The sequence below is a fragment of the Cibotium barometz genome, chromosome 16, assembly GCF_041138505.1.
Source record: "Cibotium barometz isolate CiBa-2024 chromosome 16, ASM4113850v1, whole genome shotgun sequence".
NCBI classification, from domain to species: domain Eukaryota; kingdom Viridiplantae; phylum Streptophyta; class Polypodiopsida; order Cyatheales; family Cibotiaceae; genus Cibotium; species Cibotium barometz.
The window spans coordinates 13,427,739-13,499,827 of NC_141061.1; the positions used below are offsets into that span (position 1 = coordinate 13,427,739).

General features: G+C 41.2%; 1 protein-coding gene and 1 long non-coding RNA gene across 8 annotated transcripts; one reads left to right on the forward strand and one right to left on the reverse strand.

Annotated features, from left to right (window-relative positions):
* Window positions 1-13,920: 13,920 nt before the first annotated feature.
* LOC147630388 (putative boron transporter 2) lies at window positions 13,921-45,669 on the reverse strand. 3 transcript variants are annotated; one of them, XM_086810249.1, is made up of 14 exons: window positions 44,820-45,669; window positions 44,162-44,307; window positions 43,645-43,727; window positions 43,323-43,515; window positions 43,081-43,219; window positions 42,764-42,929; window positions 42,287-42,453; window positions 41,954-42,127; window positions 41,630-41,725; window positions 41,330-41,458; window positions 40,915-41,213; window positions 40,521-40,791; window positions 14,365-14,470; window positions 13,921-14,221 (listed from the first exon to the last, which is right to left on the reverse strand). In XM_086810249.1, exons 2-13 carry the CDS (start codon window positions 44,272-44,274, stop codon window positions 14,366-14,368), a joined length of 1,935 nt encoding a protein of 644 aa, XP_086666375.1. In that variant the 5' UTR covers window positions 44,275-44,307; window positions 44,820-45,669; the 3' UTR covers window positions 13,921-14,221; window position 14,365. The 3 variants fall into 3 exon arrangements, with proteins under 3 accessions (XP_086666375.1, XP_086666376.1, XP_086666374.1); XM_086810250.1 differs by having other exon boundaries at window positions 40,954-41,213; window positions 45,238-45,382; XM_086810248.1 differs by having other exon boundaries at window positions 45,238-45,382.
* On the forward strand, window positions 28,797-46,101 carry LOC147630389 (uncharacterized). 5 transcript variants are annotated; one of them, XR_015267636.1, is made up of 5 exons: window positions 30,789-31,099; window positions 31,193-31,301; window positions 44,518-44,696; window positions 44,773-44,899; window positions 45,013-46,101. It is a non-coding gene; the product is annotated as an uncharacterized LOC147630389 (long non-coding RNA). The 5 variants fall into 5 exon arrangements; XR_015267637.1 differs by having other exon boundaries at window positions 44,654-44,696; XR_015267638.1 differs by lacking the exons at window positions 30,789-31,099; window positions 31,193-31,301 and adding an exon at window positions 28,797-30,303.
* Window positions 46,102-72,089: the final 25,988 nt, after the last annotated feature.

Genomic DNA, 72,089 nt, shown 5'->3' on the forward strand with positions numbered 1-72,089 from the left:
GGGTCAAGCATGGTGTGATATTGGGACACATTGTCTCAAAGAACGGTATATCCACGGACAAAAGCAAGGTCAAGATGATATTGGAGCTGCCACCGCCTACCAACTATAAGGGTGTGCAAAGATTTGTGGGCCTTGTGGGATATTATCGCCACTTCATAATTTTTTATGCTGAAATAACCAGACCCTTGTACAAGCTCGTCATTGTCTTTGAGTGGACTGAGGAGTGTCAGGAAGCATATGATCGACTGAAGCAAGCATTAGCAAGCGCGCCAATTCTACGACCCCCTAATTGGGATCTCATATTTCACGTGCATATTGATGCATCAAATTTTGCTATTGGTTGCGTACTACTAGCCTAGCTTGGTGAGCTCAAATTGGACTATCCAGTCTACATCGCTAGTAGTGAGCTAAATGATGCGGAAGTGAACTACACCACCACAAAGGGAGGGATTGGCCATGGTTTACACCATTAAGAAATATCGACATTACCTCTTGGCCAACAAATTCATATTTTTCGTGGACCATCAAGCCTTACTATACCTGGTAAATAAACCCTGCACCACGGGGAGAATCACACGATGGTTGTTATTATTGTTGGAATTCGACTTTACAGTTACAGTAAGAAAGGGACACAGCATGTGTTGGCCGACCACATGTCCAGAATTCCAAATGGGGAACCAGCAAACTGGTGTTGATGATGATCTCCCTGATGCTTGTTTATTCAAGTTGGACATGGTACCCGAATGGAGTGAGGAAATCTGAGTATCTAGCTTATGGTTTTCCGTAGGAAATACCTTTGAACAAAGATAAAATACGGTGGCTTATCAAGCTTGCTGCACCTTATCAACTGATTTTGTGGGAGAGCTATATAGGCTAAGAAAAGATAATGTGCTCAGAAGATGCGTTAGAGAAGGTGAGTTCGTCACCATATTGGAAGAAGCTCATTCAGGGATAGCAGACGGGCATTTTGTTGGAGAAATCACAGCTCGAAAAGTGCTTCAAGCAGGACTATGGTCGTCTACGTTATTCCGAGATGCCATAGAATTTGTCAAAAGATGCGAAGAATGTCAATGTTTCGCTATCCCACAACAAAAGGACAAGATGTCGCTAACCCCTATTATTGTAAGACAACTATTCGAGAAATGGGGGATAGATTTTGTGGGACCTATTAGTCCAGTGGCACATCCATCCCAAGTCCAATATGTGATCATGGCCATTGACTATTTCACAAAATGGGTAGAAGCCAGAGCCTCAAAGAGAGCTGATGCATGAACAACAGTAAAATTTTTATACGAGCAAATTATCTTGAGGTTCGGATGCTCGTTAGAATTAGCACTGATCACGGCTCAAATTTTATCAATGAGGTGATTGATCATTTACTTGCAGGATTCTTAGTAATCCATCGAAAATCATCACCTTATTATCCATAGGCCAATGGTCAAGCAGAGAGTACAAACAGGATTTTGTATACTATCTTGACAAAAACCTTGGAAGCAAATCGAAGGGACTGGGAACATAAGCTGACAGTAGCCCTCTGGGCCTATCGCACATCATATAAGGTAGCGACGGGATATACTCCCTTCCGTCTGGCTTATAGTGTTGAAGCAGTTATGCCTATGGAATATCTAGTCCCAAGCTTAGGGATTGTCGTACAAGAGCATCTCACGGAGAATGCATGAGCTGAAAGGCTAATTGACTTGGAGAAACTGGATGAGACCAGACTGATAGCATCACATGGACTCATGGTCGAAAAACTACATAGAAAACATTGGTTCGACAAAAACCTTAAGCAAAAAGAACTGGAAACGGGGAACCTTGTCCTCATGTATGGTGTGGGAAACGCCAAGAAAAAGAAACTCAAATACCGAGACCTGGGACCATTCCGAGTATTAAAAATCACACCTCAGGGTTCTGTTCAAATTGAGACAATTGACAGCATCCAAATGGAGAGTTATGTCAATGGAAGTAAAATAAAAAAATATTTTGGACCACTGACCCAAGAGATGCTCTTGCAACATCTCTTAAAACAACAAAAATAGCTTGCAAAAGAAAAAATCCAGCAAGCACAAGAAGAGGCTAAGGCTAGGGAGGCCAAAGCCAAACAGTTACTACACAAAAGACTGATACATGTCAACATGGCTTCTGTGATCCTTTTGGACGAAGGGGAACTAAACATTAAGCCAACACGACTTAAGGTGGGACTTACTACTACAGCTAAAGGCCATGCAACAAGCATTGCATTAATAGATACGAGGTCAAGTCATAACTTGATCTCGTATGAAACCTGGGTAGCATTAGATAAACCACACCTTAAACCCACTGATCGCAAGTTCGTAGTGTTTACTTGATAACCACAAAAGTCGAGGGATATTTAAATGTTAACATTTCCATCAGAAATAATTCCTTGGTCGCCAGGAAGGTGTTTGTCATGCCTACAGGTTCCATGGAAGAAGAGGTGATTCTAGGATGATCCTGGATCTGTGCCAGTAAATGCAATATCCAATGGGAAGAAAGAATAGCATTGCTAAGCAGCACAGGCGATAAGGTCATGTCCATACCCTTATGGAACTTGACAAATAGAGGAAAGCACATCATAAACTGATAAACAAACAATGAGTGCAGTGGCAACACCTCAGAGAATAGAACCAGCATCCGTTCCGTGAAGCTTGCCCCCACAATACCCAACATCTAAGGGTACATATAAGTGGGTGTCCAAGAATCAACTTAAAGATCAACCAGACAAGAAGGACACCATGAATGATATAAAGACCCTAAGAAGAACCTGCAAACAATTCAAAAGTCAAACCTTGCTGACTCGAACCCAATTAGCAAGACTCTAAGCATCCGAACAGACCTCAAGGATTCTGTAAGCAATGGATTCAAAGGGACTTATTGCGAGCACAAGGATACTATGAAGGAAATATGGCAATATGGGTACCCAAACTCCACTCAATGGCCAATACCACAAACAGTTCGATTCATCAAAAAGAGGGTGGTAAGAGCGTGCAACATCAACTCCTAACTCAAGCAAGAACCACACCAACCCTTGTGTGGAGGAAAAAGAAAACTCAGCCAAATGGGTTGGGAATTGCCAAAGCAACGAAAGTACCCACTCTGGCTACAAGACTAAACAAGGAACCTAAAGGTAAAAACAAAGAAGTTCGGCAAGGAGATGGAGATAGAAACCCTCCACAACTAGGCACAGTGACAACATTGTTCAATTGGGTGGAAGGCACAATAAAAAACTCCCACATGGAACTAAAACGACTGCATCAACAAAAGTGCCCAGGTGATCCCTTGGTTCTCATGGCAATAAAACAAAATGTATCCAATGATTGCACAAGTGGGTATGAGGTAAGCAAAGTATCATTTCACTCATCATGTGCATGTTTGACTGCTTGAGCATATAGGAAACAATGAAAAGTATTCGATCTTATGCATTCCACGTGAAACTGCAAAAAAACGTTCACGCCCGTGAACAAAATCCAAAACCATTCACGCCGTGAACAAAATGACAAAGGCTCACGTCGTGAAACGATAATTTTTCACTGGCCAATCACGCGGTGCCACGTGGCCTTCTTCATTAAGATAGCCGCCCTGTCTGATGGCTGCGTTATAAATTCGATTCTTTCCTCTTTTCATCATTTTGCATCGTGTGCATTGTCTGATCGTGTTCGAATCACTTCAACGTGCATCTCTCGAGCTCGCCTTCTCCTTACAACCTTCTCGACTATCCCCTTCGAGGTGGGAGCTTGATCAACTTCTTTTCTTTTCTTTTTTGTTTTTGTTTTTGTTTTGTATTGTGTTCTTTCTTTTTTCAAAGAATCGTGACATCTTGAGAACATACACATTAACTGGTAAAACAAATGACGTAGCCCTTCACGTATGCATCATTCAATAAAGTTAACAATCATACACCAAACAATCATTCAATAAAGTTAACAATCATACACCAAACAATCATAATCAAACGATTAAAAATATGACCTGCAGTTTCACGAAAATTGCGTTTTCACGGCCACACCTTTTCAAGGCCATACTTTTTCACGCCTGACCTTTTCACGGCCATACACTTTCATGTCCGACCTTACAGCCATACACTTTCACGCCCGACCTTTTCACGGTCACACCTTTTCATGGCCATACACTCACGCCCGACCTTTCACGACCACACCTTTTCACGGCCATACACTTTCACGCCCAACCTTTTCACGAAAACTGACCTTTCACGGCCATACACTTTCACGCCTAACCTTTTCATGGCCTGTGTTTTCACAGCCATACACTTTTATGCCCGACGTGTTCATGGTCGTACCTTTTCACGGCCACATACACCTTTCACAGAAACTGACCTTTTCACGGCCATACACTTTCACGCCCGACCTTTTCACGGTCGCACCTTTTTACGGCCATACACCTTTCACGAAAACTGACCTTTTCACGCCTGACCTTTTCACGACCTGTACATTCACGTACTCACTCCTACCTTGCTCCTCTACGCCATGAACTGACTATTAACACACTAGAGGATTGCTCCTACACTAACGAACTCTTCAATTAAACTAACATATTTTCCATTTTTTAAAAAAAAGAAAAAGAAAAAGAAAAAGAAAAAGAAAAAAGATGATATCAACTCCACCAGTCGTTAGACTGATCCTATGTGCCTAATACAGATGTTGATGTCTCGGAGTCCGAAGCCCACAAGACCCCAGCTACAACTCAAGCCAACAGTGCTACTGGATCCCTAGCTAGTCAGAGAAGAAGGACAACACAACGACCGAAGATGAACTTCTTAGGTCCTTATGCCCAAACCTTCCATGGAACCATCATCAGCCAGCAAGGAAGCTCACACAGCCCATGGAAAGGTAGCCCTCTAGTACCACAGCCCAGAATGTCTACAAATACTGGAAGAGGCTGAAGTTAAAGCAAAACTGGACAAAGTCGATCTAGGTAAGATTGCGCAGGTACTCCCATGAAGTATCAACACAAAACTCTACGCGGAGTACCTAAAGACCTACGACAAGGGGGCCAAAAGAGGACAAATCACCAAAGCAAATGGCACTACAGAGCAACTCCTCATCACAGAGGAACTCATTAGGGAAGCTCTGCAACTTCCAGCTGCAATCAAGGTCCACCAACACATCATTGATAAGATGCCTCTAGAGGCCATGCTCAAGAATAATTCATACAATTCGAATGGTGCCGAGTACGAGAATATCCAAGATGAGGCTACAGAGAAAGCTTGCAGGGCCATGTCTTTGATGATGCAAGTAAAGCCAATGGGACAAATACAATAGAGTCATTCTCAACCGGATTGCAAAAGTACATGAGGAGAAAGAGGACGATTGGGCATACTATCTACATAAGGAGATGGAGAATTACTTGAAAGCCCACCAATCGAAGATATGTAACCCATCCCTCCTCACACAGGTTCTCAATCACGTAGCAAAAAAGCCTCTCAAGGAGCCCGAACCAGAGGAGTAAATGCAGTTGGCACTATTACCAGACCAGCCCAAATTAACAAATTGATGTGTAAGAAGGGCAAGCTATCTTGATGGAAACCACGGAGATTATAAAACAGATCAAGAAAGAGCACAAGAAGAAAACAGAGGGGAGTGCTTACAGATGTTGCTGCTGAGTCACAAAGACTAGAGGAGGAAGTGGCCACAGAAATCCGCACTTACCAAGAGGCACTTCGAGAATATTCACAGCCATACCACACAGGAACCCCGGCAACAAATCAGTCCTCCAACAAGCCCAGCACAACTCGTATTTACAGACCTATCTCCTCTCAAATAATCAAGTTTTGCAGACACACCAACAGAGAGCTCCAGAACACACAACGCTAATTCAAGAGTTGAGGAAAGAAAAGATGTGGAGGCAGCCACCCACAGGCCTCGTACAGGAACCAGAGGCCCCCATGGAAGCAAGTAAAAGACAAAGAACTCCAGAGCCATCAAGTCCAAGCAAGAGGAGAAGATTGGAAGATGAAAAAAGATTGCCCCAGCTGGCCTCCCTACAGAACATCGACTATCAACAATTCTTACACGAGACCATGGAAGGACTTGACGAGCTGCTCAACCAACCACAGACTGGGTTGGAGAGACAGAATCAAGCACAAATGCAATGTGGGCACAAGAACAAAAGGTTTGGCAGTGCCACCTCTCCTAACAACACATATGCTCCACGACCATAACATCACCCTCTAGAAGTAGGTAAAAGATGCATCCACACAAGTACAAAGGTTAAAGCAAACTTGGAAGCAGCTGAGGCTACCCACAAAGATGTCATCATGAAGAGTTTGAAAGCTACAGAGAGGAGTAGGAGAAAAGGTACAACGCCTTGGAGAATAATAACATGGTCTTAAGCCAAACAATAGTACAAAGGATCAAGGAGAATGTTGAACTCAATGCCAAATTGGAACAAGCTCCAGAAAGAAGTCACCCACATAAAGGAACTCACGACACTTCATGCACAAGTACAGGAGTTCCAAGCCAATGCCAGGGCCAAGGAAGAAGAATTGCAATACCAAATCATGTAGCTAACAACATAGTTCAAAGCAGAGGAGGAGAGGGTAAACCATCTACAGCATGAAAGGGAACAAACCAACAAGGCTCATGTAGAAAAGATTAGAGCTCTTAATGAAACAATAAGTGCAAGCCAAGCAGAAGCACGCAGGAAAGAGTTGGCACACCAAGAGACAATGATGCAGCTTACACAACAACTACAAGACACTCAGAGGATGGCGGCCCAAAGACTCCAACAAATTACCAAAGCTCAGGAAAGGGAAGCAACCGCGCGGCGGGCCCAAGAAGATTCGAAGATTTAGATGCTACAAGGATAGTCAGAGAAACGTCAATTTCAAACCTCCTTAGCAACACAGACTCCTGCCTACAAGAGCTCGAGCATCAATTGGTGATCCAAGAAAGAAGTCAGTGGTGGCCAGACCCTAGTGATCTCCATCTCCACCTTGAGCGCACCTCTGAGTTGGGTCAGCTATGTCAGTAACTCCTCGGGCCCCTCCTCAAACTCTTTCCTTGTTTTTTTCTACACTAACATTCTCTCTACTTCAGTATGATATAAATCTATTTGAAGATATAGGCCGAGGAGAACTAACATTAATCAAACAAAATACTGAAAGAGACGATTCTTCTACCGTAATCATGGAAATTTTGAGGGGAGACAGTATTAACTAATCCCTAGGACATCTTTTTCTACCCTCTACATTCAATCGTACTAAACCTTTGTAGTTGGTGTCGTGTTCTCCAAAACTCAAAAATTTTGGACAACAGTGTGGAAAAATTAGACCTGTTTGTCCCAGATGACATTCCAGAGACGCTCGCCAACTATGAGGTAGTAGCACATAGTTACCAATGGGTCATAAGTCATGGGTGGCTAGAGGTATATAACACTCACCAACATCTAAATCTATGTGAGTCCACTCTATATCATCCTTTTGACATTCTAAAACTCTACACTAATATCTACAAACATTTAGAAGCCATGCTAACCAATGTGCAATACAATCTTGATGCTACCCACATAGAATGTCCCACTATCAATGCCAAAGAAATTTTAGAATTACAAGACTTTATTAAGTCTCATAAGCCTAGCCATCCACCCCCTAGCACAGGTCAGGGTCAAGAAGAATCTTCTTCTTCATTTTCAAAATCAACTTACCCTGTCTATTCTAATGTCACTTAGTAAGCTACTCAACCCATATCCTAACATGCCACTTACTACTAACACCTCTCAAGCTGACTGCATTTTCTCATCTTTCTATCCTCTCAAGATAGATTTTTCCACTAACACTCTCGCCCCCGAGGAGGTACTGGCACCTCACCCATCTCCAACACGACACTCTCAAGAGGTATGACACACCATCCCGCACGATAATCTTGAAGCATTTATTGATGATACCATCTTGGATTCTTTGTTAGCTTCTACAGATTACAAGGGGTTCATTCATGCGGGCAATCCTCTTTTGAAGCCAAAGTTAATGTTCAAGGTACTCATGCAGATCATTCCATTTGAGCCCACACGCCGAATCATGCCAGACGCATATTCAGAAATCACTCCAACAAAATAGCATAATGTACCATACCCTCTCCGCGCCCCACGCCCTGACTTAGAAGGACTACTTCCATTGGCCGGAGAGGGTACATTATGGGCAAATGTGGCAAAGCATACGAAGCTCGCAAATCCTCACTTAGCTTATTTGCTCGAGATAAGGATTGTTACATTCATGATCAGCACTGTTTCAGAAGATGGAGGAAAGCAAATCCTGTGCACACTAGAGGTGGCTACACCATCATAATCACCAATGAAGAGCACCCACAATTGCAAGATTTTGGAATACAGCCAGAGACTAGAGGAAGGAGTACTTGGCAATTTTGGAATTTCACAAGAAGTTTTACACAAAATCCCACTATGATTCCCACTTTGCGGACTATGACAAGTTACAACTTCATGAGCTTCTGCAGGGGAGGCACTGCGTACCTAGCTAGGTGCACTTGGGAGCAGGGGATCAACAGCCCTAGGAGGTGCAGTTGGGGGCGCACTACCAACACTGCGGGTCGATCCATTATACATGCTAGTTAAAAGAAGATGGACGCCGCTTGAATTTCAGGAAGCCAAGAGGCGCAACTCGCATGTGTGCTACAACTTCCCCATTATTATACTAGTAACATTTGCAAACATTTAGGAACAAAGACAACAGATACTTACATGGATCAGGGCATGGCACAGAATTCCAGACCCCGCTATTGTAGCTAGCGTCGGATTTTTGAAATTGGTGGTGGTGTTAATAGACCAACCAAAGGAGATCTATGATGGCTATGAAGCAAAACACCTGAAGTTCGACAAGGGCCATCAGATAGGGGAATCATGCTTTACTACCACCAACTCCGATGTCTTCTAGACTACATGCATATCACTTTCGAAGACATGGTGGATACAGGATTCTGGAGATCACATTCAGCATTCCAACGCACACTCAAGAAGTTCCAATCCAAGAGGAACTTCTACCGACATGAGTTCGGTGACCAGGTCTTAAGACCTCGGTAACGGGTTCTGCGGACAGAACACCTACATTAGAAAGGGGGGATGTTAATTCCATTTTGGATTAACATACATGATCCTCCAATTGAGGACATTAATAAGTGTCATGAAACGACACTATAAAAGTTGTACATTATGAGATATTGGCCACCCAAGGCCTAGTAAGTAAGTTTTGGGTGCCCAAGTGTGAATAAGGGCCAAATGTATATAAGGCATTTTCTCATAATGAAAAGACACAATCTCCTTTGTGCTATAGAGAGCTCTCCCTTGTGTCTTGAGAGTGATTGAAGGAGAAAGAGAGCCTTCTAGCATTGTTCCTCTTTTATGCTTGTGTGAGAGAGTGAGAGAGAGAGAGTGATTGCCTTATGCGACGGTGCGAACGACTCTACGGTGTGACAGCGTGGAGGTGGAGCGTGGAGGTTGGAGCTTAACAAGCGAGCTTGGAGGCCTCAAGGGACTCAAGTTCGAAGCATTGGTAAGTGCCCTACGACAGTTGTGATCAATAATTGCTCATCCTTTAGGTGAATGTGTAGAGTTCCTTCTTGGAGGTGTGGTAGCCCATAATAAAAAGACTTGTGTATTCTTGATTATCAAAAGGTACCAAAAATACGGTATATGTAGCCTATATACATGACCGCCTTTCACACTTTCATAAGTGTTGTCCATGGGCATGGTCAATTGGCCTTGGGCCCATTATTCAGAAGAGACCATTCCACTTTGTTACCCAGTGGCTGAAGATGTGAGCTCCTTGACTCTCTGTGCTAATATACACCACATCCATATCACTTGCTAGAACCTTCTCCCTCATAAAGTAATAATGCACCTCAATGTGTTTCGTCCTAGCATAATATACTACACATGTTGTCACAATAAATGACAATAACCATCCATGGACTCACCCATACTTGCTAGTAGCTTTTGTAACCAAGCTACCTCACATGCTGCCATAGCAGTGCCCATGTACTTAGCCTCTATACTTGATAAAGAAACTGTTGGTCACTTCTTGATGCTCCAACTAATAGCAACACCCCCAAAAGAAAACATAAAGCTAGTAGTAGATCTCCTATTTGAGACACTACTAGACCAATTTGCATTTATAGATCCATGTACCTATACCTATATTCCAACCTCATACAAAACTCCATAGTGTACTGTGTGGACTTTACATAGCCACATCCAAGTGTGGCTTCCTCGAGGCATGCATAAACCGACTCATCTACCTAATAACATAGCTCAAATATGGTCTAGTGATAGTAATGTAAAAATCAAACTTCCTACAATGTGCCTAGGTCCTCTAAAAGATCATATACATCTACAGCAGCAGTAGTAGCTAATTTTTTGTGTTATGCTCTAATTGTATGCTCCGATGGCAATGAGATTTGCTCACAACCTGTCATCCTATACTTGGACACTTGGATAACATGTTTAAAGCATACCACCTCTATAAAAGCCAAATCCCATCATGTGATCTAATCACCTTTATACCTAGGAAGTATTGCAACTCATCCAGATCCTTCATTTCAAACTTCCTTTTAAGGAGCATCTACACCTATGATGAATGTCAACGTCATTGTCTCCTCTAACAATCAAGTCATCAACATAGATGACTACTAGAAAAATGCCCTTGTCAGTCGTTTTCACATAAAGTGAAAAATTTGATGTGGATATATGAAATCCACATCAACATAGATGACTACTAGAACAATGCCCTTGTCAGTCGTTTTCACATAGAGCGAAAAATTTGATGTGAATATATGAAATCCAATAGTGACAATATACTCTCCTATCTTTTTTGTCCATGCTCTAGGTGCATGTTTTACATCATTCAAGGCTTTATGCAACCTATAAGAAGAATGGATGTGCATGGTCCTCATGTCTTGGTGGCTACACCATGTAGACCTCCTCCCGTAAATCATGATGTATGAAAGCATTATTTACATTTAATGTAAAGACCATGATCCTGCCTTAGCTGTAGCCATAGCAATGACCGCTCTCCTAGCTATAGTAATGCCTACTCTCACAGTTTTGCCATCCTAACCAACTGGACTAAAAGTCTCCTCATAGTCCAAACCCATAGGTCTATTCATATCCCTTGGCTACCAATCTTGCCTTGTACTTGCTCTCACAGACCTATCTAAATTCTATTTAACTTTATAGACCCACTTGCATTCAATTTTTTCTGCTCTCCATTTGGCTACAACAACATTTTTGTTTACATTAGCCTCTATGGAATCCTTTACTGTAGTACACCAACTACTCATCTCATAAAAAACATCCTTTCTCACTTGTATCTCATAAAAAGTAGGGTTATAACATCTATAACCTTTCTACCATGGGAAGGATTGATGATCCCACCAAGATCTGTTCTCTCAAGCTGTCTTCAAGGCAATGCAAGCTAGTGGTTTAGGTCATTAACCCAACTTGAAAAGGTTAGGTACGAGGTTTTGAGACACAATTTCATTGTGGGATTCTCGCTCAGTAAGAATGTTAATCCCTTGTACATAACAAGTAACATGGTCTCTATTTCATCGCTTTCAAAAGAGTTCCCAGCTTGTTCATAGAAGCTTTTGGTTGCCCTTTGGTTTTGGGAGGATGCCCAATTAGGACACAGCTCATCCTCCTCCTCTTCAAGTTCAGGCGGTCAGCTGTGTGGAATCTTAAGTTCCCATTCATCCAATTGGATAAGTCTCTCCAAAGTTGGGAGTTTCGTTACAAAAGAGAACTTATTAATACTTGGACTTCCAAGGACAAGAAGGTTGTGGTGTACTAAGCCCCCCGCAGAGCTGATATTAGTCACACTTGCTAGGTTTATACTCACTCCGAGAGATGGGCTAGGACCTGCCAATTTGAAAGGGATGTGTGTAATGGTCCTTACCAAAAGGAGGCAATATCTTTGAAGGGGGGACAAAATAAAGTTGCCAATCACCTTGGAATGTTTTTTGTGTTGACTATGATGACCCATGGAAAGCTAACTTTCACCTCCCATCGAGTCCTCCCTCACTAAGAGATGGTAAGATGATTTTAGCATTATAATCCTATATTGTTTCTCCCTCCTCCTGCTTAAGGTTATAGATTTATCCAATGGGACTCTATTTGGCTCATGATGATTTTAGCATTATAATCCTATATTGTTTCTCCCTCCTCCTACTTAAGGTTATAGATTTATCCAATGGGACTCTATTTGGCTCATGATATTGGATGGTGGTGTTGGTGTCAACATAATCACCAAGGATTATTGGGAGACCTGGGGTAGCCCACCACTCGTAAGCATAAGCCTTTTGGTAAACTTTATGGAGACAAGAACACAACCAAACCCTTACGTGTCCGACAAGATTCAAAGATCAAGACTTTTGGACTAAATCTTCCATGACACATTTGTGATGATGGATTTTCAGAGAAGGGGGGTCACATATGATGTTCCTTGGAAGGTCTTACATGAGAGAAGCAAGACCGGTTCATGATTGGGAAACTAATCACATTTATAAATGCAACGGCAATCATTCCTTAAAGATAAACCTGAAGACATGAAAGACTCATCCCATGGGTCGAGGCATTCTCACCAACGAGTCTAACATCACTTCCGCCACACCATGTGTAAGTGTTGCAACAAGTTGTTGGATACTGAGGATGGAACCAGGACTACGACCCTCTCCTAGATCTTGATGACTGTAAGGATTGGGTATAAGGTTTGTAGGACTAGAAGGGAAAGAATTAACCTCCATATTCTTGCTCAAGGTAGCATCCCTTTTGGGAGCTGATGGCAACTTCAAACCATGGCTAGCTAGTGATTCATGTAGCGAGTACTCCTTTGCAAAAGGGTCAACTTCTTCATTGCCCACAGTCACCCGGCCAAGATGGAGAAAACCACATAGAAAGCCTAAGAAGTATATTCTCCCCATGGAAGCCTAAGAAGCCCACAGTTACTAGCTTCATTATGTTGAGGCCGTAGACTCACATGAAACCTATTCCCGACTGTGGGAAGCTAACCTAAACAAGGTCACCATTCAAGCTAAGGCTATGGTCTATAAAGGATCCAATCAATCCAGGCTTTGCCATGTCACCAGACGCAAGCTCAATAATGTCAGAGGTAGAGAAGGAATGAAAACCCAAAGAGCTCGCCGAACCTCAAGAGGAAGATCTAATGCAAAATCTTGAGTACTTTGAATCCTAGAACATCAAGGAGATGAGAGTGGTACACAATAAGAAGGCACAAAGAATCCCGAGAGGAGAGCTACATGCTTCATACGATGACCCCACCAAGGTCAAAGACGTAAATTTTTGCGACTCAGGTGAAGAACGTAAGCCAATGTTTATTACAGCCAACTACTCGCTTTGAGCTAGAGTTCCTCTAGAAAGGCCCATTTAGTTCCGTGGCCAACCTTGGTAGACATCAAGGTTAGCCACAATGTTTTGTCTTGGGAGACATGGACCTTGTTAGGCCACCCTCCCTTCACACCATACATAGAAGCAACGACCACCATCACCATAATAAACAATTCCCAATCCATGATCAAGAATTGTTTTGAGGCATAGATTTTTATTGGATCTACACCATTACAAGGAAATGATTATGTTGCTTATTGTCAAAAATGACATATATACAAGTGACTAGTTTTCCTACTAGGCTTGCCAAACTTAAAAATGATCTGCCCACTATTACTAGTCAAGCAAAGTTTGTGCATGGTGTCCTTAAACTTTGACATTAAGCATAACGTAAAGCCACTTTATATATTCGAGGGCCGTCTTACAAAACATAAGTGCCCGTTTTTGGAGTGGGTAGTAAGATGGCAAAGCACCATGTTAACCTACGGAGTGGTTAACAAAACACAAGCAAAAAATAAAGGCAATAATTTGAGATACCAAAGATTTTATTAAACATAAGAGAACTATAATTTTTTAACATAAAAATGAATGTACAATTACTTGGCGATAAATTTTATAATGTTCATAAATTTTAATTTGAGAATTACAAATACTATAACTATTAACAAAGAAGAACAAATAAGAAGTAAGGTAGCCTCTAAAGGATTTGTGCCTTGCGAGTGAAGCTCTCCATTTAAAGGAGAGAAAAAAGAATCCTTTTAAAGGATTCAATAAAATTCTTGAGATATGTATTCTCTAATCTCTAGGAAAGAGTATAAGGCCCAAATGCATCATCATCCTGCATGTCCATAACCTCATGAATTAATTAATATATAGTACCAGCCCTTTAAACATTTGTTAGTAGCTACACGTGCCATTAGAACATAAACTCATTCATGGAGCCAATGCATTACAAAAACCCAATTAGACATAATCACTCACTTTAGGAGGCAATGAAATGGTGATGCGTTATTTCTTCAATGGGCCTGACGATCTGGTCTACCGAATCAGCTCTGTCAGTGCTTCCTAGGTCTTGTGCGCTAGCTTCCTATGTAAAACACCAATTTTTATGTAATACCCCCTCCCTCCCTCCTCTTCACCCCCTTCCACACACACACACACACACACACACACACACTTCTATAAAAGATATGGACAAGTTTAAAGTGGCTATTCTGCTTTAAAGACTTTGATAAATTAAAGTAATTATTTTATTTCAAGATACTAGCCTAACAACTCTTCATTTGAATAGTACCTCCTTAGTAAAATTATCATAGCTGTATTAATTAAATGTGACATTTAATTAATACAACCTTAGTACATGAGCTGCCCCCCCCCTCTCTTTTCTACTTGTAGAATGAGCCCTTGAGGTCTTTTATAGAGAATTGTGAGACCTTAAATAGAGAAAGACATGGGTGAATGCATGAAAATAAAAAGGGCATGGGTGCATCATGCAAATAGAAAGGACAAGGAGGGTTATCATTTCTTTGACTTTTTCAAGCATTAATCATTACATACTAAAATAAAACCTCTTGAAAACTCACAGAATATATTTAATGGAAATGTGCAAAACAATATTTTGGTGCCCTATTTGCAAGAAATTTGAAATTGAATGCAGGTATTCTTAGAGTAGGTTGTGAAGCATATGATGTAGCATGAACAAAGTTATTCTACTCTAAAGTATTCCAAACGAGCTATAAACTAGAGGTATGAATTGGTCCATAAAGATGTGGGGTTGTGGTCTGAGCAGAGAGGGATTGGGAACAACAAATCAAGTTTTTTTAAATTGTAATGTAGCTTTAAAAAAAATTGTGCATTTTCTAGATAAATGTTGTGAAATTTTACATTCATAGCTTGTGGGGAAACCTTCCCCAACTCGATAATGATAGTGCTCGAAAAAAGCATATTTTTCAATGAAAATATATAAAAATCCATTCCTTAAAGTAATTAATATCTGAGCCGGTGCAAATACACCGTTTTTCTTCTAGCAACGGGGCTCCGCAGTTTCTGAGAGGGAAAGCCTGTCGCATAGCACAAACACGGGGATTTTGGTGGCGGAGGTGGCTGTAGATGCAGGCTAAACACATACATCAAGTTTTTCCGGCTAGTTTCACATGGGTAGCTGGGTGCCGGCTGCAGCTAGGACCAACCATGGAGCACATATTGCAGCGTGCAGAAGATCAGCAAAGGTAAGTTGCCATTGCACCGATTTCTTATGAGTCTGCATACCAGGGCTGCTGGGTGTCTCATCAAGGACGGGTCTTTGAGAACCCGTTCAATCATCTCACTTTCCAAGCCTGAGAAACCAGCAGGACGGAATCCATTCCCAATGACGGCCAGGAATGGATGCTTGTCCCCCCTTCACTGGTTGTTAAAGGCCATATCCCAGCCGTACAATCAGCAGTCATTATTTCATGGAATTTGAGTCATATGCATTTGCATGTCGCCATCCAAACTCCCCACGTTCCCGGTGGACCGTCAGTTGGACGGGAGCAACTACGGCATATGGAAGATGATGATGGAATCCGTTCTGGAGTCTTACGACCTCGCCGATTTCGTCGTTGTTGGTGTTCCACGGCCAGAAGTAGAGGAAGGGGAGTTACCGTCGATCCGAAAGGACCGGGAGGCCCAGACGCAGATGTGGGATCGCGTCAACGCCAGGGTCCGTTCGTTTACTTTCCTCAACTGCACACCACAGGTAATCAATCATGTAAAGCACATGACGCTGGCCAGAGGTATATGGCAGCATTTGGCCTCACTTTACAACAGGGTATCGCCCATGAAGAGGATTTCCTTGGAAGTACAGATGCGGGTTATGAGCCCTGCAAAGTCGTCGACGATGCGGGAGCATATTAACAAGCTGCAGGCTCTTCAGCAGGAAGTTCTTCAGGCTGGGAAGGAGATATCGTCAGAGGACATGGCCATCACGTTGCTGTCACATTTGCCCTCTTCGTACTCAGCATTCTACTTGTCGTTGATTACCAGTGGTGGCAGGCTCAGCACCATCACGTGGGAGGAGCTTGTGCCCATGGTCTTGGACCAGGAGGAACGATTCATGAATCCTCCTCAGGATGGAGGTTCGGAGGCCTTAACTGGCCAACGGTTGAAAGGCCGTAACACGGGCAAGGGGAAGGCTTCGTCGGAGAAGTCTTCTGAGAAGATGTCCGTTAGTGACCGCGAGAAACTGAAGGTAGAGAGGACCTGTAATGATTGTGGCGAGAAAGGCCACTACTGGAGGCAGTGTCCCAAGCGGAAGACCGAGAAGGGTGAAGACTCCTCAGCAATCATGAAGACTCCGGCTTTTGTGCACCTGGAGGTGATGGACACGGATGTTTCATTTTCTTCAGGCAGGGAGGAGATTGGAGGACTCTCCGCAACGGATACCCGGGAGTGGATTCTCGATAGTGGTGCTTCCAGGCACATGACTCCTTCCCGTTCTGGTTTACAGGATCTCTGCAGGCTTTCTGGTCATATTCTTACTGGGGATACGTCCACTATCCCAGTTCACAGTGAGGGCAGGATGGAGATAATTCCCGATGGCAGAGGGGGGAAGCATTCCTCCCAGGTGTTGCATGTTCCCGCACTTGGTTTTCATCTGTTGTCAGTGCATCAGGTTTGCAAGACTGGCGTACGGGTGGAGTTTGATGAGCGTTTTGTTGCTCTCCGGGACAAAGCAACAGGCCAAGTGGTTTGGGAAGGTGGAGTGGAGAATGGAGTTTACAGGCTTTCAGCACTCTCTCTCCCAGGTCCTCAGGATTGTGATGAGTGGCAGTCTGGTAATGGCTACTCAAGTGTGGATACGCTGCAAGTGCAGGCTTTCTGAGACCAGGTGGTGGATAGCTTGCCAATATTAGATGGCAGCAGTTGGCAGAAACTTCCCAGTACTGATGTTGGTAGTTCTTGTGTTCGTGAGTCAGAGGAAGTTGAACAGGTCACTTATGCTCTGATGTCTCGTAGTGTTCGGGACATAGAACTTCCAGTAGTTGAGGATGTTCTTTCCACGGGGACCTTTTGGAAAGCCAGGCAGGTGGCAGGTGCTTACTTGCAGAAGGAGGTGGTTTCTCCAAGCTTTGTGGTTCCGGATTCAGAGGGGGTAGTTGACAGGTTTCAGAAGGCCTTGCGTGGTCTTCAGGAGGTTTCCAGGACTTGCTTGTGCACCGTAATAGGTGTTGATCCTTGTGAGCAGTGTGATGTCTCTGTGACTCAGAAGCTGTATGGTTCATTGATCTGGCTGATGGACACCAAATTGGACGGGAGCTTCCTGATAAGGCAGTTGAGCTCATGGTTGCAGATGTCTCTTTGGGAGGCAGGATTGCGTTTCCTGTGGTTTCTGCGGCATGCGAAGGATCATGGACTCTTGTACACAGGAGGGGGATTGTTGGATAGAGTCCGACTCCACGGTTGGAGTGACTCGGTTTGGGGAGGAGATCCGGACACAAGGGGATCTACTTCAGGCCCAGGAGCAGTTTTACGGAGCAGCAGCAGGAGGTTACATTGCAGGTTTGGGCTTCCATTGGAGGAACCCATGGTCATCCAGAGGCACTTTGTTCGTGAACAGATCGTTGCTGATGACATCTTGCTGGAGTTCTGTTCGACGGAGGACAGTACGGTGGACCTCTTCACGAAGTCGCTCTCAGGATTTGCTCAGGCGGCACCCCAGCTCCCAGTGGTTGGTCACACAGCCAGGAGCTGAGAGGGGGTGTTAGAAGTCATCTCCTGTCTAGTTTTATACACCAGGGCCTTTGTTGTGGGTGTGCCCGCCCTTATGAGGTGTTTTCCCATTTTTCCCCACTCTCCGTATTTTTTTCCTATTTTTTTCCTATTTTTTTTCATTTTTCTGAGGCTTGGGAGGGCTGCCAGAGGGTGCCAAGAGCAGTATAGTGCTGGCCGACTGGATGTTTATCAGTCGTGGGCACTCTTGCTGCTGGCCGACTGGTTTTGATCAGTTTTGGGCACCAGATTGCTGGCCGACTGCATTTATGCAGTCGTGGACCTTTTTATCAGTCGTGGGCTTTTCCTTATGCTGGCCGACTGCCCTCTAGGGGGGTATATATAGATCCTCAGCCCCCATACCTCATTTGTATCATTCCTCGGGATCTTCTTGTGTATATAGAGCAGAGCTACACGCCTACATCTGTCTCTCTCTTGTGTTGTTTTTCTGCCTGCGTTTTTGCTCTTGTGTTCTCAGATTTGGTCATCATCTCCGCTGCATATTCTGACAGATAATCCTCCTATGAACTCTGTCTTTTGGATACATATGCTCGAAGCATATCCTCCAAAATCTGATTCACTCTTTCAGTCTGGCCATCAGATTGAGGATGATCCCTATCACTGACTATGTCCTGCGGTAACCCGTACAGTCTAAACAATTGCTCGATAAACTGTCGAGCTAATTGCGTAGCTGTAATAGTCTTCCGGGTCGGTAAAAATCTAGCCATTTTTGTCAAGCGATCTATCACAACCCAAATAGAATCGTGACCTTGATGTGTTCTTGGCAATCCGGTAATAAAATCCATGGAAATACTTTCCCATTTATTACCTGGGATTTGCAAAGGATGCAACAACCCAGCCTGTCTAAAGCGTTCAGCTTTATTTGCCTGACAAATCTGACACTTGAGAACATAATCTTCTACATACCCTTTCATCTTCGGCCAATAAAAAGTGTGTTTCACTAACGATAGCGTCCTGTGTACCCCAGGGTGTCCAGCAGAAGGGGCGTCGTGAGTGACACTCCTTAAGAATCTTGGACCTAATGTCCGGGATCTGTGGTACACAAATTTTGTCATTATGGAATAGCAAACCATTCCGAATCATCCACTAGCCTCCTGCAGCCTGAATAGTAGACTGCGTAGTCATCGAGTCTTGGTCAATCAATGAGCTCCCGTCCTGGATCTTCTGCCAAAATGGGCCAAAATAACTATCAGTCCTGCAAAGCCCTCTCAATGACTGAAATAAGTCAGTAGAAATCTCGGTGAACGACAAAGTATTCACCTCTCTAATCCGACTAAGCGCATCTGCAATACTATTCATGGACCCTTTCCGATAACGGATCTCAAAATCAAAATCTTGCATTAACTCTGCCCAATGAGCTTTCCTTCCTCTCAAATCATCCGCATCACACACATACTTGATTGACTGATGATCAGTCAATACCACAAACTTGGAGCCATATAAATAATATCTCCAAACCTTGAGCGCATGAATCACAGCATAAAGCTCCTTCTCAAGGGTTGGCCAACGAGATTGAGTGTCGTCTAGCTTTTTACTTTCAAAAGCAACCCGACTAGGATTAGGCAATGCTAAGATAGGTGCTTCCTTGACTTTATCTTTCAAAAGTCTGAAGGCCATATCCAAATCGTTATTCCAAGTGATAGGTTGATTTGACTTACGTCCACGACCTTTCAATAAGTCGGTCATCGGTAGTGTGAGCTGAGAGTACTCCCGTACATATTTCCGAAGAAAAACAACAAAACCGAGAAAAGAACGAAGTTGTTTCACTGTTCGTGGTATAGGCCAGTCCAAAACCTTCTGAACTCGATCATAGTCAATGCTCAATCCATCTCTAGTGATCTTGTGATGTCGATCATAAAGAACTCACATTTACTTAACTTAGCATATAGTCGATTCTGTCTTAAAATAGATAAGACAATCGTGAGGTGTCTGACATGATCCTCAAGAGTACGGCTATATATCAAAATATCATCCAGGAACACCACCATAAATTTTCCCAAATGTTCACGAAAAAGATCGTTCATCATTTGCTGGAAAGTGGCTGGAGCATTGGTTAACCCAAAAGGTAATACGAGAAACTCGTAATGGCCATACCTAGTCTGAAAGGTGGTTCTTTCGACATGTCTTTCATGAATACGTATCTGGTGATAGCCAGTACGTAAATCTATCTTCGTGAAATATTTCGCTCCTGCTAACCGGTCAATCAGGTCATCTGATCTAGGGAGAGGATAACGGTTCTTAATGGTCAGCTTGTTCAATCTCTTGTAATCTATACACATTCTCCAGGTATTGTCCTTCTTTTTCCTAAGCAACACAGGTGCACCCCAAGGTGATTTACTTGGACGGATCTGGCCCATCCTCAAATAATCTTCGAGTTATTTAGCCAACTCATCTTCCTCAGCTTGGCTCATCCTATAAGGTGGAATACTCACAAGATGAGCACCAGGGATCAAGTCAATACGATGATCTACTGTCCGTTAAGGTGGTAAACCCGATGGCAGTTCCTTAGGAAATACATCTTGAAATGAATGAAGTATCTTCTAGAATTCTTTGCTTTCAAAGACACTTAATTCATTCACATCCATGGAAGGGATGAGAAAAGAAGAAAGTGGAATCAATACACAATGGAAAGCGGTATAGAAAGAAGAATCCATTATATTTCCAAAATCAATTGTATTTACAAGAGGTCCCTGAGAGGGATGGATACAATCACCTAAAATACTATACTTGGTGTCCCTATGCTGAAAAGAAAAAATATGACTAGACCAATCTATCTGGACGTCAAGAGTCTTAAACCACTCAATCCCTAATAACAAGTCTATATTTTCCAGATGCATAACATAGCATTCCAGAGTATCTTTGGAGTCCTGAATCTGGATTGGAAGCATCTCCACCTTGCGATCCCAAACTTGCCTTCCCGCAGGTAGGTGTACCTCATAGGTATGGTCGCTGAGTGTCGTATCAAGACTCAATTTCTGCACAAGTTTGTAGTTAACAAAATTATGCGAACTGCTAGGGTCTAAAAGAATGTGAATTTTATGACCATTCACTTCTCCATAAACTCGGAGAAGATCATGCATGCCAAATACCTTAGAATTGAACAGACAATCAGAACAAGTACTAGGGCGAGAAAGTACAGTAATTGACGTACCTGTCAGTTAGCTGCCTCTTCTTGAGCTTCAAAGCCCCAAGGAGTCCTTTCTTCTTCGCTGGTGTCGAATTGGAACTCTTCGAAGGTTGGTCCGAAGACTTTCCTTCTGTCGTGTTAGCCATAGGTGCAGAGAACTTTCTTTTATGCTTGTTCCCCTGCTCGGTAACGGGTTTCGACTTGGAAGAGACCATCGTATCATCATAGATACGAGCTGAATGAATGGCCTCGTCCAATGTTTTACATTTGTTATTTTTTACCTGTAATCGGTACGAGTCTGGTAAACCAGCTACGAAAAACCCCAACAGAGTAGTGGGATCCATCTTTGTAGCTTTCATCTGCAAGTCACGAAACTTCTGGAGGTAGACCTCATAAGTGAGGTGCTGCGAGGTCATGGTCAAAGCTGAAAACCGGGCAACAACATCGTAATCATCCTCTTTCTTGAGGAATTCTTTCTTGAAGACGTCTTCGAATTGTGCCCAAGTCGTTGGCTTAGGGTTGAGTTCCTTCCACCAAAGCAAAGCTTTGCCGGACAGAAACCTGCTGCTAACTGGATCTTCTTTCCATCATCATATGGATGAAACTGAAAGTGAACTTGCCACTTATGTAGCCACGTGTCCACGATCTCCTTGGTTCGTTGCTTTTGCTCGCCCCCGAACGGCTCCGGAGTAATGTTGGGGCTTAAAGCTGAAGCCAAGGTATCCATACCCGATAACGTAGAGAGGGTAGTGGTCAATAGAGCGATGGAGTTCTGCAAAGCTTGCATCTGGGTTGCGATTTGTGCCTGACGTTCCGTCAAAGAAGCTTCGAGAGCTACTTTGAACTCTTGGAAATCTGATTTTGACACAAAATCGTCAAAAAGATCGGCATCGGTACCTTCCGTAGGCCGGCAAGCCTTCGCGTTCCACAAGGGGCTCCAACTCTGATTCTTGGGTCGACATCGTAAAGAGGGCACGTGGAGAGAAAATTCGATCTTTGCACAACAAAAGTGCGAGCGAACTTGAGAGCTTGAGAGCTTGAAAACTTGAGAACTTGAGAGATGTGTGGCAAGAAGCCCACTTGAGGGGGTTTATAAAGGTTTCCCAAAAGCCCAAAAATCTCCAAAAGCTAGGCTTAGCTTTTGTGTTTTTTTTTCTTGAATAAATATATATATATATATATATGGATATATATATTCTTTTTTCTTTTTAAAAAAAACACCTTTAAACTTTGGAGAAAGGTCTTTTAAAACTTAGAAAATTTTAAACTCTAAAAAAAACGAAAGCTAAAAACATAAGCTTTCCTTGGTTTTTTTTTTCTTCTCCTCCTGGATTAACCCGTCGGGCTGCCATCGTGGACTGCTGACGTCGCGTGCTGGTGCCTGCGTGTCATACGTGCTGCTGTCGGCCAACTTGCGTAGGCCTACGCAACACGGTAGCGTAGCCGTGGGCGCCTGCCGGCCTGGCCTAGCTGCGCAAGCCTGGCCACAAGGCCACGTGGCCTGGGCGCCGGCCTGGCCTGGCTGCTTGGCCGCCTGCTTGGCTAGCCTTAGGCGCCATCACCGCCGATAGCCACCGCCTGCAACTTGCCAACGCACTAATCCACCAGCCCGCCAGTGCCTCCGCCAGCCGCCAGTGCCTCCGTCTCACAACCACTCTCGCTCTCAAATATTCAACAGAAAGCAAACTTGCTTTTTCTGTTTCTCTCCCTGCAGTTCAACACACAAACATGCCTCTTCTTTGCAAAAGCAATCAACCCTACTTAGACTACCATCCCCCCCATCAACATGGGTGTCTTAGATGAAGAAAAAACACATACTAATCTGAAAACTGCAGTATGCACAGAAAAAACAGCAAGCTTTTTAACACATACCGTTCTTCGACCTCATCTTCTCTACCTACCGACTTGCTCGTTCACGAGGTATGCTCTGATACCACTGTCAAATCCCCACGGATCCCCTCGTGATCGATCTTGGTTCGAAACTCGAATCCTGCAAACAAACGAACAACAAACAAGCAAGGGAGTGCAGGCCTGACTCACCTCCCAACCATGACAGCCGTGGGCGAGCCCACAATCTTGGCTGTCCCCACCGAGCCACGAGCTGAGCTAACTAGGATGACGTACCGACCAATCTCCTCCTCGCGACGTCCCATACCGCCACGAAGCTGCCCTCGCGGGCCTCGAGACTGCTGCCGGCCTCGGCTGCACAAAGCAGGTGCACGTCTGCACTAGATCCAGGCTCCAAGACCATAGAGCTCTCACAAACTCGCGAGACTCTCTATATCCAATAACTAACCTTGGCCACCCTTTTATAGGCTCTTGGTCGGTCATCGGGCGTCCACACTTGGCCGCCCGCCCGTCCATACTTGGGTGCCCGCCCGTTAGTATTTCCCTAACTCAGCTCGTCAATCAGCCTGCCTAGTTCCAAGCTTCCCCAAGCCTCGAAACTAGTCTTGCATGCGTATAGCACACGGTAGATGTTAGAAGGCATCTCTTGTCTAGATTTATACACTAGGGCCTTTGTTTGGGTGTGCCCGCCCTTATTAGGTGTTTTATCATTTTTCCTCACTCCCCGTATTTTTCCCCTATTTTTTTCCATTTTTCTGAGGTTTGGGAGGGTTGCCAGAGGATGCCAGGAGCACTCCAATGCTGGCCGACTGTATGTTCATCAGTCGTGGGCCACTGGGCTGCTGGCCGACTGGATTTCATCAGTTGTGGGCACCTGTTTGCTGGCCGACTGCATTTATGCAGTCGTGGGACCTATTCAGCAGTCGTGGGCACTTTATCTGCTGGCCGACTGCTCTTCCAGGGATGTATATATAGGCCCCCAGCCCCCATACCTTATTTGTATCATTTCTCGGGAGCTTCTTGTGTATATAGAGCAGAGTTACACGCCTACATCTCTCTCTCTCTTGTGAGCAAGAGGGGGGCTGTTTTTGTGGCTGATTGGTGGACTGTTTTGGGCTGATCGGGAAGAGGAGAAGCAAGAGGAAGGCGGGCTGATTTGCTAGACAGCCACTTGCAGGTTTTAGTTCTTCTTTGTTCCTACCCACCCACCCTTTTCAGAGTACATCCCCGCAATGGCAGGTCTGTTTGAGATGGCCGAGAGACATGTGAAGATCCCGACACTCCCCACGTTCCCGGTGGACCGTCAGTTGGACGGCAGCAACTACGGCATATGGAAGGTGATGATGGAATCTGTATTGGAGTCTTACGACCTCGCCGATTTCGTCGTTGTTGGTGTTCCACGGCCGGAAGTAGAGGAAGGGGAGTTACCGTCAACCCGAAAGGACCGGGAGGCCCAGACACAGATGTGGGATCGTGTCAACGCCAGGGTCCGTTCGTTTATTTTCCTCAACTGCACACCGCAGGTAATCAATCATGTAAAGCATATGACGCTGGCCAGAGGTATATGGCAGCATTTGGCTTCTCTTTACAACAGGGTATCGCCCATGAAGAGGATTTCCTTGGAAGTACAGATGCGGGTTATGAGCCCTGCAAAGTCATCGACGATGTGGGAGCATATTAACAAGCTGCAAGCTCTTCAGCAGGAAGTTCTTCAGGCTGGGAAGGAGATATCGTCAGAGGACATGGCCATAACGTTGCTGTCGCACTTGCCCTCTTCGTACTCAGCATTTTACTCATCTTTAATTACCAGTGGCAGGCTTAGCACCATCACGTGGGAGGAGCTTGTGCCCATGGTCCTGGACCACGAGGAACGATTCACGAACCCTCCTCAGGGTGGAGGTTCGGAGGCCTTAACTGGCCAACGGTCGAAAGGCCGTAACTCGGCCAAAGGGAAGGCTTCATCGGAGAAGTCTTCTGAGAAGAAGTCCGACGCTGACCGCGAGAAACTGAAGGCAGAGAGGACCTGTAATGATTGTGGCGAGAAAGGCCACTACTGGAGGCAGTGTCCCAAGCGGAAGACCGAGAAGGGTGAAGACTCCTCAGCAGCAATCATGAAGACTCCGGCTTTTGTGCACCTGGAGGTGATGGACACCGATGCTTCATTTTCTTCAGGCAGGGAGGAGATTGGAGGACTCTCCGCAACGGATACTCGGGAGTGGATTCTCGATAGTGGTGCTTCCAGGCACATGACTCCTTCCCGTTCCGGTTTACAGGATCTCTGCAAGCTTTGTGGTCATATTCTTACTGGGGATACGTCCACTATCCCAGTTCACAGTGAGGGCAGGATGGAGATAGTTCCCGATGGCAGAGGGGGGAAGCATTCCTCCCAGGTGTTGTATGTTCCGGCACTTGGTTTTCATCTGTTGTCAGTGCATCAGGTTTGCAAGACTGGCGTACGGGTGGAGAGTTTGATGAGCATTTTGTTGCTCTCCGGGATAAAGCAACAGGCCAAGTGGTTTGGGAAGGCGGAGTGGAGAATGGAGTTTACAGGCTTTCAGCACTCTCTCTCCCAGGTCCTCAGGTTTGTGATGAGTGGCAGTCTGGTAATGGCCACTTAAGTGTGGATACGCTGCAGGTGCGGGCTCTCCGAGACCAGGTGGTGGATAGCTTGTCAGTAGATGGCAGCAGTTGGCGGGAACTTTCCAGTACTGATGTTGGTAGTTCTTGTGTTCGTGAGTCAGAGGAAACTGAACAGGTCACTTATGCTCTGATGTCTCGTAGTGTTCGGGACATAGAACTTCCAGTTGTTGAGGATGTTCTTTCCACGGGGACCTTTCGGAAAGCCAGGCAGGTGGCAGGTGCTTACTTGCAGAAGGAGGTGGTTTCTCCAGGCTTTGTGGTTCCGGATTCAGAGGGGGTGGTTGACAGGTTTCATCAGGTTTCCAAGACTTGCTTGTGCACTGTAACAGGTGTTGATCCTTGTGAGCAGTGTGATGTCTCTGTGACTCAAAAGCTGAATGGTTCATTGATCTGGTTGATGGACACCAGTTTGGATGAGAGCTTCCTGATGAGGCGGTTGAGCTCATGGTTGCAGATGTCTCTTTGGGAGGCAGGATTGCATTTCCTGTGGTTTCTGCGGCATGCGAAGGATCATGGACTCTTGTACACAGAAGGGGGATTGTTGGATGGAGTCCGACTCCACGGTTGGAGTGACTCGGTTTGGGGAGGAGATTCGGACACGAGGGGATCTACTTATGGCCCAGGAGCAGTTTTACGGAGCAGGTGGAGGTTACATTGCAGGTTTGGGCTTCCACTGGAGGAACCCATGGTCATCCAGAGGCACTTTGTTCGTGAACAGATCGTTGCTGATGACATCTTGCTAGAGTTCTGTTCGACGGAGGACAGTACGGTGGACCTCTTTACGAAGTCGCTCTCTCAGGATTTGCTCAGGTGGCACCCCAGCTCCCAGTGGTTGGTTTCACAGCCAGGAGCTGAAAGGGGGTGTTAGAAGTCATCTCCTGTCTAGATTTATACACCAGGGCCTTTGTTGTGGGTGTGCCCGCCCTTATCAGGTGTTTTATCATTTTTCCTCACTCCCCGTATTTTTCCCCTATTTTTCTGAGGTTTGGGAGGGTTGCTAGAGGATGCCAGGAGCACTCCAGTGCTGGCCGACTGTATGTTCATCAGTCGTGGGCCACTGGGCTGCTGGCCGACTGGATTTCATCAGTCGTGGGCACCTGTTTGCTGGCCGACTGCATTTATGCAGTCGTGGGACCTATTCAGCAGTCGTGGGCACTTTATCTACTGGCCGACTGCTCTTCCAGGGATGTATGTATAGGCCCCCAGCCCCCATACCTTATTTGTATCATTTCTCGGGATCTTCTTGTGTGTATAGAGCAGAGTTACACGCCTACATCTCTCTCTCTCTTGTGCTGTTTTTCTGCCTGCGTTTTTGCTCGTGTTCCCAGATTTGGTCATCATCTCCGCTGTGTATTCTGACAGTAGATACACACTATGCACATGACAAAAGACCTTTCCAGTCGTCGTTAACCAAGACTTCGTCTTCAGTACCGAAGGCGAACAGAGTGACAGAGTGACGGTCATCGGGCGTCCACACTTGGCTGCCCGCCCGTCCATACTTGGGTGCCCGCCTGTTAGTATTTCCCTAACTTAGCTCGTCAATCAGCCTGCCTAGTTCCAAGCTTCCCCAAGCCTCGAAACTAGTCTTGCATGCGTATAGCACACGGTAGATACACACTGTGCACATGACAGAAGACCTTTCCAGTCGTTGTTAACCAGGACTTCGTCTTCAGTACCGGAGGCGAACAGAGTGACGGAGTCTTACCAGGAGATCCTAGAGTCAGTTAAAGACAGATTGGCTAAAGCGCAAGAGGCCTACACTCGACAGGCCAATAAAGACCGAAGGGATATGAAGTTTTCGGAAGGGGATTGGGTGTATCTTCGGATTATGAAGCAAAGATTGAAGCAGGTGGGGCAAGCGATGCCCAAAGTTGTCTTTCAGGAGCTTCGGACCATTTCCCATCCGGAAAAAGATTAATGAGGTGTCTATGCAGTTAAAGCTACCTCCGAGTTGGACTATGCACGATGTATTTCATGTCAGTTGGCTAAAGCCATGTGCAGGTCCACCCCCTTCAGAGGTCAAAGATGAAGCGGAACCAGACATTGTGGATGAAGCAGAAGTAATGGTTCCAGAACAGATCCTTCTGCACCGTTTCAAGCATGGCTCAGGCCGAAGACTACGACAGTTCCTCACGAGGTAAGGTGTGCATTGTCCTGCACATGAGTCCAAGGTCAGGTGTGCACTATCCTGCACATGAAACAGTGCTAGTCCGCGTTGTGAGTCTCCCTCTAGAATGATGTCAGTGGTTCTGTGTATCTGGTATGGTAAATGGGCATGGGAATGGTGTGAAACCATCCCCATGTGGGCCAGGAAGGCCCAGGCTGAACCCACCAGCCATGGAAGGGCTGTGGGACAGCCCTAGGGCAAAGATAAGGCCATTTTCAGGAACATACAGCCTTTAAATGGCTGTAGGGCATGTATGGGGCAGCCCATACAGGCTGCCCAGCTTTGGGATTGTGGGCAAAAGATGTGCCCAGCCCTTGAGAAGCAGGCGCCTGATGTCCAGCCAGCCAGGAAGTGATGCGCAAGATTTATGGGAATTTTTCCAGCATTTAATGGGATTTTTCAGCATTAAATGCTGAATATCCAGTCGTGGGACATATCTGATGCTGGCCGCCTGCCCCTGAAGGGTAGTATAAATAGAAGAGAGCCATAATCCCATCATTCATCTCAGTTCACCAAGTGCTCAAGCCAATCAAGGGCCAGTCAAGCCAAGGAGATTGCCAAGCAAAGGGGTGGACTTCTGAAGGTCAAGGGCAGGGATTTTCCCAGCCAAGAAAGGTCAAGTTTTCTGTATTTGTTTTCAGATTTACATCATTCTAATAAAGCAAATACACCATCCGTGGTGGGGGCCCTACAGAGGGTAATTGGGACCCAATATTGTGTCCTCTCCATCTCCCCCCTTCTCTCTCTATTTTCTGCACATCTCCTTTCAGTTTGTGCGTTAATTCCGTCGCGAAAAGAGTGCTGATTTCTGAGTTTTGAAGTACCGATCCTTCTCCAAAGCTTCCGCATATTACACTTTTCTTGTTTGTGGTGGAGGCCACAAGCAACTTCCTAACAACTCAGGACATTGGATTACAAGGTCTGTGCCTCCCCATCCACAGCTTGGAAGAGCTCATGGACTCCCAATCCATGGATGACACTGCAGCCTACTTCCATGGTTGGGAGAGGATGGCAACCACGACACCAGCACCGCCAAGGTCTTGGCATCAACTATTGAGAGTGATCCAAAGCAGAGTTTTCAAACTCCAGTCACAGGGGAGACATGGAAGGTTTTCTTGGGAGAGGTCGCACCCGACACTTGTAGCCAGCCTAGTATGTGCATGGGGTAGGCTCAGACCTGCTTTTATTTAGAGTCTCCTCCAACATTGAGGAAAAGAGGCCATGGTAACCCTTGCTTCAGCCTTCAGAATGACTTGGTTCTCTTGCCCTCGAGCCATCATCTGTTCTCCATCTGGTCACATGCTTCTATAACATTTGGGTTGGCTGGGATAGGGGCCAAGCTGACTCTTGTCTCTTCTCCCTTAAAAGCAGCAGCAGCAGCAACTGTGCTGCAACAGGTGTGACCACAGTTACAACATAGCATCAACTATTGGGTCCCAGCACCATTGTTTATGGGATTGTGCTATTGAACATCAGGTCTGAAGGAGAATCTTGTCTCTTTGTCCAGGACTGTCAGAGCAACCACTTCCATCACCTGTGGTGTAGCTGGGTGCGCAATCAAGACCAGCCCCAGCCCCAGCCCTGCCCCACTCCCACTATGAGGAGGATTGTACTGAACTAGCACTACATTTTTGTATGACTGTCGAGTGGCCATGACACTCTGGGCTGCAATCATGCTTCTTGACTCTCGTGAGGAAATGACGAGTACTTGGCAGCATGGCAGTTTGGAAGAGCCCACTGCAGTGAGGTCATTCAGTGGATGGAAAATCCTCCCGTTGAGAGTCCATTCCATCTGGACAGACCTCATCCATACTCTCCATAGCCAATGGGAGTGCCTCCAAGGCTATGTCCACTCGCAGGCAGCTCTTCTGCATATTGGGAGCCCCAAACCTTTTTTGTTTGGAGGTGAGGATGGGATCACTCGGCATTACAAGCCACTGAGAGGGGCCAGCCATGGAGGGACCCCCACCCTGTCTTTGTTCTAAAAGCTTGTCTCATTAGAGGGTTGTTACTTGTTTTCTCTGATGTACATTCTTGCCTCCAAGGCTATGTCCACTCACAGGCAGCTCTTCTGCATATTGGGAGCCCCAAACCTTTTTTGTTTGGAGGTGAGGATGGGATCACTTGGCATTACAAGCCACTGAGAGTGGCCAGCCATGGAGGGACCCCCACCCTGTCTTTGTTCTAAAAGCTTGTCTCATTAGAGGGTTGTTACTTGTTTTCTCTGATGTACATTCTTTCTCAGATGGAAGTTGTCATGCAATTATGATGATTCTTGCTAAAGAAAAGGTCTCCTGCAACTAGGCGTAGAGTTTTGCAAATGTTGCAAGTTGCATCTTTTCTTCACCAAAGGAAGCACATATTCAAGGTACCCTTACTAGACATGATAAATAGCATTTGTGGTCAAGGAATTTTTTTTATTAGCATTTTTATTTTTCATATTTCGTCTGACTATGATTTTGTTATCTTTGGTGAGCCTAGGCCAATAGCATGTTTTTGCACTGCATATAGGCTGGTGTACGGCCAGCATTTATGACATTTTTCTGTCTGGACCTTGTGTTTATCCTTGGAGATTATATTTCAGAAGTTCCTTTTAAGGTGCTACCTTGGTAGCATTCTGAGGCATAATTTCTCACTCTAGTTTTTTGCTATCTGACTGGAATTTTTAATGATCAACCAAACTGTTTTCTCAAAATAGTTTTTGACTTTGGTATCCTCACTATTCCAAATCAGTTCGAGCAACTCCTGTTGTTTTCACACACTGCTTTATTTGAGCAAGCTTGATGCTTTGCAATGACGTGGGCTTAACCTAGCACTAACCCTTGGGGTTAGGGACTAATCCAACAGTAGAGGATCCCTACGATTAGGGAAAGCAGACAGATTCAGGTGGCTAAGGTTCAGACTCAATAAATCCAAGGTTATTGGCTATTCTATGACTGGTCTGTTATTTATAGCAACAATAAACACTATATAAGCAAGTTGGGGGTTATTATTGATTCGTTGTGGTCTAGACTTGGACCAAGCGGCTTACTCCTACCATGGACATGGCGGATCACGGGTAGACTTGTTGAGGGCTTTTGTGGGTAGGCACTAGTGGTATGGGATGCCAGGGCTGACTAGCACGGATTCGTGTGAGTGAAACTTTAGCCCTTGGCTCGGAGGAGGTTTGCGGACGTGGCGATCCTACGGTTGGGTGGTGAGCTTGCTTGCACCCCTTGTATTTGGTTTCTCTAATCTTGTTTATGCTTGTGTATAAGGTGATCCTTGGGAGGAGTCCCTTACAATTGGTATCAAAGCTAATCTAATTGACAAGAAAAAGCAAGATTTGTGTGTGTCGTTTGTGTTTTTCAAGGGCGCCTAAGCCAGGTATCTATCGGTCACTATATCTGCATTTTGAATTTGCAAGTAGTAGATGCTTTTTTAGGTTTTCTGGTAGGATAGGATTCATGTGGATTCAGAGAGAAGTGGGAGAATGGGGAGATTTGTATGCATGCGTGCATGTGGAAATTGTCCCGGGGAACCCTATTTTTTGAAAGAAATCCTAGGTTCTCTCTGAATTGTCAGCACTGCAGATTGGTGTGTTTGCATGGTGTAAGTGGTCGCTTTGCAACCAGGTGTGCAGTGACGAGGCGATTGGGTGCAGGTTCCATGGGGTATGCAACAGGCAGTTGTTCTATGCTGGTTGTCCTCTGAACTGGGGTGCCAACAGCAGACATGAGGTGCGCAGGTATTGCAGCCGGCAGCTTATGCGCAAGTGCTACAGCCCATTAATTTCGGAACCAGTTGTGTTCGATGCACTGATGGAGAGGGTGGGATTAGGTTTTGAGGTTACTGTATGTGGATACAGCTCCAAACAACCGTTGTATTGGGAGAGGTACATCCCTATGGTCGAGTTTGCCTATGGTACTACTGAGCATATGGTCATGGCAGTAGCTAGAATATGTTTGGTGGGAGTTGGTTAAAATCCAGATTCGCTGAGATTGAAGGAAGTGTAGTTGTGGTGCGGGATAGTTTTAGGAGTCTCGTAGAGGGACAATATTTCCTAGTTACACGGATTTACGAGATCCTTGGAAGGATAGGTATGAGGTTGTTTTTAGTTGAGTTGGTTCCTTGATACATGGCTATGTGGATTTGATAGACAGATATAAATCTGATTTGAGAGACTATTGATGCAGATAGCTGAATTCTTCATTTTTTTTCAAGAGTGGAAATTTCCTCAGTGGGGAGGAACTTTACATACCTAGCACTAACCCGTGGGGTTAGGGACTAATCCAGCAAGGTTAGGAGAGCCATGCGATTAGGGAAAGCAAGCAGATTCGGGAGAGCAAGGTTAGGAGAGCCATGCGATTAGGGAAAGCAAGCAGATTCAGGTGGCTAAGGTTCAGGTTTAATAAATCCAAAGTTATTGGCTATTTATGACTAGATTGTTATTTATAGCAGCAATAAGCACTATATAAGTGAGTCTTGGGTTATTATTGATTCATTATGGTTTGGATTTGTCATGTGCACACCCGTGCCATGGCATAATCCTCACTATGAACAACATAATCCTTGTTTGGGACATCGGTTAGGACAGCAATTAAGGCTTAGCATTAAGTAGCATCATCAACATCATGGAGGGCACGGGAACCCAGTCAGCAGTAACAAGATTGCCATACAACAGTCGATAGCTATCAGGGGAACCCAAGCAAGCAAGTGGCCAGCATCAATGATGAGTCGGCTAGCAGAGTGTGTAAGTAGGAAAGTAAGTGCAACATTTCTATGAAGATACTTTGTCCAGCAAACAGGCCGACAGCAAGGATGTAGACCGACCAATAACTTCAAGACATATATAAGCATAAGTTATCATTTGCATCATATTATTCATCATTTTTCACCTTTTGCAAAAGTTAGAAATCAGTAGTAGCATGTAGAAGGCCAGAGGTCACCCCTATAGGATAGACCAAGGGCCTTGAAGATGTACAAACATTCAGTCACCTTTTTGTACCATAATACAGGAAAATCCTACACCAACTCTCTCTCTCTCTCTCTCAATCATGTTTATTCAGCATCTTGTTCTTAATCAGACTTAGGGCTATAGATTAGTACAAGAAGACTTCCGCATGCAACATTGGTATCAGAGCATTCAAGCTCAACCACTAAGCAAGTCCCAAGGAGGTGCACAAATCCATCAGAAGAATGTAGCTAGGGTAGCAATATGGAGGGTTTGTTGTTTTAACTTAGAGTAGGCCTTGTTTAGTCGTTTCTTTCTTGCTCTAGCTTAATATAGACTTAGTTTGGTTCTTTCCTATGTTTTGTAATTGTTTGTTGTTATACCTTAGAGTAGACTTTGAGTGCTAGTCTCTATCATGGCTGAGTATGCCCATCACCTCCGGAGAGTGATAGAAACTCAGAGTGTTCGTTGGTTTTATAAAGCATGTTCTTTTGGACTAGCCTTGTACAAACTTGCACCTACTCTTGGGCACTGATGACGTGAGTAGGGATGTCATAGCTTATTGTCCATGCTATGCATGATAGAGTTGATGAACCTACACTTGATGTTCGGACAGACATTGGAGTTAATGGTTGCACTTTTGAGTCGAAGTCTTTTTTAAAGTTCAGCTTAATGTTTGGTTCTAGCTCTTAGTGCTTTAGGTCTGGAGTTTACAGTTCTTTGTTTTGCTATTTTGTTTTTTATTTTTTGTTTTTTTGTTTTGTTTTGTTTTGTTTTTTGTTTTGTTTGTTTTGTTTTTTGTTTGTTTGTTTTGTTTTGTTTTTTGTTTGTTTGTTTTGTTTTGTTTGTTTTGTTTTGTTTTGTTTTGTTTTTTGTTTGTTCGTTTTTTGTTTTGTTTTGTTTTTTGTTTTTTCTTAATGTCTTAATTAAAAGTCTTCGTTTGATATTATCTTTTGATTTCCTCTCCTTAGTAGCTAGGTTTGTTAGTTTATTTATTTTTGATCTTTCAAATGCTTTGTTTTTGTCTTTGTCCTTCTTCACTATTCCCCTACGGGGTAGACCAAGGGCCTTGAAGATGTATAGTCATTCAGTCACCTTTTTGTACCATAATACAAGAAAACCTTGACACCAACTCTCTCTCTCTCTCTCTCTCTCTTCTCTCCTCTGTCTTAATCATGTTTATTCAGCATCTTGTTCTTAATCAAGCTTAGGGTTGTGGATCAATATAGTAAAGACTTCTGTGCATGCAACATTGATGTCACGTGCACAAGGCAGTGCCATGACTAATCCTCATGGTAGTCCCTAATTAAGGCAGTTAATCAGCATATTTAGGAGCATTTAGGGCTTCAGCCATCATGTCGCACTAGATGCTTAGTAGCCAGCATCACAATAGGCATACATCAGGTCGGCAGCATATTACATCAGTGCAAGCATTTTATGTTAATCGTGGATGGAAAAATAGGCCGATAGTAGCTTCATTTTGTTGACGAGCAGCCTTTGAGCATATATAAGACCCCTTCATCATTAGCCATAAGTCATCTCATTCCCCTAAGGAATATGATCATTAGGCATGGGAGGGCATAGCAGTCAAGAATAGTTAAAGTCCCATATTGGGCAGCATGTAACCTTTTCATGTACATAAGTATACTTTATAGTGACGTCTCTCTCTCTCTCTTCTTCTTCTCCTTGCGTTTTCATCTAAGTGTTCCCACAAAAGGTGCTTAAGGGTTGTGATCACCACATACAAGGCTTCCGCACGTCACATTGGTATCAGAGCATCAAGTGCAGCCACATCACCAAGCACTGCAGGTCCCATAGCTCCACATCAGAATATGTAAAGTTCCCATACCCAGACTAGTAAGGTCCCATAGCTCCTCATCAAAATATGTAAAGGTCCCATACTCGGACTAGTAAGATCCCACAGCTCCAAATCAGGATATGTAAAGTTCCCATACCCGGACTAGTAAGGTCCCATAGCTCCACATCAGAATATGTAAAGTTCCCATTCCCGGACTAGTAAGGTCCCTCAGCTCCACATCAGAAGATGTACAGTTGCCATATCCGGTAGCTCCACATCAGAAGATGTAAAGTTGCAATACCCGGACTAGTAGTCATTCCTTGACTAGTAGCCACACCACATCATCGCACGAGGACCAACCTCCACCCCAAGGGCGTCATGCTTGCACCACAAGAGCATTGTTGCAGTTCTAAAGGGCATTGTCATAAGGGGTGTACAGCTCCAAGCAAGGTAAACGCAAGTTAAGAAGCATCAGGAAGCTCAGGCATGAATTAGGTGAATCCTCAGCATTTAGCCCATGGAAGTTAGGTCCTCAAAGGAGTACCTCAATTGCTTCCCGGGAATAGGAAGTGCAGCCTCAGTCAAGTGCCTTGATCAACCTCAGTCATCAATCATAAGTCAGTGTGTTAAGGCCCAAGGGATAACGGTATGCAAGAAAGGGGACAACATTAGAACAAGGTGCTTAGGCGTGGAGCAGATCCAGAGGAGGATTGAAGATTCAGTTTACAATTACTAGGGAATCAGTATGAAGAAGTTGGAATCTCCAAGCAATCAGAGTGGTGATGACAATCATCCACAGTGAGAGACATAGGAGGGTGGATTCCCATCATCAAGCTCAGCAGGAGGGGATGTCACGTGCACGAGGCAGTGCCATGACCAATCCTCATCACAATCCCTAATTAAGGCAATTAATCAGCATATTTAGGAGCATTTAGGGCTTTAGCCAGCATGTAGCAGCAGATGTTCAACACATGGCAACCAGTCAGCCAGCAGCATCACAGCAGGCATACATCAGGTTGGCAGCATATTACAGCAGCAAAAGTATATCATGTCACATTTGATGTCAGTCATGGATGGAAAAATTGTCAGAATACGCAGCGGAGATGATGACCAGATCTGGGGACACGAGCAAAAAACGCATGCAGAAAAACAGCACAAGAGAGAGAGAGAAGTAGGCGTGTAACTCTGCTCTGATATACACAAGAAAATCCCGATATGATACAATGAGTGGTATGGGGTTGGGGGCCTATTTATATGCCCCCATAGCAGCAGTCGGCCTGCTGTAGGCAGCCGACTGGCCCTGAGAACTCCACGACCAGCATCACATCCAGTCGGCCAAATCATCAGCAGTCGGCCAGCTCTGGCATGGAGTCGTGGACCAGTTCAGCAGTCGGCCAGCAACAAATGGGCTGCCTCCCAAGCCACAAAAAAATGGGAAAAATAGGGGAAAAATGCGGGGAGTGAGGAAAAATGATAAAACACCTCATAAGGGCGGGCACACCCACAACAAAGGCCCTGGTGTATAAATCTAGACAGGAGATGACTTCTAACACCCCCTCTCAGCTCCTGGCTGTGAAACCAACCACTGGGAGCTGGGGTGCCGCCTAAGCAAATCCTGAGAGAGCGACTTCGTGAAGAGGTCCACCGTACTGTCCTCCGTCGAACAGAACTCTGGCAGGATGTCATCAGCAACGATCTGTTCACGAACAAAGTGCCTCTGGATGACCATGGGTTCCTCCAGTGGAAGCCTAAACCTGCAATGCAACCTCTGCATCCTCACCACCTCACAAACAGCATCACAAACAGCCCGGTACTCGGCCTCTATCCGCGACAAGGCAAAAGATGACTGTCTCTTACTGCTCCAAAAACTTTCTCCTGGGCCTGAAGTAGATCTCCTCGTGTCCGGATCTCCTCCCCAAACCGAGTCACTCCAACCGTGGAGTCGGACTCCATCCAACAATCCCCCTAACAATCCCCCTCCTGTGTACAAGAGTCCATGATCCTTCGCATGCCACAGAAACCACAAGAAACGCAATCCTGCCTCCCAAAGAGCCATCTGCAACCATGAGCTCAACTGCCTCATCAGGAAGCTCCCGTCCAAACTGGTGTCCATCAACCAGATCAATGAACCATTCTGCTTCTGAGTCAAAAAGGCATCACACCGCTCACAAGGATCAACACCTGTTACGGTGCACAAACAAGTCCTGGAAACCTCCTGAAGACCACGCAAGGCCTTCTGAAACCTGTCAACCACCCCCTTTGAATCCGGAACCACAAAGCCTAGAGAAACCACCTCCTTCTGCAAGTAATCACCTGCTACCTGCCTGGCTTTCCAAAAGGTCCCCGTGGAAAGAACATCCTCATCTACGGGAGGTTCTTTGTCCCGAACACGACGAGACATCAGAGCATAAGGGACCTGTTCAGTTTCCTCTGACTCACGAACACAAGAACCACCAACATCAGTACTGGAAAGTTCCTGCCAACTGCTGCCATCTACTGGTAAGCTATCCACCATCTGGTCCCGGAAAGCCTGCACCTGCAGTGTATCCACACACAAGTGGCCATTACTAGATTGCCACTCATCACACACCTGAGGACCTGGGAGAGAGAGTGCTGAAAGCTTGTAAACTCCATTCTCCACTCCGCCTTCCCAAACCACTTGGCCTGTTGCTTTGTCCTGGAGAGCAACAAAATGCTCATCAAACTCCACCCGTACGCCAGTCTTGCAAACCTGATGCACTGACAACAGATGAAAACCAAGTGTTGGAACATACAACACATGGGAGGAATGCTTCCCTCCTCTGCCATCGGGAACTATCTCCAGGAGTCATGTGCCTGGAAGCACCACTATCGAGAATCCACTCCCGAGTATCTGTTGCGGAGAATCCTCCAATCTCCTCCCTGCCTGAGGAAAATGAAACATCGGTGTCCATCACCTCCATGTGCACAAAAGCCGGAGTCTTCATGATTGCTACTGAGGAATCTTCACCCTTCTCGGTCTTTCGCTTGGGACACTGCCTCCAATAGTGCCACAATCATTACAGGTCCTCTCTGCCTTCAGTTTCTCGCGGTCAGCGTCGGACTTCTTCTCAGAAGACTTCTCCGATGAAGCCTTCCCTTTGGCCGAGTTACGGCCTTTCGACCATTGGCCAGTTAAGGCCTCCGAACCTCCACCCTGAGGAGGGTTCGTGAATCGTTCCTCGTGGTCCAGGACCATGGGCACAAGCTCCTCCCACGTGATGGTGCTAAGCCTGCCACTGGTAATTAAAGATGAGTAAAATGCTGAGTACGAAGAGGGCAAGTGCGACAGCAACGTTATGGCCATGTCCTCTGACGATATCTCCTTCCCAGCCTGAAGAACTTCCTGCTGAAGAGCTTGCAGCTTGTTAATATGCTCCCACATCGTCGACGACTTTGCAGGGCTCATAACCCGCATCTGTACTTCCAAGGAAATCCTCTTCATGGGCGATACCCTGTTGTAAAGAGAAGCCAAATGCTGCCATATACCTCTGGCCAGCGTCATATGCTTTACATGATTGATTACCTGCGGTGTGCAGTTGAGGAAAATAAACGAACGGACCCTGGCGTTGACACGATCCCACATCTGCGTCTGAGCCTCCCGGTCCTTTCGGGTTGACGGTAACTCCCCTTCCTCTACTTCCGGCCGTGGAATACCAACAGTTGCTTCCGTCCAACTGACGGTCCACCGGGAACGTGGGGAGTGTCGGGATCTTCACATGTCTCTCGGCCATCTCTAACAGATCTGCCATTGTGGGGATGTACTCTGAAAAGGTTGGGTGGGTGGGAACAAAGAAGAACTGATACCTGCAAGTGGCTGTCCAGCAAATCAGCCCGCCGTCCTCTTGCTTCTCCTCTTCCCGAACAGTCCAAAACAGTCCACCAATCAGCCACAAAACAGCCCCCTCTTGCTCACACAAATCCCAAGACGCCTAAGGCTCTGATACCATGTCAGAATACGCAGCGGAGATGATGACCAGATCTGGGAACACAAGAGCAAAAAACGCATGCAGAAAAACAGCACAAGAGAGAGAGAGAAGTAGGCGTGTAACTCTGCTCTGATATACACAAGAAAATCCCGATATGATACAATGAGTGGTATGGGGTTGGGGGCCTATTTATATGCCCCCATAGCAACAGTCGGCCTGCTGTAGGCAGCCGACTGGCCTTGAGAACTCCACGACCAGCATCACATCCAGTCAGCCAGATCATCAGCAGTCGGCCAGCTCTGGCATGGAGTCGTGGACCAGTTCAGCAGTCGGCCAGCAAATGGGCTGCCTCCCAAGCCACAAAAAAATGGGAAAAATAGGGGAAAAATGCGGGGAGTGAGGAAAAATGATAAAACACCTCATAAGGGCGGGCACACCCACAACAAAGGCCTTGGTGTATAAATCTAGACAGGAGATGACTTCTAACAAAAATAGGCCGACAGCAGTTTCATTTGGTCGACGAGCAGCCTTTGAGCATATATAAGGGCCCTTCATCATCAGCCATAAATCATCTCATTCCCCTAAGGAATATGATCATTAAGCATAGCAATCAGTAATAGTTAAAGTCCCATATTGGGTAGCATGTAACCTTTTAAGCTACCTTTTCATGTACATAAGTATACTTTATATTGAAGTCTCTCTCTCTTCCTCTTCTCCTTTGCATTTTCATCTAAGTGTTCCTACAGAAGGTGCTTAAGGATTGTGATCACTACATACAAGGTTTCCGCATGTCACAACCTGGACCAAGGGGCTTACTCTTGCCAGGAACATGGGGGATCACGGGTAGTCTTGCCAAGGGCTCATGTGGGCAGGCACTGGTGGTCTGGGATGCCAGGGCTGACTGGCATGGACTTGTGGGAGGTTTGCAGACACAGTGAACTATGGTTGGGTGGTGAGCTTGCTTGCACCCCTTTTATTTGGTTTCTCTAATCTTGTTTATGCCTTTGTATTAGGTGATCCTTGGGAGGAGTCCCTCACACAGACATTGCTGATTTTATGCAAAAATGAATAGCCTTCCTTTGCAACTCCTGGGGGGATGATGTATGGCTGTGGCATGCAACTAGTCTCTCTCAGCTTTCTTGGCATGCATACCTACATCCCCTTTAGATACCACTGCCTTTATCAAAGACTAGTACGACATGTGTTTAACATGGATTATGAGACTTATACAAGATGTGGCATCTTACCTCTAGTGTACTTTGCTTCTCATGCCTTGATTAACTTCACGTTGTGTGATGCACCATATACTCTATCATTTACTTGGCACTGTCTACATCGAAGGGCCGGTTGCTAGTCAGTTAGCATGAATGGTTTTTAAGAACCTCTAACTCTTATAAGAACCTCTCCCCAGTAACAAGAACTGACCTTTGTTATTTCATTTGCTCCTTGTGTCCCGGGCCCCACACTCTCATAGGCTAGCTTGGCATAGTTTTGTTCGTTTGAGAAATTTGGGTCCTATTTCAAAGATAGAAGAGAACACAGAGTATTCCAAGCCTATCTACCTTTACGGGCAAAATAGTCAATTGATGGCACACGCTTGAAGAGGCACACAACAACTTGGGTGGTGATGTGATATATACCTTGGGCTGTGCTCAATACAAAGCTTCCACAGTGCTCCCTTGCTGCAAACTATGTACAGGAAGGGTGAGGCTTATCCACCCCTTATCCACCAAGTCTATGGTCAATTTGAGAATTTAGTCTTAGTGTTGCAGGACACCATTAAGTGTTCATGAATATGTTCAATCCCAAGACCTTTCATGAGGGAAGCATGTTGTACATAGAAAGGAATAATCATGCATATGTCAATACACAACATTTTTGTATAGTTGTGAGAAAAAAATGCGTACCCTCACTTCCAGTTCAGACGATAAGGGGGCAGCCTCTTCATATTCAGCGACATCCAACTCCTCTAAAGGCTGACTGTTGAAGAATCTTGGTAGTATGTACTGCCGAACTGGAATCAAAACCATGATAAAAACAGGGAAAAGCACTCCTGCTGTAGGAATCCAAGTGATACCAAAGCAGGACAACAAGTACACCAATTGGAACAAGGTGAAGCTAACAATGGTTTTGAATGGAACTGTTTTCAGAAAGGATGCATGTGCATCTTCGAGGACCCTGGAAACAAAACGGCATATGTTAACTCAAGGGGTTCATTACACAGAAACTCTATATAGCACGTGTGTTCAAAAAAATGCTTCTCTTTGCTGTTAAAGTCACATTGAAAGGAGAAGATTTTACTTATATCGTTGACTGGGTGCCGTGAAGAGTAGCAGTAACCTTTCCCAAAATTGGTTGCCAGGCAGACTCTCAATAGACATGAAAGCAAAATAGCCCCACAATACAGAACTAGGGATCTTTTTGAGGAGTGGCATTGCACCAAGACATCCCCCAACCATCAAGGACTGCAAGAGGTTGCTTAAGCGCTGCTCCTTGACCTTGATGGGGAGAAGCTCATTGACAACCCTCTCCAGATCAAAAATACTTTTGTCAGCTGGAGCATCTATCTCAAGGGCGATGTTTTTCACCTCTTTCAAACCCTGCATTTACTTGTGCAGTTAGAGCTGTGGCAGTAATTCAAGTTTTTACTAGTAGCAATTATCAATCAAATAATAATGTTTAAACACTAACAATCATATTATTTACGAATGCATACCTGAGGTGATGTTGATGGATAGACTTGTGAACCCTGCATCTCCAAGGAGTCTTCTTGCATGTTCTGTCCTAGAGAAGAGTTTTTCTCAATGCTTTTCTTGGCCGTCTTCACCAATTTCTTATGCACCAGCTGATAATATGCAAGAAGAAAAAAAAAATGCCATCAAGACATCACTAATGGTGAGAGTGTGCATCAGCATCACGATCACATAGCAGGATCTAGAGAGACATTAGACTCAGCTACAAAATATCATACATCACTGTAGCATAGCATTGTGAGCATACAACATCAAGATTAGACCTGTTTCTGTAAGATTGATAAGCTTTTGGTGTGCATAGGAGATTGAGGTATAACTCCATTGGAAGGGGGAACACCAAGAAGACCACAAACAAGGATCTGTAAAATAGAAAGGATAGCACATAAACATAATTTAGTAGACTTTTCAATTTAATAAGCTTCCAACCTTCCCTTGTGCTCCCTATGTCCCCCTATATCCCTCCTATGTCACCTCTCCCACAGCCTCCCTCCCCCCTTCCCCCTTCTCCAAACTTCCCCTTCCCTTTTGCCCTTTTTGAGTTGTTTGAAATGCTCCAATCCAGCAAATACGAGAGACAGGGTGATAACCAGAGCTGACAAGAGAAGCTGATCATAATGGTATGATGAAGGCTTTTGCAGATTGAACTCCTTCTGTTGAGCAAGCTGAGAAGAAACACCATGATCAAAGTAGTACAGTATAGCTATCATTGTTGCTGGTATGAAGGCTGCAAAAATGTATGGCACCGGCACATGGAGCATGTCCTGAAAAGTTACTAGCGTCAACTTCATATCATTGAGAAACAATCTCTGTAGAAAAGGTTTACAAAGCCATACTAATGGCCATTTTCTGTCTTTTAACTTGTTTGAATGTTAAAAGAGTATTTTGTTGTGTGTGGACATCAAAAGGGTATGCCATCTGACCTTTATCACTGTCCAGTTCTTTGCTGCACCAGGAGACCATGGAGACGGGCTAGAGAGGCGTCTAGGAATGCCCTTGGGGACATGTCCACTGGGTATATAGGAGATTACACTCCAAATAAATACGAGTAATGGCACTCCATAGTCAGCTACAAGCGCACGCAAAGACCCTGAGAGCACAAATGAGCATGCATACCGACATGGTTTATAAAGGACACTGTGTTCACTTAGGGTGGAAGGTTGAAACATGATTGCATTTAAGTTTCATGACAAAGGGGCAAGGGAACTTGTGGTAACCATGAGGACACAGGAAATGCTCAATCTTTAGATGTACACCAGGCATATACCACATCTGATTTTGAAAAAGCTCATGCAATAAGTGTGAAATAAAATATGATTTGAAGTAGAGGGCTGATGCACGTTTTGCTAAGAACAATGAGATCTATACTCGACATTTGCTCTCAAGAGCCAAGAACATGCCTGATCCATAGCGCCATGATTGGGCCTTCCGACTTCTTAAAGCTGTCCAAAGGAATCCACAGCATATCACTAGAGCAAACATTCCATTCCCAAAGCACCAAGATGGCTGAAACTCAGGAAGAGAGGGGTTCTCTCCTTCAGGAACTTGAAACTCCTCAATGATGCCCTAGAAAACATCAAAGGACTTGCTTGAGTGTGAACATGATGCCCTAGATAGCCCTAATTGCAGAGACTTAAAAGGGTTTTGATCATAAAAGGTCCAATGCAACTAGTATTGGTGACATGAAAAAACTCACACAAGGCGCAATGAATGCTACCTTAATGGCCTGTTGCATGAATAGAAGAGCTATCAGCAATCCAAACAGCTCCCTAGCTACACGAGTAAACCTGTTGATATACGAGCATGCCCCAAACATCGAGAGGAGAAATGATAGGATTGCAGCCCAAACACAGGCCCTGTTCCCCGCCAAAAACCAAGCCCATAGCTGAAATGTCACTAACTTGATCCTTAAAAAAAAAGAATTAAATCCTTGACTTGAAAGTAGCTCTCTGCACTCACCAAGCTGTCCAAGCCAGAAAGAGGATTGGTCCAACTTCATATTTGTCCCTGACAAACTTGTACATGAATGAGTACAGTATCACTGTTGGTTCGGCCACGCCAAGCACAAGCAATGGTTGTCCTCCTAGAACGGAGTGTATAATGCCACATAATGAGGTCGATGCCAAGGTCTGAACAGCAGTCAGCTCACTGTCTGCTATCCCCACAGCTCAAGAATGAATCATATTCAATGCATTGAGGTTTTCTATTGTCTCTCAAGCAATCATAATGAGGATGTAAACATAAATATATTCAAGGTTATTTAAAAGCAAAATACGTTTACCTGTGTCTCTGCCTAGCTGTTCCCCAAAGACAATGACGGGGATAGCTGATGCAAAAAATATGTACATTGTTGGAGCAAGGATCCTGTAAAAACCAAGGAGAAGGGATATTGGCAGGTGAGTAAAGGCCTGCATGCATAATCATGCTAATAATGAAATTAACCTGAGATCCAACAATCCCTAGGAAACTATTTTTGTTGAACCTTTCACATGGGTAAAGAGGAAATTGTGGTTTTGAACAAGCACTTTCTTCATAGCCTCATCCGATTATAACTAAAACAAGAAAATTATGAGGAGCCGTTTTTCCTTATCATTCTAAGAAGGATTTTTCAATTTTGAACCGGCCCTAGGCTAAAGCTAACCTATCTTTTCCATAACCCTGAGAACAATCAAAGTAAGTTAATCACTAAAAAGTATCTTATGAGGAAGGGCTTTGTCCATGTGGTGGCTTTTACAAAGTAATTAGCATTATGAGCACGAGTGGTGCAAGCCTGTGGGAAAAGAAGCCAAACAATGTACCTAGAACCGGAGTTGAATCCCTCCAGCCAGTCATCCTTGTAACACCGTAGTCGCCCTTTGATGTCCATCTTGATACCATGGAATGGCGCAATGGAGGTTGAAGTTTCCTCCATGTTATATGCAGTGATGCTGCTGACAGAATAGACCTGCCATGAATCAGGTAAACTAGTTAAGGGGTGGATTCAAGTTTTGCCAATTTAAAATATTCAAAGAAACATGAGTTTACTTAAAACTAAACTTGGACTAGATAGTTCTGATGTAACCTAGCCATTTGCATTATAATACATAATTTTACTATTCTTTCCACAAAAAACAAGATCAAACAAAGATTGTTCATAGGATAATTATGGTTGCAGGAAAGAAACAGTATGCTGATGATCTTTTTGTCCCATGCAATATTATGATGTGAATTACTAGCTTGATGATGAGCACCATGTGTCTACATCAACTGAGTTTGCTGTATGATCTAACTTGGTATGGGCATGAATATAGGAGCCTAGTTTGCTGTACAAAATGCTGATCTAGCAGCTTGCTGGTATGTAATCAATCCATCTCCCAAGTGTATTATGCATCAAACATATTGCATACTTAAAAAAATTGTGGCCTTGCAGGCCCTTCGGGTTCAAGTAATAGTTGATATTAGCCATATGATACTTACAACTAAGAACCCAACGACACAGCGGTAAAGCTTCGGCTATATCTGGGAGGCGATCAATATGCTGCAGCTATAGCTCAAAGGTACAGTGGGTTGCAATTGTAGACAACATTGCCAATAGCTTGTTAATCCATGTGAAAACATAAGGTGGGTGTTAATCTCATGATGCTTATCAACGTGTGGTTCTAACTTGCAGGCTTTTTTTTTATGTGTACATGTCTTTGATCCTATGGAAGCTCAGGGTTCTATACTCTTAAACACCCTTCCAACTGACTCTTGGGAGACACACAGGGGAGATCCCCAAGACGGCAGCTCTCGTGGTCTTAACTTTAAGGAGATTAAAACAGGCAAATTAACAGGGAAGTTAGCTGGCTCTCTGCAGCATTAGCGGTGGAGATGGCTATAGATAGAAGGCGTCAACCTGCTAATGGGGACAAGGAGGATAGACGAATACTGCGCTCTCCATGCGATGCGGCCTGCTGCAGGTCTACCCTGGGTGGGGTGGTGCTGCTCGTGAGACTTGGGCACCGCCCACAGAAGGCCGTTGGGCGGGCTTAAACCGGCGGGCGCAGCCTCTTTTGCTGGATGGAAGGGCCGGCTCTACAGCCGCCGTGTATGGCTGCGCTGCTTCTGGGTACGCCCGTAAGCCAGCTAGTTGGCGGTCCTTCTCTCTCTCTCTCTCTCTCTCGCCGCCTTGGGCTCGGCCAAGCTCCGCCTGCGGGCCAGATCCTCCTCCCCTTCAAGCTTGAAAAGCTGGGAGTCTGCTATCCTACCATGGGAGGGCTGCGAGGGGGAGAGAGGGCCCTTGTGCATGCGTGCATGTACACCTTTTTCCACCCGTAATTGTGCACCAACCATTAATCCTAGGCCTCCAAATAAATATTTAAGAAACCCCGTGAAGTATGACCAGAAGGAAAAACCCCCCAACAAGTCAAAAAAAGGAAACGTGTTGCCCTTGCCTTGGTTTTCTTTTCAAAAATTCTATGCCTCATTCGTTTTCAAAACTCAAATTCCCAATTTTCCTTCTTCTTTTCTTCTTTCAATCTTAGTCGTGAAAAAAGTCACTAAAACGACGGTCCTCTTGGGATGATTCCTATGCTCTTGAATGCCAACAACTGATGCATACCAACAAGTGTTTCAAAAATCCATCTTGTGTATACATTCTTGTCAATCAATTCAATGCTTATGTTAGATATATTTCTAATGTGGCGCTTTGGCATTGTGCCTCTTTCCTTTGCTATTAAGCGAATATCAAGTAATCCAATGATATATTTCTAATGTGGCACTTTGGCATTCTGCCTATTTTCTTTGCTATTGAGTGAATGTCAATTAATCCAATGTCTATAATGCGGCGCTCTAGCTCTTGTGAAGGCTCACACACACCTTGTATGTGTGTGTGTGTGTGTGTGTGTGTGTGTGTGTGTGTGTGTGTGTGTGTGTTTTAAAAGATTGTTCATTTATGCTTTAAGCAATTTGGTGTCCCAAATAATCACTTGAGCTTTATTGATATGTATTTATATTGGTGGCCCAAATAATCACTTGAGCTTTATATACAATTTTCATGTATAACTATCCACACAATGTATTATTGGGTATAATATTCATGTTCATGAATTTCTTACTCCTGTACCTATTCGAACACAATGTAATGGAAGATTTAAAGGTCATTGTTTATTCATCAAAAATCCACATGGAAGAATAACTTTTTTGAGAACAATCTAGATTATATGCATGCTTACTTGCATGCGGGTTGTTGCAAGATCAGGGTGTCCAGTTTTATCCAGTTTATGCTGGACTGGGACAATGCTTAGAGAGCAAATAATTTTGGGGGGCAAGGTACTTAAAATGAGATCAAGCAAATAATAGAAAATACGCTTGCCCTTAAATTAACCCAGTATAACTTAAATTAATATAAATTAGTCTAATTAATAAAAAATATGATGAAATGATAAACAAATGATCTTTCCATACTTAGAGTGATCCAATTTATTTTTCCATAGATGCACCATTACAAGTACACTAGTCCCTATAGGTTCTAGATGATTCACATCAAAAATGTAATTTTACTAATTAGATTATTAATATTTACAGGCCTTCTGATAGTCTGGAAGAATTTTAAAAAAGAGATCATTGAAAATCCAACCATTGGATTTGTAATTTTTACTAACCACCACATTCTACTAATGTCTCAGTATCTACCCACACTTTTGATCTACAAGATTGAGGATTTTAAGCGGTAGCTATTGTGGGTACAAAAAGTGGCATATATTATAGCACTTTAAAGACCTTGAAATATTTAAAGAAAATAGACAAATATCTTAAAATTTTCTTGAAAAATCAAGTTAAGCTTTATATTATGTGAAGATCTAAGGTACAAAGTGGGAATCTCATATGAGTTTATATGCAAAAGATATTAGCATTTTATGGAATTAGTTCAAATTTGGGACAGGGTGTATACATAGACTTTGTACCTAAGAAAATCAGGACTTTTGACTATCTAATGCTTAATCAAATTATGTAACTATATTTCCAACTTTGAATATGATGTTCCAACAAAAGAACTTGAAACGAAATTCCTTGATTTACTAGGAGAGATTGGCCACTAAAGGTACACAAATGCCTGTTTTTTTACTGTTTACAGGGTGCCTGAGTGGACAAAACTAGGTACCCTGATCTTGCAACCACCCATGCAATATATAGAACAAATTGTAAATCAACACATAACTATTTCAAAGAATCCTAATCACACTAATGTACTTCTCCACCCATTCTGCACCTCCGATCAACATCCCATGGAATTCTCCTCCACCTTTGTGTGTGTGTGTGTGTATGTGTGTGTGCGCGCGCACGCGTGCGTGCGCGTTATGGGAGGTTGACATGAATCCATAAAAATGATTGTAATAAATAAAATATTAGAAAATAAATAGAACAAACAATATATTCAATACTCAATATTGGGTCTAATCTGCCCCCACACAAGAGTGAGCCACGCTTCCTCTTGGTGTACTTAAATATATTTCATGAGTAGCCTTTGGGGCTCAAAAATAGTATACTTTTACAAAAATATCGACTTCCTCAAGAATATTATTCTTCAAAAGTGGCTTACTTCAAAAATAGCTTTCTTTGAGCATATAAGCTAGGCTTCCTTTTAAAATAGGTGTGAGCCTTGAACCTTATAAAAGTGCACATGTCTTGAAAATTAAAATATGCACTAGGAGGCTTTCACATGTCGTCCCAATTAACATATATACATTGTCATTAAATATGAATAGCTTCCAAATAAATTAATGGCACTTGTCGTCATAAAATCTAATACTATTTGTTGATATTCAAAATTTGTCATCTCAAAATATATTTCTTGATCGTTACTAGCTCACCTCCATTATTTGGTCTAATGATCTGCACTTGCATCAACTAGTCAATCAATTAATAAATTAATTGATTAAAATAAACATCCATGTAAAATTTCATATCAACAAGACGATGCAACCAATACTTTCCAAGCATGTAAAGGATTCATCCGTGTACACATAAAGTAAGATATGATCGCTTGGGTTTAGAAAGGCATCCCAATCTAAACCCGTTTAGGAGAATTCATAACATAAAAACTTGGGAATATAAATATTCCATGAATTCTTTTAAGAATCCATAATTTACACAACATGGGAATATATAAAATATTCCATGAATTCATCCTGATAACATGCCCCCAGAGTGACAAGAAACTGTCCTCAGTTAATCATCAATAATAATCATGGGCTAGAATCCCTATAAGATGCATTCAAGGATAGATAGGTGGTGAGGGCATGATCAGGTAACCATTGAGAATCTTCAATTGGGTGACCTTTATATTTGACCAAATATCTATGATAAACATTACCTTTGATTCTTTTCTAATTCAGTCTAATTAGATGATGGAGAGAAAAAGTTATAACCAGATGAATATACAATATATTATATAGTCGGAGCAAAAAGTTTTGTTATGACATGGGTTATAACAAAATGAATCTACCATTCTCTATATATAAAAAATTCCATGGTCACAGAGATCTTTTCATGAGGAAGCACGGATTGTAGGAAATGAAGGTTCTCAAGAAAATCTCCACGACAGATAGAGGTGTCGTCTTTTATTTTATACCCGCGGATTATTCCATATTGTTCCATTAGTTGGCAAAGCTGAATGCTTAGGAGAAACACCCATGTGTTGCCTATAGTTACTATAACATAGCATGATTCATGGTCCTTTACCAAAATTTTGGTCCATTCGTCCTCTTGTTTGGCATTAAATATATGGATTAATGTCTAGAAGAGATGGGTATTGCGTGTTGAAATGTAAGCGAGACAGAGGCATTCAACCATAAGTTGTAGAAGTTCGGGTAGCTGGTGTGGATTTTGTGGATTTTGATTTGTCATTATACTAATTATTCTGGCAACAAAAAGAAAGTCAAAACATATTAGTCATGGAAGAAATTTGAAATAATATTACCTTGATCTTACACGTAAGTTTTTTGAGAACGTGTCCAATTTGTCGAAAGTGGTATTGTTACGATGATATGCGACTATATATTGAAAGTTTCAAAAAGAAAGAATTCTTATATTACATTTTTTGGGTAGCTTTGATACCACTGTTGTGGGAGGTTGACATGAACCCATAAAAATGATTGCAATAAAAAAAATATAAAATATAAAAAACATACTTAATACTCAATATTGGGTCCAATCTGCCCCCATACAAGAGTGAGCCACGCTTCCTCTTGGTGTACTTAAATATATTTCTTGAGTATCCTTTGGGGCTCAAAAATAGTATACTTTTATAAAAATGTCAACTTCCTCAAGAATAGTATTCGTCAAAAGTGGCTTGCTTCAAAAATAGCTTTTTTGGGTATGTAAGCTAGGCTTTCTTTTAAAAATAGGTGTGAGCCTTGAACATTATAAAAGCGCACATGTCTTGAAAATTAAAATATGCACTAGGGGGCTTTCACATGTCTCAAAATTAACATATATATATATATATATATATTGCCAATAAATATAAATAGCATCCAAATAAACTAATGACGCTTGTTGTCACAACATTAAACATTATTTGTTGATATTCAAAATTTGTCATCTCAAAGTATACTTCCTGATCATCATCAGCTTGTCTCCATTATTCGTTCCAATGATCTACACTTGCATCAATGAGCCAATCAATTAATAAATTAATTGATTAAAATAAACATTTATGTAAAATTTCATATCAACAAGATGATGCAACCAATACTTTCCTTGCATGTACGGATTCAACCATGTGCACATAAAGTAAGCTACGATCGCCTGGGTTTAGAAAGGCATCCCAATCTAAACCCATCTAGGAGAATTCATGATATAAAAACCTGGGAATATAAATATTCCATAAATTCTTTTAAGAATCCATAATTTATACATGGGAATATATAAAATATTCCATGAATTCATCCTCATAACAATGCGTGTGTGCACATGTGTGTGCGTGCATGTATTTATGTGTATATGTGTGGGTGTGTGCGTGTGTGTGTGTGTGTGCTTGCGCACGTGAGAGAGAGAGAGAGAGAGAGAGAGAGAGAGAGAGAGAGAGAGAGAGAGAGAGAGAGAGAGAGAGAGAGAGAGAGAGAGATGGAGAAGGTTTGAGAATTGAGATGAAAAAGAACACTTCTTTAAGATCTAATGTACCTTCATAGCTTTGAGGGAAGCGATCAAGCAATAGAGTTTCCTTTCAATCAAAATGCCAGATATGTTGTTGTGCACATAGTAAGAGAATTCCATTCAATCAAGTCAAAATGTCAGGTATGTTGCTGTGCACATAGTAATGAAACTTGCAACCTAAATCATAAGAGACATTCCCTTTAGAGCCCATCCCACACCCATTTCTAGCCTTCCTCATGACAATAGGGAAGTAAAGAGAGGGATTCTCCAATCGCCCCCAGCTAGCATGGTAAGATCCATGTTGGTGGATGAAAAGAGGAAGGTTGAACCATGTCCTGTGTGATTATATTGGTCTAGAAAGAGAAAACTAGTCATTCTTTAAATTGTTACAATGGATGTGTGAGCATCACATTGTACACAATGCTAATAAATATCATATTTAAATATTATTTTTAAAGAAGAAGACAGATATTATTATAAAAAACATCTTTTTGACTTTTAATAATGTGATGTCGATCCTCAAATGTTTCATGAAAGACTATTATTTGCAAAGTAGACTAAAAATAAAGAGATTCACATGGTGATACTGGGGTAGAAAATAAGGTGAGCTCCTCTTATGACTTTTGTGATTAGGTAGGTCCCAATGGGTTGGTCATATGTGAATCCATGTTGACATGTTTTAATGTAACTATTTTGGTTCCTGCTACACGACTACTAATGCGATTATACACTTAAACAATTTATCCACCTAAAAAACATGCAAACTTAAATATTGGACAATAGGCCATGTTTTGTAGTAGATAGCCAAGTAGATCTCTAGTAAACTCCACTTAATGTGTAGCACGAATGAGATTGCCTAGCTTCAAATCCCAAGCCATGGTGTCTCACTCAAGGGGGCACAAAAATGGCCCCAAGGAAAATTACCAAGCTGATTCCCCCACATGAGCCACACACTAGCACACCACGAGCAGGTAGAATCATACATGCAATTTTCAAGCATGCCATAGTACAGCCAACAATTGGTAGATTTGTATCGTAGGTATGTTAACTAGTGCAACACATATATACAAAATAGCAGATGTCAAGAATGATTATCAAGTCACATTTGCCAGTGCACCCTCATTACACACAACACAATCTATCAACGGGTATGGTACATTAGAAAGCCACATGCTAACATTATACAAAAATAGTAAGCTGCCATATCAACATCACATTCATAAGGTAGTGATGATGTCAACACTTTTGAGTAGGTACAATAGGGTACATCTAATAGGTACGCCGACTTGTACAGTACAATGAGTATAGACGTGTGCACCAACAATGCATGGTGTTACAAATAGCAGAAGGGAAAGAAATGGTATGAGTTGCTCATATAGTCATGTTAGTATGACGTGTGTAGTTCTGTATGACTTTGGCATGGAGAGAGGGAGAAAGATGCATGGCATTAATGATGTTAGTATCTTTCATGTCCACCCACAATGACCTCTGAAATATTTATTTATATATGTGCTAGCTAGATTTGCATTTCTCCCCTTCACGCTTTTCTTCCTTGCATTTTTTTTCCAAAAAAGTAGATTATATTACAAGAGAGCAGGAAAAAAGATTTTGCAAAAACAACTTTTGATCAATGCAGTCTATCTCCTAGCTTATATACTTATGGGTTCCTCCTGAAGAGGATAGCTCATACTTCGAAAGTCTATCTCCTAGCTTATATACCTATGGGTTCCTCTTGAAGAGGTTAGCCTTTACAGATTAACTACAGCAAGATCTTGGATGAATCATACAAACTTTTGCACTTCCTCCTCGAGTATCTTTCCTTCTTCTTCAAGCTCACCTGCTTTCCTACTAGTTTCTTCTTTGATGCTTGCAATCTAGGCATTGCACTGCCTTAAGTAAGGTTTGCATAGCTTCCTCCATCTCATTTTTCTTGGATCAAACTTCCCACATCTTGGACTTGTTATCAGGCCCACCAATTTCATCTACACATACATGCTTATTCTGAGGCTGGGCAAAACATCATTATGCACATTATGACACACTTTCTGATTTCTAGCAATCCATATAGACCACAAAAATTATGCTCTAATGACATTCCCACAGTTTGATATGGCAATTGGATGCTACTCCCAGAAGGATGTGCTGCGATGTGAGAGGGACATAAAAAAAGACTGATGAGATGCATGATTACTTTTTGTGAGATCCCTACCCCTTAATAACTATATAAATCTATAACCAAAGAGATAATGTTTTGAATATTTAAGCAATGTACCTTGAATAAATTGCTTGGGGATGCATGCTGCTATAGTGGGGTAGATGATAGAAGAAGCCCCCTTCTCTTTAAGAAATCCACGAATTTTTCCAGTAGACCCCCAAGGTTGTTCAAATTGCAATCCCCCACTCTTACACAAGAAAATGACTACTTTAGCTTTTGTAGTAAATCAGGTCTAAAGAAATTTTCCAATGGGCCCAAAGTATGTTCAAATTTCAATTCTCCACTCTTACACAAGAAAATGACTAGTCTAGCTTGTAGTAATGAGTTCTAATTCTAAGGCTAAATTTACAAGTACCACTTTGACAAAAGGAAATGACTACTTTGGCTTGTAGTAGTAAATGAGGTCTAATGAATTTTTCCAATTAGCCCCAAGGATGTTCAAATTGTAATTCCCCACACTCACACAAGAAAATGAATACTCTAGCTTGTAGTAATGAGTTCTAAGGGTAAATTTACAAGTACCATTCTTACACAAGAAAATGATTACTTTAGCTTGTAGTAAATGAGGTCTAACAAATTTTTCCAATGCGCCCATGGGATGTTCAAATTACAATTCCCCTCTTACACAATAAAATGACTACTCTAGCTTGTAATAATGAGTTCTAAGGATAAATTTACAAGTACCACTATTACACAAGAAAATGACTACTTTAGCTTGTAGTAAATGAGGTCTAGCAAATTTTTCCAATGGGACCCAAGGATGTTCAAATTGCAATTCCCCACTCTTACATATGAAAATGACTACTCTAGCTTGTAGTAATGAGTTCCAAGGCTAACTTTACAAGTATTACACTAGTTTATGTGAGCAGAATATAATCACTTGTCCTTCTCAAAAGAACACGTGGGATTCTTCTAAAAGGGGGGGGGGGGCATATTTATATTTGAATTGGTTGAATGAGAGGCTAGGCCGTACATATGCATAAGTTAGATGGGTGGTGGTCACTTCATATTTTTGGGCTAAAGTTCACTTTTAATTCTTATGCATAAATTTATCTTTTTTTGAACTAAAATAGAGTGCATGACTCTATTTTTCATGAGCTATTAACCATACACCACACTTGAAATACCATGGATAAATTCTTATGCATACACTTTATCTTTTTTGAACTAAAATAGAGTGCATGACTCCTATTTTTCATGAGCTATGAACCATGCACCATAATTTAGATACCATGGATAAATTGAATACTTGGTAGCCAAAATCCCTAGTTTTTATTAACCATGGTTTTGGAACCTTAGGGAGTTAACCCTTTGCCTAAATAAGTTAATTTTAATGTGCAAGCACACATTAGACTTAGTTAATTTATTTTTATACATGGAAACCTAACAATTTTAGGCCCAATACTTTTAACTTTATATATATATTCATGAGCTATGAACCATGCACCATAATTTAGATACCATGGATAAATTGAATACCACTTGGTAGCCAAAATCCCTGGTTTTTATTAACCATGGTTTCTGAACCTTAGGGAGTTAACCCTTTGCCTAAATAAGTTAATTTTAATGTGCAAGCACACATTAGACTTAGTTAATTTATTTTTATACATGGAAACCTAACAATTTTAGGCCCAATACTTTTAACTTTATATTGGTATTGACCTAATTAAATTTTGTTACCTTTTTTAATTGATTTTTTCATATCTTTAATTTTGCCTTATTAGGTGTCCACACATGTATGCACATGTGCACCCAAGGCCTATTTTTAATTTTCTATGTAAAATAAACCCCGTTATTTTTACACTAAAAGGAATTTTCTAAAGTAATATAATTATTTACAAGGCCATCGACAATCTACTCTGACACACTTTTGTTTGAATTGTCTTCATATTTTGCATTGCAACAATGGATTATCTAGATGAAAAGCCCTTGGAACTTTGGCAGTTTGTCTTTTACATTGATGTATCTTTCAGCTATCTTGTGCATTTGTGGCTAGTACATTTTAAGTGTTGACAAGCATTTTGTTCACGAGATGGTGCCCAAGGACATTCAAATTACGTCGATAGCAGTCTTTATCCCCACAGCTTTCTCACATAACTGAACTAGAGTAGAACTTAGAAATGAACATGACTCCTTCAAGTGTCCTCTTCGTAACTTCCATAAGTAGGACCTATCAGCTCCCCGAGGCTTAGTGATGTCTTAACTCCTTGATTATGAAGGTGACCAATTGTATAAACCTTTAGATCTAAAACTAATTTGTGTTTCCCCAAGTGTCTAAGTTTTCAATCATGTTGGGTCTCATGTTTAGAAAACACCCCTATTCTCATGTCCACTTGGCCACCCACTTTCTAATGTTTGTTCTGTTACAACTTCAACAACTAAATCCATAGACTCAACCTAGCCTCTTTCATACCCACGGGTCTAGCCTACCACCTTGCCTCTAGGGCCTTTGGAGCTGATGTGAATTCACACACCTATAATTGAAATTCCATTTTTTATTGCTCACTTACACAATTGCATACAGAGTTCACTTACCCATTCCATGATGGCAAACATTTCTTTTCTTTAATAAAACATTTTTTTCTTCAATAAAACATAAACAACACCTTAACTCTTTGATACATAAATCCAAAAATAAATGTTTTGAATGTATCATCATAAAAATAAAATTTTTGAATGTATCATCCATAAAAATAAATTTTTTGAATGTATCATCATGCTACAAATCACTATAAAAAGCCACTTAAGTATCTCCTTGACTAACCATAATCCTCAAACCAAGAAGGTATGCACTACTGAGGCCGAACGCTCAATTATGGTGATTCGAGGAGCCCAACAAGTCTCGCATCCAACTATAACACCCGTGAAAACATCCAAAGGAGTCGCTTCTGATAGCCATACCACTCCCTGCCGAAGCACGAACACTCTAGGCATCAAAGTCACGAGCCACATAGCCATACGCCATTAGATCTTCCTTACTCAATACATACCAAAGTTGTTTCCTATCCGATACACATCGGAGCCGCTTCCTGTCTCACAGATAACAATCATGTCAGGAGCGCACCCATGTCTCATCAAGATGGGTTGAGGTCTCAGGTGACCATCTATTTGACGCGACTCACCACTCAGATGATGAACTTGTATTCATATGCCTCCACAAAAACAATATCCTAAATGAATATAATGTCAAATAGTACAAGACATGAGTCAGGTAATCATATATCACACATGTAATCGAGGCTATGTAAACCATCACAAATCCGAGGAGACATTCTCTGCTCAACTATGATCTAGAATGTGTAAACCATCGCAAGTCTTATGAGCCATGCTCTACTCTCCATGAAAAATTCACCATCAACATATGGTTTTGGAGAGTCTTCACATCACGAGTCAAGTCTGGTTCTTGGGAATTTATCCCAATTTTTACAATCCTTCGTCTAACCTTGGACTTCTATCGCTTGGTTACTAAAGTCCTCATTCTACTCAAGAGAGCATCCTTTATTTGTTCTAAATCTGTCTAAGGTCTTGATTACATTAAGGATCTAAGTTAGTATGTAAAGTAAAAAGGGCATCCTATACCTCTAGAAGGGTCTAAGGTTTTACACATCTAAAGATTTGTCTCACATTCTTACTAAAGTCATTCTAAGGGTATACGCATCTTCAATAATTGATTCTTCTATCTTCCAGAAAGATAACATCCTCAATAATTCACACAACTCTCCAATTTTCATGTCTAAATCTTAAAACAAGATTTGTACCGTCATTTATCAAATTTCACACCTTAGCAATCTAGAGAGAGAGTTTCTCATCTTTCTCTCTCTAAAAATTTACTCCTAAATTCAATATATTCTTTACAAGGTTCTCTAAATTTATTTCAGAGATAAAACCCTGCTTTTTTTTATAACAAGATACTCTAAATCTCTTGATTATTAAAGGTTAACTTAAACTTTCTCTCTCTAAAATTATGTCTTTTTTGAGAGAATTTATGTCTAATCTAACCATAATCAAACCAATCTTAACTTTCTAAATTAAATTTGGGGATTTTATTTATCCTTGACCTTAACTTTACCAATTTAGAAGATCATTTCTCTTTCTCTCACTAGAATTTCTTCTTCTCTCTAGAATTCTCCTTGTTTCTTCTTCTCTCTAGAATTCTCTACACTAAATTTGTAAATAATTATACACATTCATCCCATAATTTCTAATTAGCCTAAGACAATTTCCTACACCAAAAAGAATTATGTGCTCTTGTAACAACCCTAATTTCTAATTTCTCTCTCTATACCTAGAGTTAGCCCCTAAATTCATAATTAATTTCTAAACTTTCTAATTCATCCCTTTAGTGATAAATTATCCCTAGGGTAATTCTAAACTAGGATTTACATCAAAATAATGCATTTAGGCTAGTTTTCTCTCTCTAGAAATAAGTTAGCCTAAGGTTTCCTTCTTAATTTGATAAATTAATATTTTATCCTAAGGTTTAGGATTTGAGTATCCACATCTACTATATAAGGTTTCATTCGATAAGTAATACAAAGGTTTTTCTTAGGTCTGTGCATTAAATTAATGCAAAAATGAGTAGAAGCTAGACCTTAGTAGTCGGAATTTATGCAAAAATATTGAATTACAATAATTTAGATTTAAATTGTCAAATTTAAATATGAAATAACAAAGAAATGACATTTTTTTGAATGTTTAAGCAATGTACCTTGAATAAATTGGCTTGGGGATGCACTATAGTGATCATTGAATAATAGCAGAAGCCTTCTTCTCTTCAAGAAATCCATGAATTTTTCTAGTAGTCCTAAAGGATGTTAAATTACAATTCTCCACTCTTACACAAGAAAATGACTACTTCTATCTTGTAGTAATGAGGTCTAATGTAGTAGGCCCCAAGGATGTTTAAATTTCAATTCTCCACTCTTACACAAGAAAATGGCTACTCTAGCTTGTAGTAATGAGGTCTAAGGCTAAATTTGCAAGTACTACACTAGTTAATGTGCAAAGTACAATCACATATCCTTCTCAAAAGAACTCGTGAGATTTTCCTAAAGGAGGGGGATATACTTATATTTGAATTGGTTGAATGAAAGCCTCTACAAATGCTTGAATTAGATGGGTGGTTTTCAGTTCATTTCTTTTTTGAATTTCATTTGTAAACCATAAATTTTTGGGGGCTAAAGTTCACTTTTACTTCTGATGCATGTACTTTATCTTTTTTGAACTAAGATAGAGTGCATGACTCCTATTTTTCATGAGCCATCAACCATACACCACAATTTGAATATCATGGGTAAATTGAATACCACTTGTTAGCCAAAAACCCCTTGATTTTTATTAAACCATGATTTTTGAATCTTAGCGATTTAACTATTGGGGGCCTATGCATGGGAACCTATATAATTTTAGGCCCAATATTTTTTATTTGATATTCTCATTGGCCTTATTAATCTTTTAATCTTTTTTAATGAAATTTCCATATCTTTTGTTTTACCTTATTAATTGCAGGTGTGCACGCACATGTGCACCTAGGGCCTATTTTCAATTTTCTATGCATATAGACCCTATTATTCTTACATAAAAATGAAATTTCTAAAGTAATATAATTATTTAGAAGGCTTTAACAAGGATTCACATTTTTTAGCATAAATATATCATTTTGCATATCTTCTCTCTCATGTATAAAAGTTAAATTAAATTTTATTAACAATATAATACATGAGGAAGAGGAATATTACACTTTCAATGCTTTTAATTGCACCGACATGTTAATATGTGTGAAAACTTGTACTCACTAGGGACTGAAAACAACAAATAGTTTGACCTTTTATAATATAGTTGTCCACTCTTTTAATATAGTTGTCCACTCTTTTAGTAAAGATGTGAACTCACAAAAATAACATGTTTTAGCATGTTTTCCACATATGTGTCTATTCTATCACTCTAAAGACGTGTCGATCACATGCCCATTATATTCCAAAGCCAGAGTCATGTTCCTTGACAACCACAAGTATGTCTAGAATGTGTGATACCCTATCCTGGATAAGTTCTCACTCCCAAAAGCATGTTCAAAAGTCTATAAATCTTGATAAACATGTAAAATACAAATAAATGCTAGTAAAACCCAAAAGCAGTGACATCATTACCTTTGCTAAGCAGTTTACTTCTTCAATTACTAAAAGAGTACTCATATAATCAATAAATTACAACCATAACCTCCTGTAGAATCTAGAGGTCTAATACCATCAAGCCCTGCATAATTAAAGAGTTCCCAACATCAACAAAACACACTAGAAGGAGAAGTAATCACATTATCCAATCTATGCCTAAATTACCATGGAAGATTTCCAAATGAATAACCTTAAAATCTTGAGAGGTAGGGTGGCCATTAAGGAGAAATGGAATCTAATCTGTCTCTAACTTAGAGAACTCCAAGCGTCCACTATCCATTTCTATCTTAATGGAATCTTAGTTTCCTTAGCCTTAATATTAAGCATCTTCAAACATTGAGGAGCGAGAAATGAATGTGAACTACTTGAATCAATCAAAATGAAGAAACTTATACCTTTAAGGGTTGCCAAGATTTTGATGACATAATATTTCTTATTTGGCCCTCAAGACTCCACATTTGCATGAACATAGGCCTCTTCTTCTTCTTGATCTTTGAGAGTGACAACATGATATACACTCCCACTAGATCGATTATTTATTGGGTTGGGGTGAGAGTTAACTGAAGGGACCGACCATTGATTTGTCATAAAAGGGGGAGGCAAAGTCAAGGGTCTCTCACATTCATGAGCCCTATGGTTCTTATTATAAAACACTTAAAGCATTGGTTTTCCTCCTTGACCCTTCAAAGACGTTAAGGAGTAAGATCCAAAAAGAAGGGAGGGGTACTTTGCATCTCAAGCCGAGGGGCCAAATTCTTGGCTAGCATTCGATTGCCCACACTTCTAGGAAAAGAAAGATGATGCTTTAGGCTGACTTGAGACTTTATTTGGCCCAACAAGCTTCCCTTGGCTCCACATCTACATGAACATAGGCCTCTTCTTCTTCTTGATCTTTGAGAGTGATAACATGAGATACACTCCCACTAGACCGATTGTTTAGAGGGTTGGGGGCGAGAGTTAATTGAAGGGGCCAAATGTCAATTTGTTGTAGAAGGGGGAGGTAAAGTCAAGGGTCTCTCACATTCATGAGCCTTATGGTTCTTATTAAAACACTTAAAGCATCGGTTCTCCTCCTTGACTCTCCTTCAAAGAAGTTCAGGAGTAAGATCCAAAAAGAAGGGAGGGGTACTCTCTGCGCATCTCAAGTCGAGGGCCAAATGCTTGGCTAGCCTCGGATTGCCCACACTTCTAGGAAGAGAAAGAGGATTCTTTAGGCTGACTTGAGACTTGATTGCCAACTAGCTTCCCATGGCTACACATGACTTCTTCTTTGGCCTTGGCTCAGAGCATAACATCAGAGATGGAGGTTGGTTGAAGAGCTTCAGTTTTAGAATTTAGCGAGGATCCTAGCTAGTGATAAACCGCCTTAGCTGCTGCACCTTGTTCAAAGGAGGTGTATACTTAGAAAGTTGGATAAACTCTTTGAATGGTACACATCCAGAATTCTACCTCTTCTTTAACATTTGAAGAAGGTATCCATCTTCTTTAATTTAAAGTCAGCGAGACGAGGAAGTATCTCTGTTTAAGAATAGCTTGTTGCTCCCACGTAAGATTATTTTCATCAATAAGCTAGGTTTGGTATGCAGACTTCCACCAAGTCTTTCTGGGCCACAAAGCTTTAGATGGGCCATGATTAATTTACTAGTTTCATCATGGCAAGGTAATCCTCCTCCATGGAGTCTATCCATTCATGTAGAGTCTCCCTTACATTTGGGCCTTCACCTGAGAACATCCTAGGTTGGGCACCACTTGAGAGATCTTGGAGGTCATCATGAACAATCCCTTGGAGAACTCCACTGGCTTGACAAGACATGATTTTGGAGAAAAAAAAAAAGAGTACAAAACTCTTTAGATAACTTAATAGTCCTTAGAAAAAAACAACTGCACATTAGGAAAACCTTTATACATGAAAAATATTTATAGCACTCAAAAAGCTTGAAAAGCTTATTTATACAAGTTTCCTTTCCCCAAGTCTTCCTTAAAGTCCATAAGACCTTGAAGCCTCCTAATCTTTTTTGGGATAACGTTTTATGGGTGGGAAGAAGTTGTCTAAGCTCAGTAGTTTCTCAATAGTTTCTCTACAAAAGATGTCATTTTCGAGGTCGTCGTCTATAATGACAACCCAAAAATAGTCAATAAGCCTAAGCTCTTCCAACTCATGATAGATGGTGATGTTTTAAACTAACATCTCTATATCCCCAATGGGGATTTTCACAATAATACAAAGTTGATATTGCTTGTCCCAAATTCGGGTTCAACTAGCCCACCCTCTATCCCCAAGTATTTCTGCTTTTCATGCTCTAGAATTTGTCAAATGCTGTAAATGCACTTTCTTGCTCGTAAATCATTGACCCATTCATTGTAAAGCTCCTCAAGAAAAACTTCAGTTGGCTTTCTAGCCATAATTTCCTAAAAGATAACAAAATCAATATTACTAGTTTTGTCTCTCTTTTTCCAAAATATCATTATGTCCGTGGGTTTTCTCTGATACCATAATGAGTCCCCTACCCTTGGGTCCATGACCACTTGTGGCATGCACAGGTTGCCTCCACTTATGCCCCAAAATTATGTTACCAAGCCCAAGGGGGTAATCACATAGCATAAGAACCTACATGGCACAAAATTCAAAACTAAAATAGCATTAATTTTCATTCATTCTCAACATACAAGAGAATACTGAAAGTAGGGAAAATCAACCAACAATGTAAGTATGCTATAATTTGTACAATATGCTCATGCAAGTTTGCAAGGCTATTCCAAGAGCTTCATCATTAAATAACTTGCAAAAAGAAAAGCACTAGATCTTCAAAAGAGTAGAACACGTTTGCGAGTAAAATAGGTAATATTTTCTAGAAAAAGAAACATCTGGCATCTTTCAAAGATTCCTTCCAAAAAAGACATTTTAAAGGGTTTTTTTTTTTAAAAACATTTTACTCATGAGTAAAGCATGTCCAAAAAAGATAAAATTTTGGGCACTGTGTACAAATTTAACATGATACAAAATGACAAGTAAACTCAAAAATTTGAGATTTTTGACAAAATGTTACTTGAAAAGTAGACAACTTCTCAAATAAAAGTACAAATTCATGCCATACTTTGGAGGCCTATATTAATGATTGAATGTCAATAAAAAACCATACTCTGCTCAGTGCAGCTCCCACACTACTATTGAGTCCTCCACTATCATTAGTGGCAGTCTCATGCCCTGAGGAAGTTGATGATGCATACTCCTCCTAACTATCCACAAGTACATTACCCTCCTCTAAGTGAACTCCTGGAGGAAGAAATCCACTACTTTGTTGGCATGCCCACTGCCACACATTTGGTGATGAAGTGTTTGCATGCTCCCCAACATTCAAATAAGGAATTTTTTTCCTTAAGAATTGATAATGTAGACTTCCGTAAGTAACCATATTTTGTGAGAGTAAAGTCATAAACTAAAATATCCACATCTGCAAGTACCAATAGACTAGTGCTTGGAGTGTTTTTGTTTCTCTTTTGTTTTCCCCTCTGCCATGAGCCTCGCTTACCATCTCTAGGCTATACGTCCCTTCAAATCCATTTTTGGGTGTTGTCCAACCAATGCACAGTTAGAGAAATTGTTTTGTGAGATTGTTCATATGCATGGATACTTATAACTTTAGTAATCCAAAATGAAAAGTGCCTTTCTTTATGTCTTCTGCATCACCATTCCACATCTCTTGAAGTCGTAACTGCCTTTCTGTGGAGCGTCGAGATCCTAAATACATCTCTTATGATTCACCGCTCAATCTCCATAGGTATGTGTGTCTTGAACTGGGGCCATTGTTTTTATCGATGGCCATACAACTGTAGTGTTTAAATCCCAATTGTTATGAAGACACCTCTCAAGTATGTATTCTTGTTCTATGAAGAAGTCACCCCACCATTCTTTTGCTTGATCACTTGCATATTGCTTTACCTTCTCTCAATCAACTTCTTCCTCTCCTTTTAGTACACTTCTTAAAATCCACACCACGACCAGTCTTTGCTGCATCCTTTACTTCTTTGGAGCTCTCTAAAGGTGTCATCTTAGCTGCATCCTTTACTTCTTTGGAGCTCTCTAAAGGTGTCATCTTAGCTGCCTTAATTATCGTGTTTGGAATAAACTTGAGGAATGCTAAGCCACATGTAGGCAACCACTAAACATCTGTTGAAAATTTCTTACCACCATAAAGCAAAATTTGCTCATTTTTCTCTGATCTCTTTATCAAAAAGGCATGCTAATCATTGAGTTGCTCCAAGCACCTTGTTTTGTTAGCTCTGCGTACATTGACAAAATGTTTAAAATCTAATGTTTCTTTGAGATGAAGTATGACAAGATTTGGTGTGTAGGCTTGTGCAACAAGTTCCATCATAGTAGGCAAACTAAAAGCATTATGACGTGACAATTTTTTGGAGAATGTGCTAAACATTTGATCAATGTGATCATGAGTGTGGCCAACTAGTAGAAAATTAACATAATATTTGGCAGTGGTCCTTCCCATGTATAAATGACATGATGTATAATAGTGACAGTCAAGTTTGGATTATTATGAATATTTGGATAAGTGAAGAAAACTTTTGGGTTGATTTGACCATTGTACACTAAGCACCCAACCAAATGCATCTGTAACAATGTATCATCGGTGATGTCCTTGGGTAGCCTTGAGAAGTGAGACAAACATGATTTTTTCTGATCCATTCCATCAATAACTAACCCTAGGTATTTCTCTAGACTTTTGAAACACTTTCTTCTATGATCCAGAACTGCTCGTCTATGAGTTTTTAGAGCAACTTTGATCATATTCTCCTCTTCAGGACTTGATGCTGCCTTTCTTCTTGTCTTCAACCTTGCACATATAGCACACACGCCCATTCTGACCTTGCGTGGGATAGTGACATTAAAGAAGAAGCCATTCAAAAGCCTTGTAAAATAAGAGTAGCTTGTGAACCTCTCATTCTTTTGAATCATATCATCTCTATACAATATGAAGACCTCTATTCGTGTGAAATTATCAGATAATGAAATCTACCTGTAGAGTTGGCATGCACTCTACATAGTATCTGAAATAACATTGCATCCAAGTCAAAGCATTATGACTTGTTGGACCAATTGATAAAAATGGATCCAATGGTGTTGACTTGTTGGATCCAATGGTGTTGACCTATCCCACTTTTCAAATCTGCACTTCACTCTTTCTAGCCACATATTTCCCAAGCTTAAGGCAAGTTTGAAAGTAGCCCTATAAACCAAATCACTGCCAAAATTTTATTCAAACTATCCGTTTAATAGTAAGGAACCAATAAACCACGAAGGAAGACATCTTGATCTTTATTGCTCATATCAAAGTAGCACATACGTATTGCCTTAAGCCTCTGCAATCCAGTCTTTTCTAAACATTTTTTTTACAGCATTCCTCTTTGATTGCTGCTCTTAACTGATTGTTTACACATAAGTAATCTCTACGTTTCTTTCCACATGGTAAGTCATGTCATAATACAATGGTGACAATGTTAGCTGCTCCATCAAATTCACATCGTCACCCATGGTACTATCATTTCCATTCGAATGAGGTGGATTCATTGGATTATTTGAAGTTCCAACTTCAAATGATGAGAAAAATAGAACTGGCAAGTGTTGTCTACTTGTGCCTACATTTTTAGACAAACTTTTTACATCTCTTTGTCCCATCTAACATAGAGAATAAGAGGAGAACGATAGGCCATGTGAATGGGATGGTGAAGAATTTGTGGAACCACTGAATTGGCTAGCATATGGGGCAACCAACATAAATTATCTACTCATCATGGTGCTCCTCAACACATGGACTTAGACTTTAGAAATGATAGATGAGCACTTCCAGTAAGCAAGAAGTAGGGAAATATTATGTAATAAAATTTTGACAAATTTTAAGAAAATATTATTTGTGGATAATGTTAGAGATAATGTTACCTGCTATTTTTAGTAGAGTAGGCCTCTTTAAGAAGTAGTAGAGGTTCGTTTTCTCATTTCCATTCTACAAGAAGGAGAGAATAGGAGACTAGCAAGAGGAGAAGCACAACCAAAACTTGCAATTCAAGCCACCACCGAATTTTACGAAGATGGCCAAGTAGCTCAAAACACTCTCACAAAAAAGATTCCATAAAGATTCTATTTATAAAATTTTATGTATACAATTTATTTTTGAGAGTTGTTTTTCACACAAACAAAATAATTAAAGTAAAAATTAATAAATATTAAAAATATGTCTTGATTCATTCATAATTAGAACTTAGAAAAAAGGCTTGGACCTTTCATTAGAACTTAGAAAAAAGGCTTGGACCTTTCATTAGATGAAAAATCTCTTGTAAGACCAAGTTTGGATGTTTGACAACCAAACATTACTACATTACCCCAAATTTGGATGTTGGACATCCAAATTAAACACATTTGGATATCCCAGATCCATTATGTTTCAATTTGGATGTCCAACATCCATTATGTTTCAATTTGGATGTTGAACATCCATTATGTTTCAACTTGGATGTTCAACATCCATTTTGTTTCAATTTGGATGACCAACATACATTTTGTTTCCCTTTGGCTGTCCAACATCCATTATGTTTCATTTGGATGTCCATTTTCCATTATGTTTCAATTTGGGTGTCCATCATCCATTTTTTTTCCATTTGGATGCCCAACATCCATTATGTTTCATTTGGATGTTCCACATCCATTATGTTTCAACTAGGTTGTCCAACATCCATTTTGTTTCCGTTTGGATGTTCAATATCCATTATGCTTCATTTTGGATATCCAACATCCATTTTGTCTCCATTTGGATGTCCATCCATTTTTTTTCCATTTGGATGTCCTACATCCATTATGTTTTATTTGTAGGTGTCCCACATTCATTATATTTTAACTTGGATGTCCATTATCAAATTTGTTTCCATTTGGATGTCCAACATCCATTATGTTTCATTTGAATGTCCCACATCCATTATGTTTCAACTTGGATAACCAACATCCATTTTGTTTCCATTTAGATTTCCAACATCTATTATGTTTCATTTGGATGTCCAACATCCATTTTGTTTCCCTTTGGATGTCTCACATCCATAATGTTTCAATTTGGATGTCCAACATCAATTTTCTTTCCCTTTGGATGTCCAACATCCATTATGTTTCAATTTGGATATCCAACATCCATTATGTTTCATTTGGATGTCCCACATCCATTTTGTTTCACTTTGGATGTCCAACATCCATTATGTTTCATTTGGATGTCCCACATCCATTATGTTTCACAACTTGGATGTCCAAAATCCATTTTGTTTCACAACTTGGATGTCCAAAATCCATTTTGTTTCACTTTGGATGTCCATCCATTATGTTTCAATTTAGACATCTAACATCCATTTTGTTTCCATTTGGATGTCCCACATCCATTATGTTTCAACTTGGATGTCCAACATCCATTTTGTTTTGATTTGGATGTCCAACATCCATTATGTTTCATTTGGATGTCCAACATCCATTTTGTTTCCTTTGGCCTTCAACTCTCTTTACTGCTTTGAAGAACTCATGTAATCTACTTGTTACTTTGGCACCTTTTCTACAAGCACAACCAACATAAGGTCCAATAAAAGCTCAAGCTTTCACCCCCAAACGCAAAGAGCAATTGTTGCCACACCAGCTTATTAAATTAAGCAAGATATTGGAGCTTCATCTAGGGGTAGAAATCATTCTAAAAAATATCTCAAAGCTTGATCACCAACTCCAGAATCTTCCAGCTTGGAGGATGAAGATGAAGACAATGTTCCTATCACACTTGGAGCAAAGTTGAGCTTGGGTATTATAGCATCACAAAAAAATGCTATGAGGGAAAAAATAAAGTGAGAAAAATTGGTGGAGAAGGGTAGGATTCTTAATCTTCACATTCAAAAGATTGAGCAACCACCTATTCATACTCTTACACAGGAAGAAGGTCAATGGAGATTCGAGAGCCACACACTGTCCATGTGGAGAATTTAAAGAAAAAGATAAACCTCAATCCACATGCTACTGTTGTTCCTTTTAATGTACTTGTCAATCCAGTACAATGTCCTGACAGACAGTCTTTTAATATTTTAAAGATTGACGAGTACACTTACTATGTCATTGGGGGCTCCCACTCTATTAAAGCGAGAAAAGAGCTGCATATGGAAAACAAAGATAGCCCCTTCTTTGATCAAGTAGATTGTAAAGTATATGTGAGGCTTACTATTGATGAAGCAAAGACATTGGCATGGGATCACAACAACGACAATGACTATCGAGACAAGTTGTCTTTCATTGAGTGAATAAAGTTCTTTCACCACCATGAGTACATGGAGGACTACATTGAGAAGCATGGAAAATCAGACTCTATCCTTAGAAGAAAGTGCCTTTAAGAAGTTGGAATTATTGTGGAGAAGGAGAAGCAATCATATGGGCTACGAAAGTATGATCCACTTTTCCAACTAGCATTCCATACTGGTGAGATTTGGGATGCTCAAGAAAGAATCTTTATCATGTGGGAAAGTAAAAAATTAAAAGGCCAAAAACATCAAAGAAAATTGATGGTTCAAGTGTTGTTTCAAAAACACGCAACAAAAGGTAAGCTTCACTATAGAAGAGCTTCAAGAAGATATGACGTTAATGCCTTGGTGGCGATCCCTTCAAGGTATCAAGGATGAGAAATTAATTCTTTCTGTCTTGATACAGGTAATTAGAAGGGAGCTTACAGTTGATGAGATGGGTACTAACCTCAATAAGTAAGTTATGTAGTTTTATTTATGCATTCTTTTAACAAAAGTTTTTTGTGTCTATATTTATTTTATTTGTGTTTTCTAGTCACAAAGTTTTTATGAAAATCCAAGCGGTGATGATAAATGATTTGAACTGCAACTCATGGGAGGAAGTACGAGAACAATATCCACAGTCAAGCTCACAAGCTTCTCTTCACACGAGTTCTACTTTTCTTTTAGAGATTAGCTATGTTTTATATTTTTTAGATAATAGTAATTTTATTCCATGTTTCTTGAAATTTTTCAAGTCTTATTAAAATTTCTTTGCTATGGGTAGTTATTTTTAATTTTCAACCTCTAATATTTGATTACATTTATGTAGAATGCAAATTGTGATGTGTTGGTCAGTGGAGATGCATCATTAATATTTACATATGCATGAAGGTGGATATTAAACATCCATTTTGGCACTATCTAGATGTTCAACATCCATTTTGTGTTAAACTGGATGTTCAACATCCATTTTGGCACTATCTAGATGTTTAACATCCATTTTGTGTAAAAATGGATATTCAACATCCAAATTGGCACAAAATGGATATTTGACATCCATTTCATTTCATAATATATGTTGAACATCTAGTTTCTTTCAAAATAAATGTTTAATATCCTTTCTATTTCAAAATGGATGTTTTATATCCATCTATTGCAAAGGAATTAGTATGAGTAAAGTTTTTCTTTGTTGGTTTTCTCAATGCATGTTTTGTCTTGCGCTAGGTTCTTGTGTTTGATAAGTTCTAAATGTTATTTGCATTAAAGTTGGCTAATATAGTTTGAAACATTTATTTATTTTCTTTAATGAGAGAAACCCCCTCTCAAACAATACCAAACAAAAGAAGAGATCAAGCGCTACTGGTGAGGATAGTGATTGTCCTCAACTGTTCATTGTGCATTTGAATCGTGCTGCGAGACGTAAGAAAGAATGCTTGTTGCTTAGAAATATTGCTCCACCAATTGAAGAAGAGCTACAAGAGTTTTTTTCATCTTGTTGAGCCTTCAAATGCTTATTTTTACAAGGTTGTTGCTGGTGATGTCTCAAATCTTGTTGATATTGTTCCTAGAAAAGAATACACCTTCATTGTGGCCAATATTCCTTAAGGATTTAATATGAATTGCTCTACTAATGATGAGAAAGCCTTTACATAATATAAGCAAGTCTTAAAAATATTGAAGGATAATCAAGCATATTACAATACCTTCTCTTTGGCGAGTGGTTATTTTTCCTAGTACAGCACAAGCAGCATCTGTTAATGTTGCTTTGGGGAGTGAGACTCACGCTCATGAGTATTTAGTGTGGTATGTCTCATTGTTTTTTGTTCTATTTTTTTTAACAAATTATTTTTTATTTCAATATGCAAAGCTTTATATATAAAATATTTTACTACTTTTTACAAGGTCAAATCCAATATTGATCACGTGCTAGGGTTTCATTTTAAGAGTTGCTTTGAGATGATGACAGTTGGATATTAGATGAGCCAAAAAAAATGAGTTAAGGCTCACAAATGTCTCTAATGTTTTTGTTTTTCCTGCTGTTACTCGCAAGCTTCATCATGTAACAAAGTCCAAATTATTAGTAAATCCATATCAGAAGCCTCAACAATTAATCAATCGTTTGATTGATCTTTTTTCACCTGGGTTTTGGATCTCTTCTCTGGGACATGTATATATTAGATCTCTAACTTTTTTGCTTTGAGCCCTCAAAGTATGTATTTTCATCTACTTTATTGTAGGAACGACTATTACGGAATTGTGTGGCTATGGAGCTTGATGAGGTTCAAGCATGCTTTATACCCATGCGAATAAAGGGCTTTGCACAGCTACCTGATTAGGACCAAGAGGTCGAAGCAACCTCTATTGAGAACAATGAAAAGTTCCAGTTTGCTTCTACCTCCTCTATTTGATGAGCCAGGGGAATTAGTAAACTTAGCTAAGATGGAGGGCGAAGGTGATGTCTTAATGCTTTCAAAAACAGAAGAAGCTAGTGGAGGGAGATCAAAATAATAATGATAGGTGAGAAAGATCCCCAACCCCACATTAAGTACTTGATGCCTAGTTAAGTTTTTGGTACTAAAATAAAGTGCTTTTGTCAACTAGTAGGATTGGTAGGACTTTATATTTGAGAATTGATACTTTGTAATCGAACAAAGTGCAAATGCACCAATAATATGATGTTATATTATGATTTTGATAGCTTTTAGTTGTGCTAGGTTTCACCTTAGCAAACTAGAGACTTTGTATGTCAATCAGACTTTACTTAATATATTTTTTAGTAATCTTCTTAGCATTACATTCTTTTTTTTGAATTTTATTGGTTCTAGTTTGCTTGTGATTTGAAATTGTTGTTGTTGAAAAGTATTAGAGAACTATTTATTATCTTCAAATGATGATGTGTTGTATTTGTTTATTCCATTATAGATTTTGATATATCATTAATGAGAAATCCTAATGATTACAACATTGCTCAAACATTACAATTTTCTTGACATTACACAAGCTTTACAGTTTCATTAACTCAAAATTTGCTAACTATATCACTTGAATTTTTTTCCATATAAACTAATAAATTATTTTTCTAGCTTGCCTTGTATGTTCAAGGATTTTAAATCTTACAAATGTTTGTTTCTTTAGAGATTACTATTTTGTAATAATAAAAAATAAACCATTATTTAAACATTCTTATTTTGAAGATGATTCAAGTACAAAAAAAATGATATATTTTGAAGATAGTGCTTTGATTTACTTTAAGTTATTTAAAATTTAAGCAAATTTTAGTCTTTTGTGAGAATCAAATTGTAAATTTCTATCTAATACTCAAAAAATATATATATATTCCATATTTGGAAGGGAATCTTTCCAGGTAGTCTACGTCAATTACCTATTTTCCTCGTAAACGTATGGTACTTAAATAGCATTCTTAATCACCATCTCTTGTAAATGGAAATAACAAGACCTAAATTAAGAAAAAATTCCTCTTTACTCAAGTCTCCTTATCACAATAAAGAAATGAAATCTCTCTTTAATCCTTTATGCTCACATAAAACCCCAGATACTCTCATAAATACAAGAGAGGGAAACCATGGCTTATGCTATACTCAATTATACACATTTAATTCATCATCTCTCATTTCCAAATAACATGTATAAATAGCTTTTCTCTAATCAAAAGAGATAAAATCCTAACCCTAATTAACCATCCAAAGATAGTGTAATAAAATAATAATCACAATAATAGAAGTTTCTCTAATCTATTTGAGAGATTAGGAAAATTAATTTATCTCTAATTCTCTTAAAAAGCATAAAAACGATGCTTAATCTAATTAAAATTTAAGAAAGGAAAAATTTCTATGAGATAAATTCTCACAAAACGGCCTAACTCTAGTAGGGAATGGATTAAAGAATAGCCTAATCACTCAATTCCACTCCTCTACTTTCTCTAATCATTAAGCCTAATTACTAATCACAATTTATGAAATTTTCATAACTTAATTTGTGAGAAAGAGATCTCTAATTAGTGAATTGAGAGCAAAAGAGAGAGAGATCAAGAGAGAAGAGTGGAAAACTCCAGAGAGAGAGAGAGAGAGAGAGGAAAAATCTAAGAAAGGGCCTCTTGAGGCACTATATGGGGCAACAATTTTCCTTTTGAGAAAATGAAACTTATCGCATTTTACTAGGTTTTAATCATCTTAAACTCTTGGAATCAATCCTTCTTGCATATCGAGAATTCTTTAACTAGACTTAAGGATCTTAAGGATTACCTCTTTTTGAGAGTTTCTTTTCATGCTTCTTAAGAAATGGATATTCACTTGTCTAGATCTTATTTTTTAATAAAAGACCCTATTCTAGAGCTGATTTCAAGGCATCTTACACTTGCTTTAGGGATACAACCTTTTTCTTTGGATTAAATATGCACAACTTTAAAAAAGGGTTGTTGAGAGTTTTTCTCTCCCTAGAAATCTTCCCTTTTCTTGAGAGAATCGGACTTGATGTTAGACAATTTTAGAGCTCAACCATACTTTCTTGAACTAACCCTTGGGTCTTGGATTAACCTTAATATTAATTCTATTTGCTCAAGGGGGAGTCTTCTCTTTTTCTCTTTTCTAGTACCTTTCTTCTCTCTCTAGAATTATACTAGAGGGATTCCTCTCTTTCTAGAGACCCCCTACAGAGCAAACCTAAGATCGAGACAAGGAGGTTTCAAAGTGAACCCAATGTATGAGAGGCAAGAATCACAACATACTCACATTACTATAAGAAGTAGCAATGTAAGGAATCCCCTTTCCTACTAATGTGATGAGGGCAACCCTTGGCTTTGCCAACACCACCGATAAGTTCCTTGATCACCAATGCACCTCGCTTGGGGTAGGTCATGCCCCAAAGAGTAATCTTGAAAGTATTTGAGATGTCATTGCCACC

Excerpts from the sequence above, each read along its gene's own strand:
- LOC147630388 (XM_086810249.1), bottom strand. The coding sequence starts at position 44,274 with ATGGAGGAAACTTCAACCTCCATTGCGCCATTCCATGGTATCAAGATG. Across the intron at positions 41,726-41,953 it reads AGCTTCTCTTGTCAGCTCTG|ATCCTTGTTTGTGGTCTTCT; the intron begins GTTATCACCCTG and ends TCTATTTTACAG. Across the intron at positions 41,459-41,629 it reads TATCAATCTTACAGAAACAG|CTGGTGCATAAGAAATTGGT; the intron begins GTCTAATCTTGA and ends GCATATTATCAG.